At 42.8% G+C, this 59,467-nt stretch overlaps 1 protein-coding gene across 8 annotated transcripts; it reads left to right on the top strand.

The window, feature by feature from the left end:
• Positions 1-347: 347 nt before the first annotated feature.
• On the top strand, positions 348-53,227 carry ESRP1 (epithelial splicing regulatory protein 1). 8 transcript variants are annotated; one of them, XR_012644162.1, is made up of 15 exons: positions 348-534; positions 872-1,000; positions 1,829-1,942; positions 6,425-6,539; positions 16,979-17,077; positions 17,163-17,217; positions 20,081-20,191; positions 20,299-20,431; positions 20,530-20,572; positions 22,580-22,881; positions 26,651-26,869; positions 30,986-31,184; positions 34,143-34,311; positions 35,839-36,866; positions 38,259-38,821. XR_012644162.1 is itself a non-coding variant. In XM_074985695.1 (15 exons), the coding sequence occupies exons 1-14, from the start codon at positions 403-405 to the stop codon at positions 51,086-51,088; spliced, it is 1,908 nt and encodes a 635-aa protein (XP_074841796.1). In that variant the 5' UTR covers positions 348-402; the 3' UTR covers positions 51,089-51,103; positions 52,495-53,227. The 8 variants fall into 8 exon arrangements, 5 of the variants coding, with proteins under 5 accessions (XP_074841796.1, XP_074841797.1, XP_074841795.1 ...); XM_074985695.1 differs by lacking the exons at positions 35,839-36,866; positions 38,259-38,821 and adding exons at positions 50,998-51,103; positions 52,495-53,227 and having other exon boundaries at positions 20,084-20,191; XM_074985696.1 differs by lacking the exons at positions 35,839-36,866; positions 38,259-38,821 and adding exons at positions 50,998-51,103; positions 52,495-53,227 and having other exon boundaries at positions 30,986-31,172.
• Positions 53,228-59,467: the final 6,240 nt, after the last annotated feature.

Raw genomic sequence — 59,467 nt, 5'->3', positions numbered from 1 at the left:
GCAGCTGCTACCCCCTGGGCTGTTGCCTCCTCCCCTCCTGCTGCCACGTTCTTGTTTGAAGGGGCCAATGGGCGGGCTCCGCCAGGTGTCTCTTACCTGCACCACGTGGGGAGGGAGGGAAGGAAGGAAAGCCGCAGGTAGAGCCACATCCCAAAAGAGCGGCTCGTAGCCATTGCGCGCCTCCCCAGGGCGCAGCCTGCGACCAGGTGCCCAACTCAAGCGATCAGCTCCAAACAGGGGGCGCCAGCCGCCCCTCCGCTGCTGAGCAGGTCTCCGGGGGGCGGGGAAGAGCCCAGGGGCTGCAGGTGTGCGCGGGGTGGGGGGCAGGTCTCTTCCTGTGTGGGGTGGGTGCGTGGCCGGCTGTGCAGGCAGCGGGGCTCTTGCCCTCCCCCGGCCATCAGCATGACGGCGTCGCTTGACTACCTGGTGGTGCTGTTCGGGACTACGGCTGGCGCGCAAGGGGCGAGGCTGGGCTCAGACGAAAAGGAGCTGGTGCAGCTCGTGTGGAAAGTGGTGGATCTGACCCGCAAGAAGGTACCTGGAGGCGGGCCCGAGGGGAGGGGAGGCGGCGGGCAGGGTTTGCCGGGCGCGTCCCGCAGGGGGCTGCGGGGGAGTAAAACCCTTGGCCGAGCAGCAGCCCGGGGTGAGGGGCTGGACCCTGCCGGCCGGGAGGAGGAGCTGCACTTCCTGGCTGGGGCGCAGGCGGTGTTGGGTGGCGGCCAGCTCGGAGCGCTCCAGCACCCAACCCCCAGCCTGCCCGGCTTCCCCCGGGACCAACCCCCCCCCCCCCCCCCCAGGCAGGCAGCCGCCCTGCACTCCCGGGGGCCGCGGAGGGGGCGCTGGCTGGGCGCTGACCTCTTTCTCCCCGGAGGCGGGGGCGCTGCACGAAGTGCTGGTCAGACCCGAGCGCTTGGACCTCACCGACGAGTGCAAAGAGACCACCAAGCTGGAGGCGGAGAGCCTGGCGCGAGCCCCGCCGCTGGACCAAGCCCTGCGACAGGTGCCCCCTCCCCCGCGCCGTCTGTGGGGCGCCTCCCACCCCCCTCCCTTCCCCCCCGGCAGGGAGCCTGGCCCCAGAGAGACCCTTCCGGCTGCTGGGTCCCCGCCCCCCGCCGCGGAGTGCCTGGCACCTCTCGGCCGGGTCTGCCTGGGGCACGCGTGCGGGGAGGAGGCAGGCGGGGGAGCAGCAGCCTCTGGAAAGCTGGAGGCGGCTTTTAGCTCCTTTCCCACTGGGGCAGCAGCAAGTTAAGCTGGGAGTGACCCCGCCGTGGTTCCCCCAGAGCCCTTTCAGTGAAGGCTTATTGGGGGTTAGTGCACCCCTTGAATTTTTTGTATTAAACTTCATTGCCTCTCTGCACCTGAGCGGGGTGGAGACAGCCACCAGCCTGCTTCTAATAACCAGGAGGCCCATAAGGTACTGGCGCAATAGTGCTCACGCTATGGTGAGAGCTGCACCCCAATGGCCCTCAACTCCCAGCCTCTGCCAAGAGCTTTAGTCTAAAAAGTTCAACAGAACTGGTCAAAGGAGGATGCTTAAAGTTAGGCTTGAGGCACCTAAATACTCTGGAAGGGCTTTAAAAGGTGCGGGACACCTGTAATCCCCATTAATTTACTCACATTTGTGATGGCTCAGCAGCTTTGAACATTTGCCCAAAGGATTTAGAGGCTTAAATCGGAGCAATGTGCCCTGGTTCCTGTTAAGAGCACTGTATAGACTTGAACTCATTTCCCTTTTCGTGTTCAACAAGTTTTAATGATTTGTAAGTTACAATGAAGCTTTAATAACAGTTCATAAATTTGTGCTGTTTGGTTTTTTTTCAACCTTCAGTTTAACCAGTCTGTAAGCAATGAACTGAACATTGGTGTAGGTACTTCCTTCTGTCTCTGTACAGACGGACCGCTTCACATCAGGCAACTTCTGCATCCTGAAGCTTCTAAAAAGGTAAAGTGGTTGCATTCCTTAAGACTGTGGTGGTGGTTGGCTTTTAATGCAGCATTGATCAGCATCTGTTTGCTTTATGATGCCCAATATGGCTGGTGTGTTCATAGCAGATTGGCAGGTTGAGCTCTCTCTAGCTTATTAGACTCTTGAGGTTTGTCAGTGTTTTCCAGTTAGTGGTACACCTGTTTACGGCATAGCGGTACAGCAGTTTAATTGCAAATCTTAATGTGGATGCTCTTATTGCAGTGTAATAAAGCCTTTGTCTGGTTTAGTTTATGTAGCTTGGAAGCAGTTTAAGCTAAAACAGAAAAAGGCCCATTGCACTAGAATGAGTGTCCACGTCAAGAGTCACATCAGTTTTACTACAGCAGTTTAAATTCACCCTTTACTGTATACTGATATTTCCCATACACACAAGCCCTTGGGTTGCTATAAAGGGTTAATACAAGAACTCACTTGTAGGACTTGACAGGTTTTTTTTTGTGAAAAATTTACAATTAACATTACTTTTGTACATGTTGTTTTGAAACTTTGAAGTAGTCAGATCTAAAGATGAGCACTCATTCTTTACACAATACTCACTTTGCCCTCTGATAATGGTGCTCGTCGGTATTTGTAAGGAGTCAAACACTGGTCTGAGGTCATCTGCCTCACATTTTCTATAATTTGATATATGTCCAACATTACCAAATTATTAATAGACGTGGAAGTCCCCACCTGCCTTCTCAGTGCCAATAGAATTGCAGTGGTATAGACAGACCTCCGTTATAATAAGGTTGTCCCTGCAGTGCATTAAAGCACAGTTCTGTGTTTCAGGATGGTTAAAAACTAATGGTGTTCTAAGAATCAAGCTCAGATTTACTACAGTCTTCTGTCTTACATGGATGTTTTTGAACCAGGCATTTCATTCTCTTCTGTGTCTTATTTCTTTATGTGGCTGAAAGTATGATGCTAGTAAAACAGTAAATCTTACTGCTAATATCAGATAATTTGTTAATGTAATATTTGCTGCTACTATGTACTTATTTTATGCATTTCCTCTACCATTCAATTAGACTACCTCAATATAAGAAAATGCAGGATCTCTGAAAATTGTTTTTTTTGTATTTGTGAAACTTTTTTTGAGGGGAAGACTGACACTTTTCTATGTATCTGTACACTATATAGACCAATAGAGTTAAATTCTATTTAGGGTTTTCAGTTGTTGTTCACTGCAAATAGCTGGTAAGTTGAAATCTGCTCTACCCTGACTGTATGTTTAGTTTTATCTATAAGCTAGTGGCAGTCTGTGGTTTTCTTGTGGATAACAAAATGTTGAGATTAAAGCCTAAGTGTATACCAAAGCCAAACCTTGAAAAATTACTACAGGTTGCTCCTCTGAAAACTGGCATTTTCTGGTCCAGAAGGATGAGGGATGCTCCTGGACCAGAGGGGCAGAGCAGGAGGGCAAACCAAGCTGGCCTCTCAGTAGCCCCACAGAGGGCAGTAGGGCTGGAGCCAGAGGCAGGCCAGTGGGAGCAGCAAGGAATAGTGTGGGTGAGCATTACCCTCCGCTGGTCTGGCAAAATTCCTTGTTCAGGGTCACTAAGATCCCAGGGGTGCTGGACCAGGGAGGTGAAACCTGTAATTGCTTTTAAATGCCTCTGTCTTGGATGTCCACTATGAACCACTTTAACAGCCCCGACGTTCGGAGTGTTATGGCATAGGCAGCTTCAGATTATACTGAATGATTAAGAATAGAGCGGGAGGAACTGAAGTGTCATGAAACCACAACTGGGAAAGAAAAAAGTTTGACGATCTGCATAAGAGTTTCAGGGGGCAAGGTGACATTTTATTTTATAATGTAAAAACTGAACTATTTCATAAGAGCCCGGGTAACAGTTTAAAAAGCATGTTGCAGTTGAGAGAAGGACCTGTAGTTCATCGCTTCTGTAACAGGAAAAATTGCATCTACTTGAGCTGTGTAGTGCTGGTGCTAGCACACTAAGCAATTGCTGAGGGCCCTGAGCAGCTTGAGTGGGTGAGTGGTATTCACTGTTATGCATTGTGTGTTGGGGCGGGAATCTGAATATTCTTACTTGAGGCCCCCAATAAGATAGTACCGTCTCTTCCTTGCATTGGCAGCTGGGCACACGCTCTCAAAAAAAACTGTCATGTGAGGCCCTTCCCTGCTGGTGGAGTTGGTACAAGAAAATAACATTCTAACATCTGCAGATCTTGCACTTGCAAGCCAAATATCTGAAAATGGATGGAGTTTTCACCATGAACATAATACCTATTAATATTCCAAAGCCAAAAAGCAACTCTTTCCATCAGCACTCCCCCATATACCTTCTCACCCCAACACACAATACTCAGACGCAAATTGGCCACTGAATTGTCTATGCAAGGATTTTTTTCTTTGACTTTTGGAAAAGAAGCATTACCTAATAAATAGCTGAAAGAAAAAAGGAAGCTTATGATTACAGAACATACTGACTTTTCAGCGAGATACAAAAAATGGAATTTACATGTGTAGGCTATTCCATGCTCGTTAACGATTCTTGTCTCGGAGCTTAATAGCTTTCAATGAACTTTTTTTTTTTTTTTAAGCCCTTGCAAGGAAGTTACTAAATATCCATCCTTTCCCCCAGCTCAATAAGCCCTTCATTTCTGTGCTTCTGCATTGTATCAGTGTAATCACAATCTTCTATGTGCATTTCACTTAAACAGAAGCTGAACTAATTTTTTCAGACATGTAAAACAATGTCCTGGAACTCTGAATGAATCAAACGTCATAGGTACACATTTGGAATAGATACTTCCTTATTACCAGATAGTTGTATCCCTTGAAAAAAATCACTGTCAACACAATACAATCTAAATTGCATTCCACCCCATTTGCTTATTGAATCTCTTGCATGTTGGTGATTCAAAAGCATAGTTGGTGATGCTATTCCCATAATAACCTTTGTTATATACCTGTGATAGCCCACTTGTGGTCTGTTACCAACCACTCCCTTCTAGGATGACTTCAGACTTTCCAAATCTCTAAGACAGCCAAGTTTCTAATTAACTTCCTGTATTTTTTTTCAAGTTTCCTCCTCCTCCTCCTCCTCCAGATGTGAAATGTCTCCCCTTACCTATAAATAAAATACAATTTGCTTGAACTAAAAGGATTAGCAATAATCAGTCATGTACCAGTGACAGATTTCAGGACTGACTTCCCCTATCTGGGCTGCACCCCCCAGCCTACCTTCTTACTAAAACTTGGTAGAACACACAATTAGGGGAAAGAGAGTTGCAGTGGAATGCGCAGCGCACATATTCCTCAGTGTTTGAGATGTTGGACTTGTAACCAGGATACTTCTATGTATATAAAAAAGTTATTTTTTAGAGGTTACCCTGCATTCATTTTCTTTCCCTTGTCCAGCTGGGTTTGTGGTATTAAGGGATCCTGCCTTCTTCCCATAGGAAGAAGAATTAAACAAAACTATGTGAGTTTGTGCGTGTATAGCAATAGTGTATAATGGTGCTTATTGGCTTTTAAGTGAGATTAGCTGTATAAACTCACTATTGGCTTCCCTGCTCATTAGTGATGCATACATCACAAGCACATACCGACAAACCTTTACACCACATAACACTGTGGCTATATCTACACTACAGAGATCTTTTGAAATAATCTCTTTCAAAAGAGTGCATCCACACACACAAAAGTGGATCAAAAGAATGATCTGCTTTTTTGAAAACATGCCAAGGATCAAAAATGAAGACTGCCCTTCCCAAAGAGGGGCCCTATGGAGCATTTACACATGTTTTCTTTTGAAAGAAGCTTTCAAAAGGGGGCACATTTCCTGAAACGAGAAAGAAAGTTTGATTTCAAAAGGAACACTGCATTCTTTCGATTTACTTCTGAAAGAAAGCTTTTTGTGTGTAGATGCTCCATGGGCTCTTTCAAAAGAGCCCCTTCTTTCGAAAGAACTTGCTAGTGTAGATGCCACCTGTGTTGTCTGTATTCTAAAATACCAAAACAACTGTTTGAAGTGAATTATACGCTGCAAATAGACTGACTTCCCTTCTTTGAATATGCCCAGTCTATATACAATTTAAAATGTGTTCTACAAGTTTCCTTGGCTCTGCAATTGAGCTGTTATCCCTCTGCTTTGACAGGACCAAATAATGCAAATTGGAACCAAGAACGGTTAGGTATATTGTAGTAATATGTATCTGATGTCACACAGAATCTGTAGTATTATTAATAAGGAGCAAAAAGCTTTTCCCTTTTTCAGTAAAGCAAACTAATATCTCTAACTAAATAAAGGGAACGGGCTTATTGAGTAAAAGATTGATTATATTCGTCACTGAGAGAGAAACCTTTTAAAAATGTTTGCTATAATATACTCAGATGAATGAAAACTATTTGGTTGCAGAGTGTGAAAATGCAAGAGAAAGTAGGCTGGATTCACCTTGGTTTACAGTCATTTCTGTGTCCTCTTACAGAATATCTTATTGCCTGAATGCTTCTACTCCTTTTTTGACCTGCGAAAAGAGTTCAAGAAATGTTGCCCTAGTGCGTCTGATGTTGACAAACTGGATGTTGCTGCTATGACAGAATGTATCCTTTTTAAACATTGTAATTTGGTTTATAATGGCAGCTTAGTACTTCTAGAAACACAGCACAGGAGTGTTCATAATTCCCATTTACAAACAGTAAACAACATTGAATAATGGCAGAGAGGTAGCCGTGTTATTCTGTATTCTGTCAGAATAAAAAAGCAGTCATGTGGCACTTCAAAGACTAACAAAATAATTTATTAGGTGATGAGCTTTCACTGGACAGGTCCACATCATCACCTAATAAGTTATTTTGTTAATCTTTAAGGTGCTACATGACTGCTTTTTCGTTTTGATAGTAAACAACATTGTGTCGTTGTTGGATATCCTACTGAACATGCCTGCTATCTATGGTAGCTGTGCAAAACTTTGGGATGCCTTACCAAAATTTTGAACAGCCTGTAAGAGACTTTGAAACTAAAGTTTGTCCTTTTTTTCTCTAATTTTTTTTAACCTCTGACTTTTGCTGTTACCAGTCACTGCCTTAGTGTCTTGTTTAATGTCAAATTTTAATAAACTTAGACCCCTCATTACTAAAAATACATGTAGGAAAACACTGAGATAAAATTTGTATGTTAGCAGCGTGCTTGTCATAGCAATTCTTTCATCCTGGTTGGCAGATATTAGATTATCATGGATGTTGTGAAACCTCAGTTTAATTTCTGGAGCATTTCTGAACTATTGTGCTGTTCAGCTTTTGAATAGAAAACAGGGTTGCTTTCAATACCAGAGGTTTCCAGATACGGGTTTCATGTAAATTTTCTGGAGTGTATCCTTAAGCTTGCAGTTAGGCTAGGAATCCTGTCACTTCAGCGTCTTCTCTCCATCTCTGGGCATACAGTGGCTAAAAAGGCTTTCGCAAACCGTTCTGAAGTAGCCAGTAGCACAATTAAATATAATTTATTAGGTGGTGAGCTTTCACGGGATAGATCCACTTCTTCAAACCAGATGGTCTGAAGAGGTGGGTTTATACCACGAAAGCTCACGACCTAATAAATTATTTTGTTAGTCTTGAAAGTGCTATTGGACTGCTTTTTTGTTTTGATAGTATATAGACTAACACAGGTATCTCTCTGTTACAGTTAAATATAGTTCTTAACCCAGATATATGTTTTTGTTTTTTGTTTTTTGTTTTTGTTTTTTTTTTAAATGATCAGTCTGCACTGGAGATAATCCATAGCAACAGAACCTGGCCTTCAAAAACGTCTGCTAGCTAGAATCTTCCTCTTGTCTGTCTCTGGTGGCTAGTCTGTTAGGCCTGCATACGTTTTTGTTTTGTAACTTGGAAGTAGAAAGCACTTCGCTCCTCGAATGACACAGTCAAAGGGAGTTGGCTAAACCTGGTTTGTCAGGAATGATATGAATTCAAAGTACTTGTATTTTTCAAAGCCAAAACAAGTATTGGTCAGGAACTGTTGGTTTAGGTTATGCTTCATATGTAAACACCTCTTGTAGATGTACATTCATTACCATGAAAGCTGGCCTGCCACTCCGTGACATCAGAGATCGTACAGCCTAAATAAAAATAGGCAATAATTGCAGTTTCTTGCCCATGACTATGTAGCAACAGTGCATAAAGTAGTTGCTGTTGTCAATGTTTTAATTGTGGAATCCAAAGCTTGAAAGTAGCTCAGGTGTCAAGTAGTTAGTGGGGGAAAAAAATCACTTATGCTAAGGGAGGATGTGCTTTATTTATCTCATGACCTTAAAGCAAAAATCTGGCTGTAGATTTGTTAAGATGCAGTATCTCTGCCATTTATTAGGCATAATGGTGTCCCTTTTTTTTTTTTTTTTACTACTCATCTCAGCAAATACGCTAAGTATTTCTTAGCAAACATAAGAAAAGTCCCTGCTTCGAAGAGCTTAGTCTAAAGTTTATTGCAGCATCCCTAAACAGTCAACAACTTGTGTCTTTTGTACAAAGCACTTGAAACAGACTGCACAGGTGAGAGTCTGGTGGGTAAGAAGTCTGATGTACCTCTTTCCACTTACCTTTGAGTACCAAAAATTCTGACCAACCACGGGAAGGATAAAGATTCAGTGACCCAAACTGTGTGTTACTGACCAAGACACAAGGGCATTCATAATATTGGGAAGACAATAATAAATCTTATGCTGAGAATTTGACTAAAATATTTCTATGGCCGTTGGCCTCTAAATGTCTCTTATGCCTACTCTGATCTGGGTTGGATGGCATGGTGCTCACAACTCCAGTGACTTACCTGAAGCTTAGTTATCTACATGTAACAGTGGGGTGTAATCTACTGAAGTTGTATGCCCCCTAATTGTGGGTGTTTTGGTTAATATTTGTTGGTATAAATAGCAGTGTAGCTGGTAAGAGACTAAAGCAAATAGACTGAAGACCCACCAGAGCCTTAGGTACATAGCTGCATGTCTAAGCTGTGTATCCCTCATCTACACTGCTATTTTTAGTAATGTTATGGTCCCATTGCTGGAGCCTTCCCTACCATAGTGAGACCCAGGCCAGGGTGAGATGGTGGGGAAAGGTTCCAGCCATGGGGCATGGCTGAAGCCTTTCCCTGCTGCATCCCACCAGCACCATTTATTGCCGTGGTATAGCTACCACCCGCAGAGTACACAAGGCCTGTATTGTAGCTCTCATTGCTACTTTCCCCAGTGGAATTTCAACAAAACAGCCTATTGTATACCTGAGCTATGAACTGAATAGATAAGTTGCACATCTCTCTCTCTCTCTGAACATAAAATTTTAGTCACTTGTTTGGGAGGGGAGTGGCAGTGTTGTCTCTGGTGCCTGATTATTTGACTGATTTGTAGGGCTGTCTGCATTGTCGACTTCTCATTGTGAACCTGTGCTGTTCTGTTTACATGAAGAAATGGCTAAAATAGTCATGTCTGTGTTTGCTTCATTTGGCTGGAGAATGGATTTTGTTCTGGTGGTGGTGTTTCTTTTGTGTAACTGGCTTAATTAGTTACAGAGTGGCCTTTCTCATCTGTCATTTTTTGTCAGACTGGGATAGTGTTTGTGTTCTTAAAATAGTGGTAGAAACTGGTAAAAACGTTTTGCATATAATCATTTCCTGTTGTTGGGAAAATAGTGTAGAAGTTGCTTGCTTATGACACCAATGTCATTAATTGATGGCTGGTAACTCTGCAAAATAGTTTCAATAAACAATTAAACAACTTCTCCATTCTCATTACCAACTTACAGTCACATTTCTCTGAAAGAATTGGTACCATTAGGCTCTTCCTTTCAAATAAGAGCAAGTTGTGTCATAAAGGTAGGCAGACTCTGGGGGGGAAAAAAGGGACCACAAATTTGAAATAGGCCTTTAAAGGAAAAGCCAGAGCTGTTGAATGTGAAGTCGTTGGAAATGAAACTTCAAAAATGTTGCATACTCTTGTAGAATTTACCCAGTCTCTCTGCTCTTAAAGCAGTGGATTATCTTCCATTTGGTAAGGGGAGAGGGGGCACAGTCTGAATATATCAGGCAAATACTCTAATCCAAATTCTCTGTTGTCCTGATCTTTCTTTGCCTCAATTATCCCCATTTTATAGATTGGTGGGAGACTCTTTTGAGAGGAGATATGACATCTGTGGAAGTAAGAGAACTGTGTGGTAATATTATTACTAAGAATGGTACCTTTGTGCATTCTCACGAGTGTGGCTGCACTTGATACAGGATAATGGACAATTTAACCTTGTGTGGGTGACTTGTATAACACACTTGAGTAAGACAATGTGATGTGGTGGTGGTGGTTAGTATATTCATTGTCTCTCTTCAGCTAACCATAAGTAGGCTCATGTTAAACAGCGTTTTATGATGCTTGCTCACATTTTTTTCCAGGGAAGGCAACTTCTTGTGAAAACAGTACAGAGATATTAAACTGAATGAATAGCTGGGTAGCTTAATTTGCTTTTAGAGCACATTTATAACCAATGTCATCAGCTAAAAATACCCAAAGTGTCTGGTTTGGGGAAAAAAAAAAAGTGTAGTGGTGGGGTGGGAAATTCAGGTTTAAAAAATTCTAATCCGTGCAGGGGAAGCACTCTTTCTCCTCACTTTCCCCAGTGGAAATGCAAAGTATTTCTCTTTAAAACAAGAATGGCTGCTGTGATGCGAAGGAAGGGAAATAGAGATGGTACTTTTAGAGCACCAATTCAAGGATTTGAGGAAGAACAGGTACTGCCTACCTAGGAATCTCTCTTAGACGTCTCTTCTGCCAGTTTTATTAGGGAATCAAGCAATGTTTTGCTGTGTTGTGGCAAACTTTTTTTTTTAACATGAACTGAGAGAGATAATTAGTGTAACAATAACAGGAAAATTTAATTCCACAGAAAAGCCATAAGAGAAGTGAGCACATTCCTGCTAAGAAAGAGACTCCTGATTTTAATCAGCGAATTTTGTTCAACTCATGCAACTATACAGAAGGCCAGGGCGTGTTTGTTTTGCACCTCTGTACCTCTCTAATTCACTGCACTTCTTGATTTGAAAAGCTTGCTAAGCCAGTTTTCATTGTTGTGAATGCCTTGCGGGTGAAATGAATAAAGCTTGCATGACTATTCCTAGATCATACTCCTTTGCCCAAAGATCAGGCGTGCCATTAAATGGCAAGTAAATGAAGGTTATAACTGGAGCAAGAATAGCTCTCTTGCTTCTTTCTGGGCTTAGTGGGAGGAGGACTTGCTTACCTGAGAAATATATGTTGAAGAGTAAGCAGTCTAATACTTTGAAAAAACCATCTTGTTGTTGCTCTGTGAATCTGGGATATAAAAATATATGAAACAATGAAAAATCAGTACATGATGAATGTAATCTGGATATCATAGTGGCAGAAATGGTGTTTGAAAGCTGTACATAGTTGTGCTTCATCTAATGCTACGTAGTAACTAGAAACTCAGTTTTCAGAGAGGTTTTCGTCTTAAATAGTCTCCTCACCCATGCAAGTTATCTATTCATAACATTTATTGTGGTAGTGCCTAGAGACCACCCACGATTAAAATGTATAGTGCTAGGCTCATTATTTTAGCTTTAAAAAATTAAATGTCCAAGTCTAGGTTGGTGATGCAATTAATTGGTTCAGATGGCGTGGAATGGGTAGCAGCAACAGTGCCAATTAAAAGCATTTTGGAGCCCTGTACCCTTCTAGGAGTGGAGCCAGGAGGTACTTGAGTGGAGTTTTGAACTGGCATATGGCAGGAGTAAGCAACCAATATAGCAAGAGCCATTTTTTAATTTAGTAAAAATGCAGTAATTCAAGAGCTGCAATGCACCTCAGTATGAGATGGTCCTTAATAAATAACATCAAATTGTACTTTTTGTAACCCCTGTTTGAAGAACAGCACAATCACAAGGCTTTGTAAAGCAGTACATGTTTACTGCAGGGCATTCACAAACTCTCTAAATATTCTGTTTTGTCACTGTGTGGGTGTGGGTGCGGGTGCGCGCGCATGCGCGCTCCTATCTTCCCAATGTTTACTCCTGAATACACTTTAACTATGCCAGTTTTACTTCACATTTAATTTCAATTTTTTCTTAAAATGCATGTTCCCCTTCACAGCTGGAATGCCGCAAGGTTCCTTTTGATTTTGAAAATGAAGACTTTATTAGCAACGTGATCAAAACACAGATGCAGTAGCATCCCACAATGCGCTGCACGTATTAAAGGGGGAGATTTGTTTCAAAATCACATTGTTTGCTAATTATGTATGAGTTGTTCATTGTTAGGCTTTTAGGTGATCACTGTTCATCAACAGTAATCAGGAGGGGTTTTTTCTTTTGCAATTAGTGTTGGGAGCCACAAAAGTCCTTAAAGAGGTGTGTATGTGGCTCTGGAGCTGCAGGTTGCAGAGCCTGGGCACATAGGGTCACAGTGCCACTCAATTTTGGCCTGTCTGCCCCTCTGTCAGGGAGGGAGCAGTTGGGCTAAATTTGAGGGAGAATTGGTGTGACATGGAGTGCAGAGTTGCAGGTCCAATTATTTGTCTCTCCCTTCTGCCCCTTGGGCCCTTGGTAAGGGAACAGGACAGTAGTCCCTCAAGTTACACGAGGGTTGCTTTCCCACGCACCCGCATATAATTCAAATTTTGCATGAGTTGATGGGGATGGCTTTTTTCCCTGGCGGAACATACGTTCCGCAGCCGGGGAAGCAGCAGGAGCTCCTTTTCAAAGGTAAGTCATGGGGTTGGGGAAGGTTAAGCCTGGCGGAGGGTTGGGGCCATGGGAGGGGGTTGGGGGGGGGTTAAGCCTGGGTTGGGGTACGAGGGTGAGGGGTTACATTGATCTGGGGCTGTCGGGGGGTGGGGGGGGACAGGACTGAACAACGGGGTGGGGGTTGAACTGGGGAGGGAGTGGTGAGCCAGGGCCACATGGTGGGGTTTGAACTGGGGCGGTGAGGGGGTTGAACCAGAGCCATGCCTGGGGGCGTCGAGCCAAGCCCCATGGGGTTTGAACTGGGGGGGTGGTGGTGGTGAGCTGGAGCTGTGGCTGTGCATGCGCGGTGAGCCAGGCTGCCGGGTGTTTGAACCAGGGTGGGGGGGTGTTGTTGAGCCAGCCTGGCGGGAGTGGGATCTTGAGTTGCAATGAAAGTTAACTTCTGTTAATGCGAGCTAGGCACAACTTGAAATTGCGCATTTTGAGGGTTTACTGTACATTAGTTGACCTGAATTTGAGCAGATGGACCACTGGAAGATGTGTGTGACATTGTTGAAGCATTTCATAGCTGGCGGTCTCTTTCAGCAGTTCCGAAAATTGTCTCTGGCTTCATCTTTACTACAGCAAAGATCAACCCTACCAAAGTTGATCTTCTGGAGTTTGATTTAGGACACCTGGTAGGGATGCGCTAAACTGAACTTACAGGACATCAGTGCCAGTACTCCTGTCCCTTGTTAAGAGTTAGGAAAGTTGACGGGAGTGAGCGCTTCTGTCCACCTCCCTTAGTGGAGACTGCACAGGGGCCCAAATTAAGTTATGTCAGTTCATCTATGTAATTGACATAGCTGGAATTGCATACCTTAATTCAACCTTTGGCTCTAGTGTTGACCTGCCTACTCTGCCACTGTTCATGGAGAAGGCTGGTACGTCTGCCATGTGATATGTGAGGGAGGATCAAAGCTGACCCTGTTCCAGTGAAACAAACCAGCAGTCCTGTATCACTTTAAAGCCTAACAGAATGATTTAGTAGGTGATGAACTTTCATGGGGCAGACCTGATCTGAAGAAGTGCATCTGCGCCCCGAAAGCTCATCACCTAATAAATCATTTTGTTCATCGTTAAAGTGATACAGGGCTGCTGGTTTGTTTTGCTAGAATACAGACTAACCTGGCTACCTCTCTGTTCCAATGGAAGTGAACACAGAGGTGTGTTTTGAGGGTACTGACATCCTTCCATCTAGCTCTCCTTTATTTGTTTGGAGAAACCCTAAGTCCTCAGGCTCCTGTACTGCAATTCAAACACCAGTGTTCTGGAAGTTAGGTTGGAATCTCAGTATATTTAGGTCTGGGAGTATTCAGAGAACCTTGTTCCCTCAACTATAGTGGCTTTTCTGAAGAACTATCATGTTGTGACAAATTTTGGGATAGTGGATAAGTGGCAATATTGAAAGCCCTGTGGGACAAGCTAATTGAAGAAAAAGGCAGAATGGGAACGGGAGACAGGTTCATTCCCTACTACCATCACCTCCTTCCCCATGCTTAGTCTTACTCAACAGCTTACTGCATATGACCTCTCTCTACAAATGGGCCTAAAAGTAGAATGTTTGTAGAAACTCTCCCTCAAAGCTACAGAGTAAGTTGGTGTTAGAGTGGGGAAGTAAAATTCAGGAGTAACTGGCTCTGTCTTGTTTTTGTGCAAGTACAACACTTATATTTTGCCTCTCACTCCGGTTAAAGTATCAGTGCATCCGTGGTTGCCTTGTAAATAGATCCTGTAGCTACACTAGTATTGTTTGGAGATAATTTTGGACTTCCGTATGCCCACAGAGGAAAGGCTTAAGACTTCCTTTAAACATGCTCTTCCTCATCTCTACTATGGAAATAGACTGTTCCTCGAGGGGAATAGCTCCCAACACTTGGAGTGCAGCACTATCCGCACTGGCACTTCAGAGCACTGTAACTGGCAGTGCTTGGAGGTGGGGGTGGGTTGTGTCGATAAAGAAGAAGGTTACCGTGCAGTAACTGCCAGCGTAGACAAGCCGTTTGTTCACATTCTAAGTGGAAAGAGGCTTCTTTTAATTTTGTTTGGGTAGGGATGATATGAAAATCCTGAAGTTAAGCCTAAAACCACGAGGTAATGGTGCATAACATAGAGTGAGATGAAATTCTAGAGTAAAAAAATTATTTGGGATAACTCTTAAACTGATCTTTTCATTAAAAGAAAGTCTTTCTTCTCTCCCAGATTAAAATATTACACTGGATACTTCTTCAATGGGGGGAAGTTACGCAATAATGAATAGTGGTAGTTTGGAAGAAGTGGGTATATGTAATGAGAATTTTAATCCAAAATGTAATGAAAAATATTGTGTGGGATTTTTTTTTCTATTTTTAAAAAATTGTTTCTTTAAAGTTGTAGTGGTGAAGGCCTCACACACATTCAGAGCCATAACTGCAACGGTGATGTCAAAAATGTATATTGTCCATAGTTTGATTTACAAATAGCAAAACAAACAGCAAAAAGCGCTCTTAACTCTAAATCCAATGTTGTTGGGCCAGTTTCACAGCACTTCTTAAGGACTTAGCTTCACTGCAAAGTTCACTCAAGTTGTAAGCTGGGTGTTGTCCATTACTCAAGTCCCATCTGTACACAGAAACCCTTAATGTAAGTTGGGTGATACTCTTGGTTCAGGATGGCTGGCCCACCATGTGGTATAAGCTAAAGTTTGAATGAGCACAACTCATTTCTCTGCAACTCAAGTCTTATTTTGCAAGGGACTTTGTCTGTGTAGGATAACCATCTTCCAGTACAAAGATGTTGATGTTGAGAGCTTTTTTCCCTTTAATGTAGCTGCACTTACGCCAGAGATGACATCAGCATAGCTGTCACTTAGCGGTGTGTGTTACTTTTGTTTTTGTTTTGCATCTTGATGCATGTAATCTGAGCTCTCTTCCATACTCCCAGGTTACACCTCGCTTTTACTACTAGCTCACCAAATAAGACCAAAAATACAAAAGTGTTACAAAAATTACTATTACTGAAATTACTTTCTCATTTTTACTATAATTGTTAAATCAGAATATAAATATTCTACTTAGATTTCGGTTTGGATTTTAGAGCAGTATAAAGGGGTCATTTGTATGAAACTTTAGTTTGCTAGTGCTTTTTTTATGGAGCCCGTTCTAAAACTAGGCAAGTATCTAGATATGTTGATGTATCCCTTGGAAGACTTCCAGGGGTACTTTTGGGGTACATAGCTGAACCATTACTTTAAATAAGGGCTATATTTTTCCCTATATTATGTAAGGTTAACCATACAGCATAACTTTTTCCACAGTGGGACTGAAGCAGATTTGCGCACCCCCACAAGCTCTTTCTAAAAATCCTTACCCAACAGGAGGAAATGAGATCCATTTGAAAGAACTTGGGAGCTTTATGTAACAAAGAAAAATAGCATAGTAAGTACAATTGAAATGGCATAAGAACATGGGGGAATTTGGCTTGAGTTTGAATAGCATTCTCCAAAGATGGAAAATTAATTTAATAATTTCACTACTGTAGGCAGCTGTTGAAAACAAACCACGTCTGCCATTTCCTCCTATGAGAGGATTTATTCTTACTTTTTTCACATTGAAATCTTTCCACATGGAAGAAGGAATTAGGGTAGTCCTAGGTGTTACCAGAATTATGTGTCCTTAACCATTAGTATACTTATTGTATTTAATATTAGATTGGCAAGTACTTTGTTTTGTGCAAATAGGTAAAGTTGGAGGTGCCACCATTTCTGACTTGTATCCAAGTAGGAAGTAATATGCTAGATCTAGGGAGTGGAGCAAGGCATGACATGCCAAGTAATCTGCATTAGGAAGTACTAAGCAAACTTGTGTTTGTTTTTGTTTTTAAATGAGCTTCCTTTCACTGTTTTTAATATGGCTTTTCCTCTTCCACAGAACACTGTTTTAATCCATGTGGCATATTTACAAAGTTGGGGGGGGGGTTGCAATTATGATGAGATTTAAGAGATGAGACTGCAGTCTAGTCTGATTTATTATGGGAGCTCTTCTAGCATCTCTGCTGTCACTAACTATTTCCTAAATTGCTCTCATTTGGTGGTGGTGGTATGTGGTTGGGCAGGGTGTTTGAACTGTGAAGGCAACTAAATCATGAACAAGAACGCAGATTTAAAATAATAAATGTAAATTAACTCTAAGGTGCCATGGAAGCTTGTTGACCCATTTGCATTGTAGGGAATACTGTTTAATTATAAGCTCATTTACTTGATGGCTGTTGTCCTAACTCCAATTTACAGATTTAAATCTTGAGAAGAGCAGTCTGGCATGGCGTTTTGGAGCTTCTCAAGTGGAAGATATGGGGAATATTATTTTAACGCTAATTTCTGAAGTATACAGTAAGCAACTTCAGTAAATTTGGGTTTAGTGATTTACTTTTTCTCCCATATGTTGGGGAAAGATAATTTCTACTGTGTTTTGTAGATCACAGATTTGCAGATCCAGAAAGAGTGAACTACAGATTTGAAAGTGGTACCTGGTAAGTGGTGTGGTTTGTGGATTTGTGGGGTTTTTTTGTTTTAAAGTGCTACAGCCAAGACACACATCTAAACCCTGACCTACACTTAAAATTTCTGTGCTTTGCTATACTGGCAAGTGATTTTTGGATTTTTTTCACGTCTTAGTATGTTTGGAAGTTGCTTCCGGGGTGGGGAGGGGCGGGGAGAATTGGTTGCTTAACTGAGCAGATGGGTTGTAAAACAAAATCATATGCTAAGTATCCTATGCTGAACTTGCATGGTATAGGTTAGGAGCTGCTATCATCTCCTGAGCTGTGTTAATTATCAGTGATGATATCCTATTAAATGAGAATAAATAAGTTCTTGTGAATAATCCTATTGCGATTGGCTTGAATTTGGCTTAAGTGGTATGGAAAACAATATTTGACCAACATGAAAATGTATCTTCAGGTATCAGACAGTATGGCAATCAGTGTGATGTTTTTCTAATAAATTATAAATCTGATAGTGTCCTTTTTAAGTAAGGGTAGTAATGACAACAACCTATGAAACTGCAGTGGTGCTAATTAAGATGCAGATTTATTAATCGCAGTCATCTCTTTTTAGCATATAAGATTCTTCTTGGGGTAATACTACATGGTTACTAAGCTGTGCTCACAACAAATTGATGTCAGAACTGGTATTGTTGAGCATCTTCTTGAATGAACTGGAGGAGGGAGTAAACTGTGGTCACAGTCTCAGATGCTACTTGTATTTGCAGCTCAGCTCTTTCTAGCTCTGTAAGGAGACAAATAATATAATCTAAAAATACCATAAATGTTGGCAGACAATGACATTGATTTGGTAAAAGGCTATGTAATGGGAGAGAGAAATCTGGACAGTAACTGAAATCTGGGAATGACTGTGTACAGCAAGTTAGATATGAGTTGGCAATGAAATACAAGAGTGAAAGTTACTGCATGCAGTACTGATTTGTTATCATAAAGGCATTTTTAGAAGGGCTAATATTTTTGTTTTATGAAATATCAAACTTTGTGCTGATTGCCTTTTTAGTCTGTAAGATGCATTTTCTTCTGCGTGGATAACTCTGAATGAGACCAGCAAAAATGGCTGAAGTGGATTCCACAGCCCAAAACATGATCTCTTCACAAAAATTACAATGCTACCTATTTTTGAGTCCATAAGATAAGTCTGCCTTGATTGAGTCAATCACATGCTTGCAAGTGATGCAGAGGAGTGCTAGTGAGTAACTGGGGCCCTAAAGCAAAGTTCTGTCACCTAGCATCAGCCAGAGTTTCAAAAGGTTAATTTAATACCCTGCAGCATGATTCAGATCAGAATCCAATAACTCTGGGTCTATTGAGTTCAGAGACTTGCAGCTGTAATCTTTATAGCATCACCTTCCTGCAAATATACATGCCCTTTACAAGATGGGGTGAGAGAGAGGATTTGTCCCTGTTCAGGAGGTTAGTTCCATGTATTGAAACCATGTCATCCAAAGATGAGCCACATGATTGCTTATCCGAATTCAGCAGCACAAGTGTCCTTGATTTATCCAGGAAGCTAAATTAACAGCCAGTGCAATGGGATTTTTGTAATGCTCAGTCACATATGTGGCAGACAATCAATAGACTTCATATTCTATAAATTCATAGTTGTAGAATTTGCTGCAAAATCAGCCCTCTGCTGCAGAACTGTGCTCCAGTAAAACAATCTTTCTTTTAACTAAACTTTCTGGCGCTGTTGATTGTCAGCAAAACTTCCCAGCATGAACAGCATGTAAACAATGCAGTGCTGTATACCCTAAAAGTTGGAGGATGAGTGAATCTATAGCTTTCAGTGCAAAGGGAGTTTTTAAAAGGAAAAGCAATATAAAGCAGTTGGTAAAGCTAAAAGTCTGTTCCTGACTTTTTATTTTATTTTATCTTATTTTGAAAGCCATGTTTATCAGCTACCTTTTAGACTGGCTTTTGCATCTTGCTTTCGTGTGAGGAGGAGGAAGTGATGAGCCCTTGACCAATTTATGGCATCACTGGATGTTGCAGACTCCCTGCTGATTACTGTCCTCGGCTATCTGAGGCTGTGTCAGTCCTGTGCTAAGCTGCTGTTGTGGCTGGTAGACACATCATGGGTGGTGGCTAAATAACATGAAAGGTAGCATGATAGTGCCTGGGCATAGGACTTATAAATTCTAAGCCCCGGACAGGGACTGTCTTTGTTCAATTTATATAATGCCAAGCTCAGTGGATTCCTTGTTCATGAGCAGGGCCTTCAGACACTAACTTTCTCTGTGTTCCTGGACAAGCACAGTATCCTCCGATTTGTCACATGAGAAAATTGGAACTGAGAAGTACTTTTTGCAGTGGGTAGTGCAATTTAATTTGTTAGCTCTCACAGAGAACTGTGTGAAAGGAACGTGTTGGAGTAGGGAGCCCCTGGAAGAGGCACATGCAGCTGTAATGGAGATGAGACACTGAGGAGCGAAGGAGACAGACGAAAAGAGAGGAAGCAAGAAAGTGACTGCTTTTATGAGTTTGTGTGGTCTGTGGTTTGTTTTTGTTTTTGTTGTTTTTTGCACCAACCAAGACCAAGTGTAAACATGAAAGAATGAGAGGCAAGTAGAGAATAGTCAACAAAAATGAGGGACCATGGCAGTGGGATGGATAGAATGAATCACATAAGGGAAAACAATGCTCATGACCCTTACCTTGTGCAACCTTCCTAGCTGGATTAAACAAGGGCTGATTGCTGACAAATGTTGAACTTGAGTTTAACCTTGCGAATAAATTACAGTTCTGCTTGCAGTCTGTAGGGTGGATGATGAGGATGGGAAAACTGTAGTGGCTTTTTTTTTTTTTTTTTTTTTTTTTTTTCCCCCTGAAGCAGCAAGATGGAACTCATAGACGATAACACTGTAATCCGAGCAAGAGGCTTACCATGGCAGTCATCCGACCAAGACATCGCAAGATTCTTCAAAGGCCTGAATATTGCCAAGTTAGTTACTAGCGATTATATCCATTTATGGCTCTGCAAGAGCCAAATGGTGTTTATGCTCCACTGATTCACTTGTGCCTCCTTTTTCCTTTTCTTGACCCTTTAAGGGGAGGTGCTGCACTCTGTCTCAATGCGCAAGGAAGGAGGAATGGGGAAGCTCTTGTCAGATTTGTAAATGAAGAGCATCGAGATTTAGCACTACAAAGACACAAGCACCACATGGGGAATCGATACATTGAGGTATGTTGCAGGAATGGCTTGTGGGTTTTTAATTCACTTTTTGATAGGACTACAAATGCCATGCCACACACAACTGATCTGATTGCTTCTTTCCCTAGGTATACAAGGCAACTGGTGACGATTTCCTTAAAATTGCAGGAGGTAATCCTTTTTTTGCCTTTTTTCAGGGTGGTGGGAAGGAGGGTCAAGACATGGTTCTCTTCAACTAACACCTGCAACTTTTTTTCAGTTATCAGTTGATATCGCTCTCTGTGTTGGCTCATGGGATGCATAGGTAGCTGAAGTGCTGAGATTGCTGCCTACTCTGCTGATCATGACTATCTTACAGTTGACAGGGCTCTTCCCCTAATGCCTACTTATGCATAAAAACAGTAAGGTCTCTGGTGCAGGGACGGTCTTCACTCTGTCCACAGTGCTGAGGCAAGGGGCTCTGATCCCAGAGGAGCTACTGTGGTATAAATAAATTCTGTATCTTCCTTTCAAGCCATCAGTTGTGGCGCTCACCAGACTCGCTCCTGAATTTTATTTGCTACATAATTTTCCTATTGATTATAGGAAAAACAGCTTTAGTGTTGTTGGGAGTGTTTTTCCCTCCCAGAGCAATAATGTAACCCTGTTCTCTATTGTCATATATAATCTCTGGCAAAACAAATTGGTTTAAAAATGCTGATTAATTGTATTTTAGGGATGGGTGAAACTTGTTTTCATTAAACATCTCAAACCTTTCCTGTGTCCTAAAATGATCTTTCTTCTGAGGGAAAGTTCATTACTAAACATTGGAAGGACACAGAAGTGTGTTTTGAACCTTGGCGCCCTCTTCTCTCTCAACTCCTCAATTAAGACCACGTGGGCAAAAGAGGGCATTGGGTAAGGCCCAACCAGCTGCCACCCACATCTGCATCGTAGGGTCTCATTTCTGAGGACCCAGACAAGTGTGATGTAAGAATGACCTGCTTCCCCATTTGCTGCAGTAACCATGTTGTTAGAAGCAATAGATATTGCTAACCTGAAATGTTAAAGGCTTCCTAGAAGGGCACTCTGTGGCTGGGAGGGTTGGTAATGGCGTTTTAATGGTGCCTTTCCCTTCAAGGGTTATGGTTAAACTAGACACTGTGTTTGTGATTTGGTGTCTGACACCCTTAGCACTTGCCATCTGGATGTAGGTAGGATGCCTTAGATCATATCATAAACCTCTCTTTTTTTGGTCCCCTGTGATGTGATATTTGGAAACACAAACGGTGCTGATAGACTCCCAGCTATTTACTGAAGGCAAAGTTGGCAAGCTTCTAAAGGTAACAGTTGTATCAAGGTGGAACCCAACCCTGAACTTTCCAAAAAGCACTTTTTGCTGGTAGTTCCCAGGCTGTTGTCTCGAGTGGTTGGTATCTGAAACAAAAACCTTTCAGAAATACGTGTTTTGAAGTGAAGATTGGAATTCACCCCAAAAGCCTTTCCAGCAGCATCTGTGCTACCATGTGAGAGAGCAGTGCTCGCAGACTGCACATAGATTCTGAAAGCTGTAAATGCAGCCTACTTCTGCCCTTGGGTCAGGGTAAAACTCTCCTTGGAGCAATCAAAGGAACTGCAGTCTAAGCTTCAAAGGAAGGAGTGTCCCATAAGCTGATATTTCTGGCTCCCCAGGAGGCTTTTGACTGGGAGAAACAAAGTGAGTCTCAATTCTGTATGCCAGGTCAGGAGCAAGCAAAATTTTTATGTCTGGCCCCACTTTTCATCTCTGCAATTCGCAGGGGCCCGCCAACCTATCTAATGTAATCCAAAGTGACAGAAATGTTGGTTATGTTCATATGAAAAAAAGCCCCTTCTGGCATGTGTAAGAAAATTACTATGTACAATGTAAAAACTTTATTAATTGGAATGTAAACTGTATTAATAGGTATGTAAATGTCAATTAACTTTAATTGGTATGTACATAAATAAAAACAGTAACATATTTCAACATTTTTTTAATCAGATGGCACCCAGAAGCCAATCTTGCTGTGCCTCCCCTTATAAAATATCAGACCACCCCCAAGGGGGCTTATCCCCCAATTTTGCTCACCCCATCCTAGGTCGCAAACAATGCACACAGGGAAGGGATTAGCTGTCTTAAATATTTGTGTCTCAACTTGGATTTTCCTTTGTCTAAAGGTACTTCCAATGAAGCAGCTCAGTTTTTATCCAAAGAAAACCAGGTGATTGTCCGGATGCGAGGTCTTCCTTTCAGTGCAACGACAGAAGAAGTGCTGATGTTTTTTGGCCAGCACTGTCCCGTCACAGGAGGAAAGGAAGGAATCTTGTTTGTCACATATCCTGACAACAGGCCAACAGGAGATGCCTTTGTGTTGTTTGCGTGTGAGGAATATGCACAAAATGCACTGAAAAAACATAAGGACTTGCTGGGTAAAAGATACATTGAACTCTTCAGGAGCACAGCAGCAGAGGTTCAGCAGGTAAGGTGAAAGCTTCCAAATCTTTTGTGCTCATCGAGCCAAAGAACCAGTTAGGAATACGCTATGGGTGGGGTCTTGTTATGGGAGGAGGAGTGTTTGCTCTCTAAGGATGATCAAAGTCAGAAAATGTGCCGTCTAAATCGTTTCATAATCAAGAGTTCTGATCACTGTGTGTGTAGCCAGTCTGCTGACTCTACTTTTTACTGCTTTGTACTCCTGTTAGCCATGCAAGCAGTAAGAGGATCAAACAGGACTCTTTACCAAGTTCTGACAACTCGTAACTCTGCATGCTTATTGCATGTGCTTGGTTTGCATAGGCATTGTGGAAGGCCTGATTTGGCTTTCAGAACCTTGACTGGAGATGATACAGAAGACTGCACTCAGGCTGTGGTCAGGGTTCTGGCAATTACAATAAGAACTTCTAAATTGAATATGCTTTGTGGAGTCACTGGGATAACAAGAAGAGCATCACAGTCCTACTAGTCATTTCTTGGCTTGACCTGCATTTGAAGATTCTCATGAACCATTCAGGTGTCCAGAAAATCATGTAAATTCCCTGCCTTTCTGTGGTATAGAACATAAGTTACTAGACCTGATTAATTTGTCTAGTGATGTCTAAATTCTAGCAAACTAACCACAACCACCAAAACTCTTGTTTTGAGTTCAAATTAATAGCTGCCTAATGTTAACTTCTGTCTAACTGACAGGAGGCTGGTTACTGCCATTTATTGCAAGCTGCATGGTTTGCTTTAATTTCTGCAGCAAGACCTAGATGGTGAGGACAGCAGTTGAAGGGAGGGCAGTGCACTCTGGGATATTTTACTGCATAAGGACGTGCAAGGAAATCACTATAACTACTTATGGAGACTGAGTTCTCTCCATGCTGCAAACGGTGTGGTGAACTGGCTACCAGAAGTCTATATTACGTGCCAGTCTTGGCCAAAGAGATTTGGGCAGTGATGAGGAAAGGTCCTACCACTGCACTAGCACACAAGTTGCTCAGCTAATTGGCACTAGCAATCCCACTACTTAATACCCAGGTAGCCTGGCACCTAGGTGTGTTTCATAGATCTACAGGTCAACACTTTCCATGAAGTCCTTTCTGTTTGTTTGCACTGAGGAAAACCCTGAATAATATTACCATATGCATAGAAGTCCTGCGTAGATGTTGCCAAAGGAGATAGTTAAACATTCACGTAACTGGTTGGCAGAGCTCTTTCTAGCACTCTTGAAACTAGCAACAATAAATCTAAACTGTTACCTCTTTTTGGCCAAATATAATTATTACATGGATTACTTCAGTCATTAAACTCATGAAATAGTGGGATACCCTATGCTATAGCAAATGAAATAAAAATCTTTCAGGACTTTTCCTTCTATTCAAGTGTAGTGTTGTGTGCTGTTGAACAACTGCAGCCTTTGTAATCTAGGATGGCTGCATTTTATTGGAAACAGCTCTTCTGGGGATACAGCCTATAGAATGCTTTGGGATCCTAAGGATGAAAAGTGTTAGATACATAATCAGTAAAATGCTGTTCTGGTCACATTTGGTATGTAGCTCTGCAACTTGCACTCTGATCAAAAACACACCAAGATAACTCTTTCAAATAAAGCTACCCAAAGACTTCAGACTTGAGCTGCATCTACACTATGAGAAATTTGAATTAAGGCAGTTACTATGTGACTGTCTTCACTCTAAATACCATTAGCTCAATTTGGGGAGCACTAATATTGGTATAATGTCATTGGTACCTGCTTGGTACAGCGTCAAGTTCGAATTCCAAAGTTCGATTAAAGGCCAGTGTCAAAGCACCACGTCTTAAAATTGAATTCATTAGCCTCCAGAGGTGTCCTGTATGCAACCCACAATCCCCCCACGGTGCTCTGCTCTGCCTGCTGCTTTCTAGGTATGCAGGAATTGGGTAACAGAAAGATGGTGAATTTCAAATGGGGACTAGGAAGCCTGTGGCTGTGGGGTCATGTTTGTATGAGAATTTCAGAAATATCTTTCTTTGCTGTTAGCACTGTGAGCACATCTACCTAGTACAAATAGAACCACGAACTCTGGGCTGGGGCTGTCTCTACAGTTGAGATATTTTTCTGTGCTGCCTGGTGCCAGCCGCTGCCCGGCCGCAACATGTTACAGCAAGGTTGTTGTGGGGGTCGTGCTTGCCTAAGAGGCCAAGAAACTTCTCAGCGGTTAACATTTGTGCGTGCCCCTCCCCCACAGGCACCATGCAGTTGGGGTCTTTCCTGCACTCAGCCACATCATACGAGTAGCCCCCAAACCAGTAAAAGGACGTGCCTGCCATTCAGGGCTGACCTTGCTGCCAGGCAGCACCATGTCCTGGCTTGCATGTGGTTAGGGCTCCAAGGGCAGGAAAGACTTTTGGGGGCTTGTTGATGCCAGGGGGAAGTCTCCCCCAGCTATTAAGATTTTCAGTGACTACTTCAACTGGCCCCCAAGCAAAAATATCTTTGGGGCATTTTTGCCGCTGGGGGTCAGGGGAAGGTCTCCATTGGTGGCTAAGATATGCAGGGTGGACTATTTCAACTGCCACCCCCATGTCCCAGCAAGGGGGTGGGGGGGAGACTCTTCCCTGGTGCCTAAGATCTTCAGGGGCAGTGGAACATTTCAACTGGTTCTGCAACTGCAAACCACAACCACCAACCCCCACTCCCTGCCAACAAATATTTTTGGGTGCTTGCTGCCCATTGCAGCCACCTGCTGCTTTTGCAAAATCTTCGATATTTCAGTTATAAAATCTTTTTCCAAACCTTTCCTATCCTCCTTCATGATCTGACCCCACCTCACAACCAAAATGAAGTGGAGGGCCAGCTGAGATTCTTGCTTCAGTTATAAATTCAATGTGTGAGATTTCACTGCCATCCTCCGTGTTGGCAATGTCTGTGTAGTGAAGAGGGAAGACAAATCTTTTTTCCTAGCCTTTTCTATCCTCTTTCTTCTAAGTTTGCACCCCTTCACGCAGGGAAGAGTGGGTGGAGGGTCAGGTGATAGACTGTGCACAGAAGCTGAATAGTGCACTGGGAAGCCAAATACCCTCCCCTCAGCAACTTTTTTTGGGGAAAAAATTACGATCAACTCTTTCCTCAAGCTTTTAATTGTCCCTGTGTTGTTTTTGGGGATCAGATGCAATCAAGGGAGGGGGAACAGTCAGTGGAGGGCCAGTTGATAAGACACACACTTGCTGATTTTTATGAAATTCTTGATAATTCCGTTACAGAAGAAAGATGTCTGTTAATTTTGCCATCTCTGTGGATGCCCCACTTTTCCTTCCTTCCGACTGGAAAAATGGATGTTTGCTTTACGTGGGAGGGGAATGAGGTGAATGCAATGTGGGAAGATGTCAAACACCAGTGAACATACCCAGAATGCTATGGGGATGAGAAAACTGGGATAGGTTCCCACAATGCACTGCTGCAACAGTCAATGTATGCCGATTGTGTGGCAGCAATAAGTTGACTTTTTGTGCGAAGCACATGAGGAGGTGAGGATAGTCAAAATGGAATTTAGAAGTTCCAGTTACAAAATTGATATCGATTTGACTTTATCTCATAGTGTAGATGCAGCTTAAGTCAGAACTTAGTAAATACAGGTGTATTTTATCCTTGATTTTTAAAGCCCTGGTTCCTGAGATGGTGTACCATCGAAGTATTACATAAGTTAACTATAACTTACAAAATTTCCATCTACAATGGCTTATACAGAACCAGCTTGAGGGCTCACCATGTTTTTGTTTCTATGCAGGTGCTGAACAGATACTCTTCCACACCTCTCGTTTCCCTTCCAACACCATCTGCCCTTCCCATGTTACCGCCACAGTTCATACCTCCCACCAGTGTCCGAGACTGTGTACGTCTGCGTGGGCTTCCCTATGCTGCCACTATAGAGGACATCTTGGAATTCTTGGGGGAGTTTTCTGCAGATATTCGGACTCAAGGGGTTCACATGGTGTTAAATCACCAGGTAAGTAGACAACAGGAGAATGCAAGTTATGGTAGTTTGTGTATAATGTAAGGCATGTATTAAACATGATCCCCTGCAGGTCTGATCAATAGCGGACTAGCAGGGAAGCAGCCTTGATAATTCCCTAAATTCACAAAGGTGAGGCAGTTGCTGATTGTGTCACCCAAAAGTGTAATGGAAATAAGTCTTCACATAATCTAGCTACTTCGAGGCTTTATCTTATTTTTGACCCAGGGTAGCAAATAAATTGCTAAGAGGCCATCTGAAAACTGAATATTCTTGTTAGTGTGTGTTGCATTTATGTAGAATTATTTCTATTGTCTATAAATGAGTAATTCATGTTGCACTGGTTGAAAGCAGGATGCATTGGGTTGTGTCTGGTGAAACATAACACCACACCTAAAAAGATTTAAAAAGTTCAGTTTTTTGTCACTAGTGATAGGTGAGGTAGTGGGGTGAAGAATCTGTTACGTGTTAAAGAACAAAACAACTCCTTAAAACTTGTCTACTTGCTAGCCAAAAAATGTTAGCTATAATTTGAGTGACTAGACATAAGGGTTTCTTTTGTATGTCTTTTTGTTTTGGGCTGCCCATATTAAGAAGCTTTTTAAAAGACTCTCTTTTTAAGAGGGTTGTTCAGCATTTTCTGAAACCAATCCCTTTTCAGGCTTCTCCAGTTGAGCAGCAAAAATCATTAGAGTTATAGGCCAAGAGTTATAAGAGACTCTTCATGTTAATATGACCTAGTATGTTAATTTCAAATATTTAGTCACCTAATTGTGATGTAGAAAAGGACTTATAAAGAATGTTAGTAACGTATTTGTCAAGATGCAAATGCTACACATCTCTCAAACTGCCAAAATCTCTTAACGTTATAAAGGCAATCTCAAAACCGTCACTTTAATGTGGAGAAAAAACATAACTATCACGTGCTTTAATATCTGTTGCAAAACACACACCGAGGGACAAGCATGTGTTAGATTCTGTTAAATTTATCACATTTAGTACCTTATGTACAGATTTGGCAGAATAATTCTTTTAAAATTCAGATGGCTAATGTTCCATTTTGAGCATTATATTTATCTATTTAAACTCTTACAGTTATGGGAAATTATGGATGGCTTCAAATACACAGAGTGACAGGCAGTTGATGATAGTAGACAGTGGGATTCAAAAAGTTAAAGCTTTATAACAGCTAAACCAGTTATGGATGTTACATGTCAAATCAAGTATTTATTTTATATGCTTTAAGGATATGAAGCAATGTTTGTTTGTTTAACTTTGCTGGTCTATAAATTGTAATGATAGACATATTTTGGTCAAGTTTTGTAGGTGATTAAATAAACACCAAAAAAGTCTAATCCTCTGAAGCCTACCTATATAATCAGAAACCTGCAAAAAATATTGCCTCTTCTATTGGAAGAAGGCTAAACTGTTCCAAAATATACAAACTGAGTTGATTTAATTCTGTGATACTAGTGAATTCAACTGCACAATACCCACATTAAGGGGAGCTGATCACTCCATTACACCAGTGAGGCTATTAAAGGACAGAAGGTTAAACTTCTTGTCCAAGGTAAATGGTGGTCTCTATGGCAACATCTCTGCTATAGCCTGGATCCACAATCTGAGATGATCCACTGGCAGTGGCTTTTTTGCGGGTCTAGTGAAGACTTGCCAAATCAACTGTCAGTTGCACTCAAGCTGACCCTTGTATTCTACTCCAGACAAGACAAGGTAAATCGGTGGCACAGTTTCTCCCATCAGCGCCACCTCACCTCCACACAAAGTATAGATCCTGCAGTAACTCCACCTAAGGTACGGTCAGATTACTGCAGCAGTGTAGACCTACCCTTGCACTTCTTATTAAGGTGCGAAGGTTCACATCTTGTAAGATTAGCCACTTTGCAGGTTAATAGCAGTATACTTGCCTCTGCTCAGTAAGAGTCACCAGATATTTTTAGGAGATCTTTCTAAGATTGCAATTTGATGTAGATGAAGGTTTTTTTGCAGTGTTGTGGCTTTATTGGCCCTAGATATTAGAGGAACTGTGTGAGTTTTGGCCAGTGGAGTGCACCCCGTTCTGGCGATGTGGGCCTCAGCACCTTTCCCAAGTTGGGGCACTACTGAATCTGGGACAGACAACAGTCTCCCTCAAGCCTAGTCCCCTTTAATGGGGCTGCAGGCAGGTAATGTGTGTGCCTTGGGGCCAGCTTGCTGCCCAGTCACAGCCCTAGGTCTGGGTGAATGTCCAACATGGCCAGCAGTTCAAGGTGCCTCGGCGGCTACAAAGCACTATTAGAGAGCTCTGGCCCTGGTTCAGGGCGGTACAGCAACAAACAGTCAGCAGTGCAGGTTGCCCAGGCCCTGGCACAAAACGGGGTGGCAAACACCCACCAAAGGCAGTGTGGGTTGGGAGAGGTGAGGGGCTGCCTCTCCGGGGGTGGGGGTGGGGTAGGGTTACTCAGACCCACCTACTCCACTGTGCCCAGGCCTGGGGCCCGAACAACAGCTCTCCCCATGAGCCGGCTAGTGGGGATCCACACCACAACATGCTACCATGGGCTCGGGTGGAGCATTCCCTGGGCTGCTTCCTACCTCCACCACCATTGGTGTCTGGTCCCACTTGGGGTTCTCAGTGAGTTCAGGAAGGCGGGTCTCCTCTGGGTAAGTGGCAGCTGGCAGGCCCAGCCAGTCGGGCATCTCCATGTTGTTCGGATAGTGGACAGGGGCAGGATCGTGGGCTCTGCCAGGTCCGAACGCTCAGGATTGCTAGCGGTAGGCAGGACTCCAGGCTCATGCCTGTCTGGGTTCCCGGGGTATCTGGTCACAGGCAGGTTCACCAGCTCTGGCAGGTCCTTGGGGTGTGGGGCTTGCCACAGGCCCAAGGGCCCCAGTAGATTGAGAAGGGCCAGGTTCCTTGCCAAAGACAGGCTTGGCTGTGGCCCTTCGAGTTGGTCAGGGCGTCTGGCCAGTGGTTCTTGCTGGCCTGGCAGTTTGGCACAGGCCCTCTGGCTCACAGAAGCCTGGTCAGAGACCTCTGCGCTGCTCAAAGGCCATCCTTTTAATGAGCCTCAGGCCCAGCCCCAGGTGCTGCTTGTTGGGGGGTGGGGCACAGGTGTTCTGGGCCCGTCTATCAAGGTCTCTGGGAGGCCTCCTCAGCCTTTGAGTCAGGGGGAGACCACTGCGCCTCACTACGGGGACTAAAGTTGATCTGATGAGATATTAACTCACCTGCCTTGTTTCCTTAATATAGCAAAGGAATAATTCAAAATTGTTCCCATAATGCATGTGAGAGAGGATAAAAATTTTTGTCTTGATTGAACTGTTTGGGGGCTTTAAAATAGCATTTAAATGGTCAAGCCAAGCACTGAAATTAATGCGTCCCTAACTTGAATACTGTCATGTCTTTGCTTATTGCTTTTTGCCTCCAGAAAACATATTCCTCTTTATTCAGGGAGATATAGTCTCTGAATACACAGCTCAAGTTGTTAGGCCTTGTGCACACTGCAAAGTACGTGTTTTGGGAAGGAAGGGGGTTGTGTAATGTACAGCATGGATTTAACCCAACAGTTGCACAAGTAGAATCGCCCTTTGCCTTACACTCCCCCCAGTGCAGGTGCTCTTATTCTGGTATAAGCAGTTTTGGGGCTTTGCGGGGAATGGCGAGTATTTGTCTGTTTTTGTTTTTTAACTGAATTCCCTTTCCAAGTAGCATAGTCTCAAACTGAATAAAGGCTCTTATACTGGAAGAAGTCCTTCTAAACACTTGTTTTTACCAAAGCTATACTTGAAGCTGAATTTTCCCGCCAGTGTGTTGCATTTTTATTCTCTATTCTGTGCCATTAAAAAAAAAAAAAAAGGGGGACAAGCTGTTATCTGTAGTATAGCCTATTTAAGACAAATAGCAGAAGGCTGAGAAACACTAATGTGATGTATAGTGGGCAGACTATAGACCCAGGCAGTGGCGAGAATTTTAGTGTAATAGAACCACTGTTTGGTACAGGAGTCTGGATGATGATGGACAAATGGTCTTTGTAAAAGATATTGCTAATCTTGCAAGTGACTCCTGTTTTGGAACCACATTGGAACTCTTGTTCCTTTCCTGGGTTTCAGGGCCGTCCATCAGGAGATGCATTTATCCAGATGAAATCTGCAGACCGAGCTTTTTCAGCTGCACAGAAGTGTCATAAGAAGACCATGAAGGACAGATACATTGAAGTGTTTCAGTGTTCTGCAGAGGAGATGAACTTTGTATTAATGGGGGGCACATTAAACCGAAATGGCTTGTCCCCACCACCATGTAAGTTACCATGTAAGTTTTGCATGGTTCTTGGTGCTGCTCTACGCTGGTGTTGGTAGGTGTTGGAGCTTCTTTCTCTTCAGTTCTTAATAAGATATATTAAATTGGGGTGGTAATGCAAGGTTTAAAATCTGAAATCAGCAATAGCTTGTGGTGATTTTCCTTTTTTGGTTGTGGATTACTGTGAAGAATTACTTTCCAATTACCCTCTTCTCCACTGACACGCTTGTTTTCTGCAACTTAACTTGCTCTGGACAAGCAGTAACTCTCAAAGAAAACTTTGCCCAGTGAAGCCCAATAAAGCACAGTTCATTTTTTAAAAAAAAAAACAAAAAAACCCCCACACAATCAATTTATCACTGTTTGCAGATTCCAGGTCCCTCCTTCTCTTTTAAAGGCTAATTCTCGCAACCACTTGTAATTCTATTTTCCGAGTCTAAACACACACATTCTAAGTATTTGAACAGCTGCTAACCCCTGGACTCTTCTATGGACATCCAGAATGCATGGAGTTCAGGTTGCAGGTATGTGAGTAAAATATGTATTTAGACATGCAGTTAAGCTAGCCAAATGTCATAGTGGATCAGAAAACCAAGTACTTTGTTCCAAGCTGTGCTCTTTACTGGGTGTGAGCCATTTGGGCAAATGGGATCTTACTTGATGTTTGTGGGGTGGTTGTTTTGTGTTTCGGGGGAAATGCTTCAAAAGGGTCAAGGGCTGCCTTAATCTGTCTAAAGTAATATGTCTTTGAACCATGGGAAAATAAAATTTGATGTAGATTATAGTTTAAAGCTCAAGTTCAAGGGACACAGGTGGCAGGATAACTGAGGTAGTACCCTTCCTTCTGTTTATGGAGAAGAAATGGAAAGGCTCAAAATCCAGCCAAGTTGGGTATGACCAGGGCTGTTTGTTTACCTGGTGGCTCCTTGGTAGCCTACAGAGAGTTTGTCATGGTCTAGTTTCTAATTGAGAAATGCTTTCATCAGAGAAACTACGACCATCCTAATTGGCCGCCTTGTCAGCAGAAAGGCCAAGCTGAAACGAGAGTGAGGGACAGACGGGTCATTTTTCCTAGAGACTGGGCATTCTTGTTCAGAGACTTTTTTTTTGGAAAGGTTCCCTGAGGATGCTAATGCACTTGGCTGAAATCATGGAAAATATTTTTGGGTACCTAAGTTTCACCTTATGGCTATGGGCACAGTTGACTAAAGAGTCAAACAGGCTATTTTTCCCCTTGTCCACTCATGATGTGGGAAAGGAAGAGCTGAGTTATTCAATGGTGTATACAGCTTGATCCCAGTTTTGCCATTCCAGGGCATTCCTAGTCTTGTGCAACTCATCAGAATATACTGGTGGAAGAAGGAGAGAGAATCTGTTCTCCAGAACTCATATATGTGCTTGTAGAAACATACTTTGTGTTTTGTATTTGCATCATGGGGGAAGTATCAAGGACTAATATAATGGACCTGTTTGGGGATGAAAATCTCTAAATGGAAGGGGTGGCCTGCATAATGGGGAAGATCAGGCAGGTATACATCTTGAATGAGAATCTTTGCCCTTCTCTTTTGAAGAGAGGAGATTTAACTGGCAAGTGAAACTAGACCAGTAAACAAGCTCATCTCTTTGGAAAGCAAATTGGTTTCCACAAATGACAGAATTCTAGAAATGTAGAGCGGGAAGAGACTTGGGTAAGTTTATCTGTTTTGGGTCTCCTCCACTGAGGCAAGACTAAGACCATCCCTAACAGGAGTTCAAGAACATAAGGATGGGCATATAGTATCCTCTCTTCCTATAGTGGCCAATGACAGGTGCCCCAGAGGGAATGGACCGAATAGGTAATCGTCAAATGATCCATCCCTGACACTCATTCTCAACTTCTGGCAGAGGCAAGGGACACCGCCCCTGTCCATTCTGGATAATGGCCATTGAGGAACCTATTCCCATGAACTTACCTAGTTCTTTTAAGAACCTTGTTAATCTTTAGCCTTCACAACACCCTCTGGGAAGGCGTTCCACAGCTGACTGTGTGTTGTTGAACCTGTTCTTAAAATCGCCAGTGACCTAGATTCCACTCCCTCCCTAGGAAATTTGTGCTTAATGGCCCTGACGGTTAGGAAGTTTTTCCTGATAGCTAATCTAAATCTCCCTTGCTGCCATTTTTATGCCCATTACTACATACCCACAAGGGAGTGATGGGCCCTGAGAAACACCTGGCATAGACACCTGAAAGCAGATACTAAAAAGACAGGTCAGAACTGGAAAAGATCGCTCAAGACAGGATGCCAGCGAATGGTCATGAATGGCCTATACTCCAAGTTATAGGAGCGGAAGAGGCTTACTGCTATGTGCCCTGTCCTCTGTGCTTAAGGAGAACATTTTATGATGCGCCTCTTTTAGGGTGGGGGTGCTGAGCTGTGCCCCTCACTTCCCCAGGCTTGGATCACACCTAGGGTAGCAAACTCTCCTTGACTGGACACCATTGCTGCAAATGACATCTGGCCTGTTCAGTCAGTCAGAATTGGTAACTGAACCACAGTTGGCAGCAAATGCAGGGCCCCAGGCTGGCAGCAGGACCTAGGGCAGCATCGGAGCCAGTGGCTTGGATCCCGGGAGTGCTGAGGCTGGCAGGATACCAGAGGGGCTGCCCAGAAAGCAGGACCCGTGGCTGGTGGAGCTGGCCCTGGGCATGGGGAAGCTGGCAGGAAAGCGTGGTGATGCTGCAGCTCCCCACATGCTCCTATTTCCCATGCATATATGTGCCTCTCTCAAACGACCTTGAGAAGAAGAGGTGGTTTCTGTGTACTGTCCTCTTTGGTTTTTGTGATTTCTCCCCAGATAGTTTCCTTGCTTTTTTATTTACATAAAGTTTTTTTTCCAGGTTGGAATAGCCCTGGGTGTAGTTTTGTGCTGTCTTGCTGAATATGCTGCAATTTGGTGAGGCATGCTTATCTATCCTTTTGGTTCCTTTAGGTCTTTCCCCTCCTTCCTACTCACTTCCAGCTCCTGCAGCAATTATTCCAACAGAAGCTACCCTTTATCAGCCCTCCGTGCTTTTGAATCCACGAACGCTCCAACCCTCCACAGCATATTATCCCGCTGGCTCTCAGCTCTTCATGAACTATGCGGCGTGCTATCCCAGGTGAGGAAATGAGGCAGTCACAGAAGTCCCTTAACAGCAAATGTATGAAACCCGCTCAGAAGAATATTGGCTGCCATGCTGAGGGCATGTGCTGTAGGGATTGACCTGTGCTGTATTTGATAAGGGGAATCACTTCAGAATCTTCAGGAGTTGTTCCAGTTTTAGACTCTCAGGTAGCACTTTTTTTTTAGTGTGTGTAAGATATTGGTCACTTGACTAACATGTGACTTTTTGGTAAGTGACTTAGAAGCACAGTTGTTGCCCGTCTGGGGGAACTGCCCTCTTTATTAAGAGGCTTCCTGTGTTGAGTAAGAATCCCCTGGTTTGCATTTTAAAATTAGATTTGTACTAATGCACAGAATTTTCCCTCTTTCCTCCCTCAACTTTTGTCTGGCAGCTTGGGCTACGTCTACACGTGCACGCTACATCGAAATAGCTTATTTCGATATAGCAACATCGAAAGAGTCTATTTCGATGAATAACGTCTACACATCCTCCAGGGCTGGCAACGTCGACGTTCAACTTCGACGTTGGGCAGCACCACATCGAAATAGGCACTGCGAGGGAACGTCTACACGCCAAAGTAGCACATGTCGAAATAAGGGTGCCAGGAACAGCTGCAGACAGGGTCACAGGGTGGACTCAACAGCAAGCCACTCCCTTAAAGGGCCCCTCCCAGACACAGTTGCACTAAACAACACAAGATCCACAGAGCCCACAACTGGTTGCAGACCCTGTGCATGCAGCATGGATCCCCAGCTGCCGCAGCAGCAGCCAGAAGCCCTGGGCTAAGGGCTGCTGCACACGGTGACCATAGAGCCCCACAGGGGCTGGAGAGAGAGCATCTCTCAACCCCTCAGCTGATGGCCGCCATGGCAGACCCCGCTCTTTTGATGTTGCGGGACGCGGATCGTCTACACGTGCCCTACTTCGACATTGAACGTCGAAGTAGGGCGCTATTCCCATCCCCTCATGGGGTTAGCGGCTTCGACGTCTCACCGCCTAACCTCGATTTCAACTTCAAAATAGCGCTCGCCACGTGTAGCCGTGACGGGCACTATTTCGAAGGTAGTGCCGCTACTTCGAAGTAGCGTGCACGTGTAGACACGGCTTTGTTCTGACAGATTTCCTCCAGCTCCAGGATAAGTGCTTTTCAGTGACCATGTGCAGTTTAGGCAGAAGGAGTCATGTCAGTCTGTATCTTCACAAAACAAAAAAGCAGTCCTGTAGCACTTCAGAGACTAAAACGAATGATTTATTAGGTGATGAGCTTTCCTGGGACAGACCCACTTCAGATCTGGAAATGCTGTTAAAAGTAAACTGACAAAATGAAAATTTAACAAAGATGGGGAAAAAAAAGAAATGAAAACAGATGAATCAGGACAGAAGGAAGTGGGAGGGTACATTTATGATGGGGAAAGTCACTAGATAGATGTAAATAGTCCATGATGATTCCATGAAAGTTGCTGACTAATATTCTTTCCCTTCTCTCCCCTGCCCCATTTCTCTTCTCTGTGGGCTTCTTAGCTTTTCCTGATTAAAGGAAACAAACACCGGTCTCTTGTGGATGGGGTAGAGTGTGTTTAATGTATACTTCAGAGTCATGAGGGAACAGTTCATTCTGATTGGAACAGCCAAGTATTTCTTACTGTTAAGATTGTATGCAGGCCTGGTGTATGCTATAAAGTTATGTCAACCACCTGGTTTCAACCTAGTTGTGCATGTTTACATTTAAAGTTGTCTCTTGCTGGTGTGTGCGCCTCATTACAGTGACACAGTAACACTGGAACATTGAGTCATGATTGATATACTGAGGTCAATGCAGTACAAGTTGAAACACTGTTGCTTATGTCAACCATAATATTCCTCTGGCCGATGTTCCACAATGCCTCACACTAACAACTCTGCTCACAATGGTAAAGGCTGTTGGCCAGAGGCTGCAGAAACTAAACAGCCTCTCTGTCCCATAAATCTTTGTATATATTTGCAATGATGTTTTCTGATTGCCTGGCTTGGTGAGTGCACCTAGTTGCTCTCCCCTGTTGGGTGCAACAGCCCAGCTGGTCGTGCAGCCCACTTGCTCCAGAGGCACACCAGGATGGAGTAGACAGGAGATGGTGAATCTCTGTTCTTTCAAGGAGAAGTGGCTGTGCACGCACAGCTAGAGACCAACCAAAGAAGGTGGATCTCTGTGAGCAGGGTCTGCAGGCAAAAGGATACGACAGGCATTGGAACTGCTTCAGGCTATCAAAAGGCCAGTAAGGCCAACAGTCAATCTGGTGCTGAGCTTCAGACCACCTGCTTCTAAAAAGAGTTGAATACTGTACTTGGCAGAGGCCACCTCACCACCACTCCACAGACCCATGAGGACACCTCGGAGAAACTCAAGTCACAGGCCCTCAGCAATGGTGAATAAGAGGCAGAAAAGGATGGGGGATTTGAGACTGGGATATCCTGTCTCACTGTGTAGCTGGACCCTTTTGAGACTCCACCACCATCCAATTGGTTCTGGGAGTTGAGCATGAGTGAACCCAGTTCAGAGGAAGGAACCTTGGGTAAGTGTGTAAATTTAATTTCCGTTAAAGTCATGGTGGTCAGCTTATCAGGACACAGCTGTTGACTCTTCATTAATTTACCTGGCTTAGAAGAGGTATTGCTACTATTGAATTAAGGCATACAGCTAAGAAAACGGGCCCACGAGGAACAATTTTTTTTATTTTAATGTATACAGGGATGTCTCTTGAATCCTCTTGAATGATCTCAGTGAAGCTTTAATGGCGGTACTCGGCAGTGTTCTCCAGAAACTTTTTTTGGGGTGGCCACCTTAATCCTTCCTCTGATAAGGATACTGTCCCATGCTGGTCACTAATAATTTTGAGAGACAAAATGCAATTATTGGCCTACTTTTGTTGGCGAGAGAGGCGAACTTCCAAGCCAAACAGAGCTCTTCCTCAGGTCTGGGAAAGTGGTGAGCTGGGTACGTTACCTCCTGGCTTGAAAGCTTGTCTCTCCAACAGCAGTTGGTCCAATAAAAGCTGTTACCTCAGCCACCTTAGGGGTGTGTCTCTCCTATTGGGGAATTGACATAGCTACAACTGTACTGCATACAGAAATAACTTTGGCAGATGCCATTGCAATACACAGGCCAGCAGTGTACAGGCCCTGAAGGCCTCAGGACATCAGCAGCTGTGCTCTGTGATATCCTTAGGAGGGAGAGAGATCAGGTAAATTCAACACTGCCTATGATCAATGTTCTCTTTAACTATTCCTGTGCAATTGTGGAATTAATTTTATGTGCACCAGTGTGGAGGTGATGTGTGGTGGGCATCTAGCAAAGGCATTCAGACTGTGGGAGGGGACTTAAGGATGGGGCGGAGATTTCAGTGGGGGAAGTTCCAGTTTCTGGTGTGGGGCTGGTGAAGTGGGGCTCAGAATGTGAGAAGAAGCGGAGAGTAGTACTGGGGATGAGGCCGTCCGTCTGAGGGTGTGGGCTCTGGAATGGGACTGGGCAAGGGGAGTTTGGAATGCAGACCCTGGGCATTCTGCAGTGGGGAGAGGGGGCTGGGGACAGTCCTCTCTCCCATAGCAGCGTCTGGGCTTGGTGGGAGAGGCTCCTTCTCCTGGTCACAACAGCCCTTGGGCCTGGGGAGAGGTGCATCTGTGCAGCCCTTGTGGGCTGCTGCACAGCTTAGAGAGAACTTAGCTTGTGGTCCGTGCCATTGCCCGAAACACACAGGTTCCTGAAACAGAGCAGTTCATTCTCAGTTTTGCCTCCCTTGATGAGCAGTGCTCACCGGTTCTCATGGTACTTCGTGTGAGCATTCTGAAGCACAAGTGTCTAAGAATTTCTGGTGTTAAATTTTTGGAGAACAAGAGAATGGAGTTCTGAATCTTCACTTTCACTTTCCACTGTGATTATACTGATCATAGTACCTCCGTTTTATCAGCAGGTGCAGCCATTGCAGACTTGAGGGGGTTTTCTCCTCCATCCCCATGGAACACCTGAGCCAGATGAGGGGGAAAAAAGAGAACTTAGGATCTTGCTGAATGTGTCATCCTGCAAGCTAGTGCTGCATCAAATCATGAACAAGGGGCCTGGAAGGTGAAAACTGTAGTCAACTTGTGGAAGACCTAGGAATCGTAGAAGGAATAAGCAGAAGCTCCAGAACATAGTAGAGCTTCTCCAGCAGCACAGCTAGATGCCACAGACTCTGCTGGACCTATAGGTTCAACAATTGTGGGCTTGCCTCCCTTTGCACTTCATGGAGAACTCCATTACAGCATCTCCCTATGTTGCTCCCCTCCAAGGTTCCACATGGTATTAGGGGTCCACATCCCTATCACTTCGCCCTGAGGGACATTAAGGATAGCCACACTTTTCTCATACACTGACCTGAGACTCCTGATTGCTGTACATGTAGCAAAAATGGACATGAATGTTCTTTCCCCTTAAGTTCTTCTCCACTAAGTTGTTCTTAAATTGCACAGACTTCTTCTTGGACTGATTTTGTTGCTGAATAAAATTGTATTTGAAAAAAGAATTGATCTTTATTCTTTCACAGCATACACTGCAGAGAGCTTAGTGTTTCTGAAAACACCCTCTTGTTGCTGTACAGCGTGCCCACACATAGGATCAGTGAGCGATATGTACATGCACAGGAAACACTGTGAAATTTACACTATACATCACACAATTTTTAATAGACCCTGAAATAGCAGGAACCAAGTAGATCACATTCCACCACCATGCTCAGTGCTGAGCTCTTCTAATAGCTCTTGTCTAGTTATTGAAACACATCAAACAGTCACTCTTTTCCCCCCCCTTTGCTTCACAGATATTACACAGACGTCAGGCACTTTCTCCCCCCACTTCCCCAAACACACACCAATCCAATCTTGTGAGTGAAAGGATGATGGTGTTGCTGTTTTTAATCTGCCAAAATCTCATCCAGCTGTCCTTCATCTGCCGAGCTGATGAATCTTTTCCTTGGTTCTGAGGTGACCAGCATACACCTGCACAAGCCAAGGGAACAGCTGGTGATGGTGAACCCCCTGGTGGAAAATCTCTGCTTGTAGTTCTGTTTTGAACAGTCCTGTGGTTTTTTGAAGATGTTTATATCATGCACCACCTCTGATGGTGGCTCGGCTGTGATGATGCACCAACAACACTTCATAATCATTGAAAAATAGTCCTTTCTTAGCATTTCTCTGCAGCAAGGTCGTCTGGTGCCAAAATACAGCTACACATGTCCTCTATTGCTTCATTGCAGTTTGGGAACCCCTTTGCTGCAGATTCAGCTAATCTGTCCTGCGTTCTGAGTCAGAATCCCGCATAGCAGGAGACTATCAATGGCCCCCAAAAAAATGGATTTTTCATGTCCAGTGTGATTTCGCCCCCACTGGTAGGAATCCAGCTCTACAAGTTTCAACAGTGCAGTTGCTGCTCACTACTGCAGTGTTAATGCAGCTACCTATTTTAGTGTCCCTGCATGGGCAGGCTGGGGTGAGCTCAGCGCACAGATCCAAAAATGTCTCCTTGCATCTCCAAAAGTTCTGCAGCCAGAGTTTGTCATCCCAAGCCTCTAGGATGTGACCCTGCTGGTCAGTGCCTGTTTCTTGAGCCCAGAAGCTGCATTCTACCATCTGCAGCTGCTCTGAACAACCACCACCTTGAACTGGTTTGTGCTATCTCCCGCTGCAGTCTGTCCTCCGAGAAACAGTGTCTCCCACTAATTCGGTGGTTCTTACAGCTCTGCAAGTATTGGAGGACTTTGTGTTCTGTTCTCACAACACTTGCAACAATAGTGCAGAACTGTTCAGGCTCTTTGCTTCTGTCAGAGATGGTGGACAGCAAGGAGGGCCTTGTAGATTTTAAAAAGGTACAAAAACTATGGAACGTACGTGGTTGCTTGTTGAGTAGTTGACTCCTTGCTTCTAGTGACCCTGTGCAACTCCCATCTGCTTGGTTGTCTTTTCGGGAAGTTTTGGCAATGACCAATAGGTGCTGGCTGGTGGTGGGTAGCACCATCCACCCTAGTGTGGTGACCCATATGGGTGTTTATTACCATGAAGCTGAAGTGCAGGTTGAGCTCTGGCATAGCTGAGCAACAGCCCAGCAGTACTGCCCTTTACTTTAAACTAACGACTTTGAGGAGATTGGTGTCATCAGTGCAGTCACCACTGTTGGTACTTTCTGAGGATACGCTCTGCCAAGGGCAGGGTCTATCCTGCTGTCCTCTCACCTTTGTGGATCTCTCACTTCAAGCTTCCTCTTTGTGACTCAGCATCCTGGTGGGCATCACTATGTTGTTTTCCCCTTCCGTGGGGTAATTGCCTTTCCAGAACAAATTGTCCTTAGCAGTCCACTGCCACGTCCCCAGTGGCTGGTAAAAGAACCTGTCTCTTCCCTCTACTCTGGTTCTAACTTAGGGCATTCCAGCCAGCAGCTAGGGCCAGTGCTGCCCCATCTTGCTGTATTTTTTTGTTTTTTGGGTTCGCCCCACTTCCTGGCTGGTCCTATCTTCTTGGCTTCCCTGCCAGTGCTAGATTCACCTGGCTTCTAACACCATCTTTTTTTGGGGATTGACAGCAGCTTGCTTTTCTACAGCTCCTATCTGTTGCCAGTTTCTTGGTTTATATAGGCCCCTAAATCTGAAACCTACTTCCAATCAAGTCCATGTTCCCTGACTGCTCCTCCAGGTACAGCTTGTGGAGCCTATTGGTCTTCTTTCTAGTCCTGTCAGGGGTAGAGACCTGTTTTACAGATGGGTTATATTTTACTAAACCAGTATGGACCGCTCATATTTATCAGCCCAGGAAAAAATGTAAAGTGGAAATTTCAAAATTAAATCCTCTTAAAACTAAGTTTTGTTACACTTGCCTGTCATGTTGCTTGCCAGACTTGGCCACTGAATGTAACAGCAGGGAAATGAATAGATAAGCACCTCCTAAAACTTGCATGGGCCATATTTTAAAAAAAAAAAAAAAAAAAAAAAAAAAAAAGCCCTTCTCAGTAATGGAAGCATATCATTCTAACACAGCAACCCTAATTCTGACCAAAATTACTATTCTTTCTTTGTCTTTCAACAAACAACCCTTCTGGAAAAAACAAACAATGACCCTGTAGAGCAATTTATGCAGACGTGAGGGTCTATCAGTGCAGACCCCCTGCACTGCAGTCAAAGCATTCTTCGTAGGCGGAGAGGTCCTACAGCAAGGTGGTCAGGGCCTGTAGGTACACAGTAATTTTGCATTTTGATCTACCTCAGAAACAAATCCAAATTCCCCTATGAAATTATCTTTAACTGACAGTTGCGTTCTATCCCTGAGAAGCTAAATGTGACACTATTGCAAAGACTATGAATTGTAAGTGCTTTACCTTGAAATTCCATTTTCTTTTTGTATGTGATAGCATCTGTAAGGGCCCTAGCTAAATACCTTCTAATTATTAGGAAAAGTGTTCATTTAACAAATTTGTGGTTTGGGTAGTTGAAAATAAAAGCCATCATATAGAAAGAAACATTTATTTAAGCAGTATAAGACTAACTCCACCGGTTTTTGTAAATGATGAAGGAATTTGGTTTTGTCCTTGAGTATCCTTTTTTCTCCCTCAGTTGTCTGGAATTTAGAATAATGCAGCAAATGTGAACTAAGTGCAAAGAGAAGGAATGGGTCTCCTCAGTGCTAAATTGTATATTTAAATGTGTGGACATGGAAAAGCAATAAGGAGTTGAGTGGCTAATGACCAAACCGTGGCCTATAAATCTAGTAAGTGAGCATTTATGCAAAGAAGAAAAGCCTCCTTGAGCTACTACCAAAAGGTTGAATAGCTCCTTTTGACAATGTAGAGGATTACTACGACTGAATGAATGTTGATGTAGTATTCTTTGCTTTTCTTCTTTAATTCTGACTATACCATCCTAGCCCTTCAAGTTTTGTGCTTGTCATAAGCCCCTGAGAGAGACCATTTCAGCAGTCTTTCTTTCAATGTACTAGATAACTTTTAGTAGTAATAAAGCTGCTTAACGTAAAGGAATATGGGGGAGGGCAGCAGGAGGGAGAAATTGAGGCCCTGTCTACATTAGAGTGGAGTTGACTTGTTACATTGATCATAAACCACTGTAATGACATCATTCGTACACGTTCACACAATGTGTCTAGTGTCAGTGAAGTGCACCCCCAGTGGGTGAGCAGTGTGCAACACTTGTCAAATCCTCACCTTCCCGCATGAGGAGTCCTGGGAATGAAGCACAAGTGCAGCTTGAGGCAAAATCCCCACCTCCATGATGCACTATATTCCAGTCCCTGATTCAAAGGGCTTTCATTCCATTTTTCAGCTGGTGCCTGTAGACTTTGCACCTGCCATCTCCTCCTCAAAGCATGCACCTGCATTGCTCGCCAGTCTTGTGATAAGCGTTGGGAAGGCGTAGCGGATCATGCAGTATTTCATGTGCTGTGAATTTGAACAGGAATCCGTGGCACACAACAGGGCAGGCATCATGGAGGGGAACAATTCAAGACTGATGTTGTTTGCAGAGAGCTGCATGCGATGGGCTGCCACTACTGGGCTTGGGAAACAAGTACGAAGTGTTGGGATCAGATTGTGATGCAGGTAAGGATGACAAGCAGTGGCTGCAGAACTTTTCTAATTGCAAAGCCACCTTCTGGGGTATGGAATTTGCCCTCGCCCCGAGAGCTGGTTGGCCTCCCTTGCCTTCTGGTATGCCTGTCTCAGCTCCTCACTCTTAGCACATCACAGCTCTGTCCCATTTGTACCCCTTCCCATCCCTGTCATGAGCAAAATTTCTACAGCTGTAGTTGAGCTACAGCCATACAGCCTCTTCTCTCCATATACCCAACAGATTCAGCACCTCTGGTGTGCTCCAGTGGGGGAGCCCATTTGCTGTGAATAGCTGGGTGGTCAGCTGGGAAGATGTGAAGTGAGGTGTCCATGCTGAGGAAACAGGAAATGGATTTTTAAAAATTCCTACTGCTTTAAAGAGTGCATGTCTGTGTACCTGGCTGCAGGACAGAGGAGTAGAAATTGCTGATCAGTGTGGGCATGATGGGCATTGTGGGACACCTCCTGGAGGCTGCATTAGGGTAACATGAGCATGTGCAGTGTCTACACTGTGTCACTCTAACTTTTTGTCTTTGCCACTCATTGTGAAGGTTATATTATATTTGGTGTAGCAGCAGAGTTAAATCAGTAGGAGGAGCATTGTTGCACATACATCTCCACTGTTGATAAAACCTGACTTTTGTCAACAAAACTGTTGTATAGACAAGGTGTTAAAGTATCTACTCAAGTGTTGGGAGGGAAAATAAACTATCTGGGGTCTAAACTCTAAAAATAACCTTTTATCTATCTCAACAGCTTGGTCTGACAGCATGTGCACAGTCTCTAACTCTGTTTCCATTCTTTTGCAAAAGCCTGGGAGTAATAGGATTAACAAGGTGGCTTATTGAATGAATTCTCAATAGACAATGAATTTATTTGTAACTTTGTCAATGGTGTTGTGCCTAGAAAAATGGACAACCACACTTTAAAAATTTTTTGCTTTAGTTTTTGTTTTGTTGAACCACCTGCTGTGGGACACTCTCGTGTAACTTTAAATTGTTGCTAAAAGGACACTGTTTTCTCCCTCTCCACACCCTCTGTTTCTCTCTGGCATCCATCCAGTTCTAATATTGTTTTGATCATTTTAAACCGTGGTTCTAATCTTCCAACAGCAAAGTTCATGTTAAAATGCTCACCTTAATCAGAGCTACATTTTAAATACAATTCACGTCTCGGACAGGTGAGAAGAGCCTTCTGTCTTGTAAATTGAGATGCTGACTAAAATAGGAGCTAATACAACTGGCTGCTTAGAACACGTTGCTTCTGGAATTTAAAATCAATTCCCTTAAAAAAGCAGGAGGATGCTTGCAAACCTAGACGCTGTCTCAAGCTCACACAACATGAGCATCTAAGGACTGTAGTTACTTGTTGGTGAGCTTGCTTAATAGATTGTTTTGGGTACCATGATGCCTGCTCCTAGTGGCTGACATCAGAGAGAATAAGAGCCTGTGGGTTACTGGAATTTTCCTTTAACTCAGTGCTAAGTGATGAAAGGCCAATGTACAAGAACGGACAAGTTGTCATTGGGAGTAGAAGTCATGAGTTTATTAAACTTCTTTCACAATTGGTGTCCTCAGCAGAAAGTCAGGTTTTCTCTTGGTACTTGTAGTGCAGGAAATGAATTAATCACAGACTTGCCTGTTTAGAGGCATATGTAAAACAGTGTGGTAGCCATAGTGCTTCACATAAATTTGTTCCTTCTTCTGAGTGCAATAGTACAGTAAGCCCTTGAGTTGCATGGGACTTGCATTCTTGCAACCCCCACATACTCTAATTGTCATGCAAGTTGAGGAGAGACAGGAACCTGGCTGCTGCCTGGTTCCCAGCAACCCTGGGCTTGCAGGAGCTGGGAAACTGACCAACCCATTAGGGCTGGTCAGTTTCTTGGCTCCCAGAGTGGCAGGGAGCTAGGAATCAGGGGCCAGCCTGGTTCCAGTCTCCCCACTGCTTGCAGGACCTGGGAAACTGACCAGCTTGTGACTGGTCAGTTTCCTGGGTCCTGCCAGTGTAGGGCAGCTGGGAACCAGGCTGCTGCTTGGATCCTGTCTCCCTGCTGCTTGTGGACGTGGAAACTGACGAGCTCATGGTTAGTCAGCTTCCCAGGTCCCGCAAGCAATGGGGAGCTTCCACGCAGCCCATTCCCTCACAGTCCCTCCACACACTGCCCACTCCTTGCTTAACCATGACACACACATGCACGTATCTCGGGGGGTTACTGTAGTTAAAGCTTCTGAAGATTATTCACATATTAAACTAGTATATTGCAGACCATATCTTGTGCTTATATAGCAGCCAGCATGAGACCTTGATCTGTTAGTCTGCATGAGCAAAGCATTGATGATAAAGAACAAGTGTACTTCAACAGCTAGTCATGGAGGAATGGAAGGATTCTTAGGGAGAGATTTACAATTTGCCACAGACTTCCTGTGGGTCTTGTCAGGAGGCTGTGGGGTGAGGGAGTCGATCTCTGCCAATTTTACTAATCTCTAGAACAATACTGGCCTCTAACTTTGACGTGTGACATATGCAGCTTTCACTGGGATCCTTGAAAGGTTCTGAAAGTGCCATCTATATTTATGTACATCTAAAGGGAGTGAAAACCAAGATGAATTTCTGAATATTCAGTGGAGGAAAAATAACTCGTGTGGAAGACAACAGCTGCGGTTTAAATTACATCACTCTGCATGAGGTGGTAGTTGATTTTGGATTTCAAAACAGACGGCGTACCTGTCACTTTGTGCACTGTGGTTCTGTCAGTCAAACTTCCACAACATCTTGCAGTGTAACTAAATGTTATGTAGCAGTGATGGCAACCTAAAAGCTCTTGTGATTTGATATTGGTCATGGTGATCATAGGCTTAGACTTGTAAGATTCCATGTTCCAATATCTCCAATTCTTTTTTGGTTGTTTTTGCTTTGTGTGTAACTGGAAATACAGGTTACATGCTTATTGGCATGTTTCAGTCCCTAGAGGAGACTTTTTTTCCAATAACAGTTAGCGAAACCTTTCGCAGAGCACCAAGTAATGCCCAGTCTTCGCTAAATATTGCCCAATGGCAGGCTGCTAGAGTTCCAAAAATTTATTCAAATCCAAACATTCCCAAAGTACAGGCAGAGAGGTACTGCGGGGCCTATACCTGTCACGTGTATTTTCCAATTCTTTTGTTTTAGCCAGAGAGAGAGTGATTATGCACTGAAAAGTAGCTGGAGATGCAGTATCCGTTAGCTATGCCAGGGTATTTCGTTAAATAGAAAATGTTGATAGCAAACATGAAAAAGTCATCAATTTCTAGTGACTTCTCAGTGTTTCAGAAGGGCAGTTTAAAATACAGGTTAGTAAGCTACAGCCACAAAAATCTAGAAGGAGGAGCATTTTTTGTGGAGAATAGTTTTGTATCAATATCGATGTTTAAATGGCAGATAGGGAAGTCTAAAAAGATACTTGTACAATTTTAGAAAGAGCTTGGCTCCAAAACATTGCTTGTGTTCAAAATCCATTATCTCTGATCTTTATTGATGGCAATTCACTAAGGAATGATGCACTAGTATGGCTTGTCTTATGTTGCAGGTAAAATACTACACTAGATGGTCAGTTAGTATAGAGACCTCATATAGGTCCTAATTCTAAAAGAGTTAAATAGCCTGTTTGTAAAGCTGTAGTAAATGTAAAAGGCTTCACAGCACCATCATAATCATTTTTCCAAGTAGTCTGTACTGTTTCCCATTTAGCGAGTCAGCTGTCTTTCTGAAATATTGATAAAAGTGTTCCTATCTGGATAGAAAAATACACAGTTCTGTTCCCGTCTGGTTCTGTTTAAAAAATAAAAAAAAAAAAGCATGGCAAGTTTTGTGAGTTCAGGGTGTAACATTTGGCTGGAACACTTGTGCTAACTTGAGCAACTTCTTTAAATATATGTGAAATCCACTTCATGTTCGAAGCTTGAAGTGGTACATTACTGTGTATCATATGCCAATGGGAGTTTTGTAAGTTTAAAACTGCTAGGGGAAAAAGCACTATCCTAGAACTCTGTCTCAATAGTGATGCTTACAGAGACTGTGCTTTAAGTTTGTACTGCAAGCCAAACATCCCAAGGAGGTTTTGAAAGAATCCTGAGGGGGTGATCATCCAAAATTGAAGGAAGATTGGTTACTGTAAATAGCATACATAGCTTGATCTTTGGGAATGACTGAAGATGAATATGCTGTGTCAATCACCATTTCTGTAACTGGGGTCTCCCAGAGTCCCCTGGGGTACACAGGCCTTGGTGATGAACTCCTTTCCTCCTTCTTGGGGTGCCTTCAGCACACAAGACACAAGAAGCCTGCCTTAGCCCCTCTGGATTTTAAACTATCCTGGCTCTGTGTCATTCCCAGAAGTAGCCAGCAAGTACTTGTAGCCCAAGATGTGGGGCACAGGATGTCTCCACGCACTGCCCTTGCCCCAAGTGCTGACTTGGCTGCAGCTCCCAGCCAATGGGAGCTGTGGGGTCAGTGCTTGCATGCAGGCGCAGCACTTGGAGACCCTGAATGCCCTGTCACAGGAGCCATGGTCAGGGACATGCCAGTCACTTTCAGCAGCCTCATAAGCTAAGCACTGCCCAGGTGAAGCCTGCACCTCACTCCAAACATCCTCTCTCAGATGGTACCCCTGCTCTTCATTTCCAGTATTACTGGCTTGAAAAGTGTCTTTCATTTAAACTGTGAGCTTTCTATAAAGCAGACTTCTGTGTGAGCCCTTGGGAAGCTCTCTGGACTGCAGCTTAATATATATGGTGCTGCCTCTTATTGCAGACAGCTAGTCTTAAGACCTTCTTACATAATACAAGTCTAGGTGTGCGTCAAGAATGTTATATTGCTACATACCTTCCTGCCTCCACCTAAAACATGCAAGTACTTGAACCTACTGGATACTGGCACAGTTACATCAGCAGAAAGAATCCATCCTGATTCTCAGCGCACTCGTGCTGAAGACTTCTTTAAGGTGAAGCTTCTCTTGCCAAGGAGTATTCCAACTTTAGGTCCAACTGAACTGGTGCTGTGCCTTTAAAACTCCTATGCTTAGGGGGTGGCTAAGGAGATGTCCAGATAGGAAATTTTATACTTTCATATTGTCCACACAGAGTGGTGTACTGGTATAAAACTACCATGTTTTAACTGGCAAAACTTTCCCATGTAGATGAGACCTAAATCTGGGTTCAAGTCTTACCTTGCATCCACATTAAGGCTGTAGCTATGCCATGGCTGTAGCTTGGTTGACCAATGAATGCTTCCATTGAAGTAGCTGCTGTCGCTTGAGTAATTAGTGTTCAGTAGTAATGGGGAAACCCACCCATTGCTGTAAGAAGTGTCTATACTACTGACACTGTTTGCTATGCCATCATAATGCCTGTAGCCTAGATGCAGACTGAGAAAGAACTGGCTTAGTTAAATAAGGTCAAACTAAACTCTACTGTTTTTCCTAGTTAAGACCTGGTCTGTGTCTTCATTGCAAAAAAGTGAGCTAGCTCTCTCATGTTTAAAATTCTAGTGGAGACAAAATATAGATAGCTTATTCTTGACTAGCTATAACAATGTAAAAACTCTGTACTTTGTCACCGGAAGGATTTTTAGAGAGAGCTCTTGATGTGAAAAAGCACACCCCCTTTGCAGCAAACTCATTGTTTAAGGATTAGTTGTTTGTCTCGTTCAGTTCAGGGAGAAATCACTCCATCGTGCTATATGCTATTTTCAGTCAGACCTTCACGGGGAAAGGAAGAGATGGCAATGGTCTCTTTGTATGCTGATTCTACCAGGGTGCAGGGACCCCTATAGCCTAAATAATCTTCTTACTCTCTTTGTGCATTTGAGGTACAAAGCTTTGCAGTTTATAATAGCAAAAGACTACACATGTTCTTGTATTCTTGACCACTCTATCAAAGGGGGTAATGTTAGTTGAGATGGTGCCACCAGCTAGTCAGTTGATAGTTTATGGAGGGAAAAAATCTCTTCAGTCCTTGAGGCAATAATTGATTTGATTTATACTGATTAGGTTGCAGTACTATGAACATAAATATACCCTGGACTTTCATACGTCTGTTTCTTTAGTGCATAAGAAATATGGTGGTAGTTGCCAGACCAGAACACACAGATCTGTCAGATGAAATACCTGATGTCATTAATTGTTCTTGCTAACTGATGCAGAAGACAAAAGCATAAAGCCCCATGGTTCTGAAACGTTTTGGTGGAAGGAAAGGAGGATTTCTCTTTACTCCCAGATAAATAGCTTAACTAGGTGTCGTGATTTTAAACTGTTTTTTTTTTTTAAACAACATTGTTCCATCTAGCATATATAATATTCTTTGAGAGCAGCACCTGACTGTTTGTTTGTGTGAGCCAGCTCCACGTTTCCTGTAAATTTATCATGGTGACATGGAATGATCCAGCTTGGAGTACTGCAGTGAGTCAGGAAATAATAGCTGACTTAGTGGGGAAAAGGCCTTGGTTGACCTGATTATTCTGATCCTCCTCCAGCACACCTGTGTACAGCTAAATGCTTGATTCCTGAGAATGGGATTACAAACTAATGCAGGTAGCGCATGAAATGTCATTTATTGGTAGATCTGGACTGTAATACTGCTACTACCTAAGTAGTACACAATCTTAAACTGCAATATTGACCATCTTTATATAGTTCTTGTCTTGGATTTACTAGAACAAAATCATTCAGATATCTTTTTCAGCTGAACTGTTGACCTGGAAATGGGCTGCATCTGAAAGTAGATAAATGCAGTGCTGAAAAGCTACCAGATTAGTATGCTAGCTTTCCAGATGTGGAGGGTGGGGGGTTGTTTTGCAAAACGGCACATTTAACCCTTAATCCTAAATTAACCTACTTCTTACTGTTCATCTTCCAGTCCCCATAGCTGTGTAATACTCGGTTTAACTTCTCGTCTCGTACCAGCTTGCTTGATGAAACCTCTTAAAGATCCTCTCCCATAGTGTCATCCTGTACGTGCATTCTATCTCACTTGATAGCTCTTATCTCTTGTTTCAGTAGTGATTTGAGTGCTATCGCTGCTGAATAATTCTTTTAGTGCTACATAGAGATGAGAGGACCACGTACCCTAAGATTTGAACAGATCAAACACTTAGAAAGAATAGGGGAAGCAGGGTAATAGGCAAACTGTGCGTCATGGTATTTTTTTCAATGTGCAATCAGTGTTTGATAATGCCTGCCAGCATCTTTACTGGAGGTATCTTGGTAAAAAGTGAATCTTGAAGAGTTTTTTGGTGGAGGTCCTGGTAGGCTTATTAATTAGTTTTGAGGGTAACAGCTTGCCATAAGGGTAGTGGAAGAAAGTGTGGAGGTACTCGTGAACCTGGCAAAATGGGCAAACTGATGTTAGACAAGTGTCAGCAGCAGAGCAAATGAGTGGGGCTGACTTGACACATGCAGATACATACAGAGGAAATTATTGCAGGCTCTTCTCATCTTTGAACTTCTGTACAGTTGTCTCAGGAGGAAGGAGTAGGGACAAGAAGGTGCTAGCTTTAGTTTCATTCAGTATAATGATTTGTTTAATGCATGCATCAATAATTTCTGATCAGTCTGTAAGGCTCCACCTAGTGGCCCAATTGTCAACTTCACCCTTCGGAGAGTTGAAAACAAGTGCACGTTGCTGAATCACATATCTGCTAACCTCAGCGTGGCTAACACCTTGTTACATTTGTACTGTGTGTGTTGATAGGTAACTGGATTTTTAGAGTCTTTGTCTTCTGAGGCTGTGTTCTCAAAATTGCCCGAGCCTTTTATTTGAGACTGGTCCCAGTCTCGTTTGACAGCGTTCTGTTTCTGTAAGTTTGCTTACTTCAGTTCACTGAGTTATTAGATGAGATGATTCTGCAGCATTGCTGCTGTAGCTGAGATTTTTGCATTCCAATGCCATGATGACAGGAACATTACAAATACTTAGATTTGTAAATTTTGTTGTCTGAACCGTGCCCCGAACTTCAGCAAAATCGTGGCTGCCTTCTCCTGGTTCTGTTTTCCTTGCTTCTGATCATGTTCATGTTGACTTGCATTCTAGCATGCAGCAGAGGATGGACTTGTACACACAAATGACGAGACCAGGGCATTGCCCAAAGAATGGATTCGCATTTAAAGGTCCAAGCAGTTAGACTTCATTAGAGACGGTAAGGAGAAAAGACTCAGGTTATTACTTGAGCTGTCCAATTGCTGTTTAACTGCTTTCAATTACTCGTTTGTATAAGGATCTTGCCAGCTGTCAATGTATTCTCCTTTGAATATTGCATGCTGTCTTTCTAATCTTCACAGAATGTACAGTGTCACTTACTGACTTTAAAAGGGTCTCTTGGTTCCCTGATATCACTTGCCTATCTAAAGCCGTTATAGGCACAACTGACACTTGAGGCGTAGAAGGTCTACCTCCCAGATCTTATAAAACCACAGTGCATTGCCATTGGTGTTGGAGTAATTAGTTTTAAGATGAAAATAAGGGTGAAGACTTAAAGGAAGACCATCTTTAAAGTAAAGCATCTTAATCCTAAAGTTGCATCTTGAGGTAAAATATGAATTTGGCAGTGCTGTGAAGTAGTGGAAAATGACTTTCTGCCTCACAGACGTTACCTCTCAGTTGCACCTGAATTTAACTACCAACATCTATAGTCATGAATTTGCAAGACCACAGTAAACCCCTGGACTTCTACAGTTGGTGGCTTATGAAAGCATTGAAGTGGCCTAATTGGTGGATCAGACCAATTCAGTGTCTCTTGAGTGTGGCTTGTATGATGCTCTAATACAGGAACAGTCAATTGATGAAGTCAGTTGAAGAGAAAAACTAGTGCAGAAAAATGCAAGCTAAGCTAAACTAAACAGCAAAGTATTCAAGACACAGCATACATGCTTTGACATATGCATTAGTTCTAGGATAGAGCACTGCCTTAAACTCACTCTTGGATGCCACATGTCATTTGATTTTTTTTTTTTTTTTTTTAAAAAAAAAAGAAGATATATTCAGGAGAAAAGTTATGTCCCGTCCTCAACAAATGTAATTTGTGGTCTGCCTTTCCATCTGCATAAAGGAGGGATATCCCATGGGCATAATTAATTTCTTCATGTAAATCTTCACTTCATATCATGTTGCTACTACACCACCAGTGTAATTCTGTTCCCTTTAAATCTGCGTGGAAAAATTCTCCACCATAGCAGTTTTAAACTAGATAAAACATTTCAACAGACTGGTTTACCCATACAGATTCATTAGCCATTCTCTAAAGGCTAATATAATGGTCTGATATTGTAGTATTGTGTTTTGTTGAATAAATGGAGACTCATGTTTGAGTGAAGTATATCCCACCTTCTTTTAGTAAAAAGCAATAGTTTTTGGATGTAAAGCATTATGTGTGATAAGGAAGCTTCCTAAAATAATTTCCACTGTTTAATTTGTATAACTTGTTTATTCATCTTGTAAAAAGAAATAGATTGTAGGCTAAGGAAACAGTGGATAAGAGCAGAACAAAACTCGTGGTCCTAATGTTCAAATTTAATTGTGTACTTCATGCAGATTCCTCCTAGCTTTCCGAAGTTTGTGAACAACTACAGCCAGACAACTGGAGATGTTGGTTACATTCCTAGTTCTTCTATTGCCCAAGCCAGCTGTTCACAAGAAAAACCAGAGAACCTTGGAAATCATCATATGGACCTGTATCTAATTTTTTAAAAATGAAATACACAATATCCACACAAACTGACATACACAAATTGTCACTGGAGCCACTGAGCCCATCACTGAGAGCACAAGTCCTGGTTTTTTGGGTTTTTTTTGTTTGTCTATACAGAAATTATTAGTGTTTTCCACATGAAGAGAATTATAATTTAAACATTGTAGATTGAGGACATTATCTTAATATACAAAAGTAGGTTTGAAACCTCCAATTTATCCAAGTTTTTTATCTAATTTGCACACAGTTTAAAGCTTTTAAATTATATATAAAAGGACCTTTTCCTAGTGAAGTCAACATTTTTATAAAGCACTGCTTTCTTGTCTTGTAAATATTTGATTGATCTGTGCAAAAACCCTTCTGTATACTTTGTCATATTCTAGCCAGGCTTACTTTACGCAGTGCAGAAATTATGAATGTAAAATGGATTACCTGAAAATTATTGTAACTTTGTAAAATACATGAAGTATGAAATGTTAAATGCTTTCATCTTGTGCATTGCTTATGTATAATGTACATTTAAGTAAATTTTACATAAAGTATAATGGGAAGTGATCTCAGATCAGACTGCAGTGGGAATTGAAAGATGGATGCAGCTAGCTTCAGTTGACAAAAGCTAACTACACCAATCCCATTGCTGATCTACCCATCTTGCCACTTTCCAGATTCTTGGTGTGATGAGTGTTAAATAGCTTTTTATCCAAAAGACTTTCTCATGATCTATTACAAGACTCAACTTCAGAGAAGTTCTAAAAATCAGTGAGAGGCCTGGCTGGCTTGATTTGGTAATGAGAAATGGAAACTCTCTCCTCTAGGTTACCGGTTCTTATCTAGCTCTCAGCGGTAGTAACTGAAGGATGATGTTCACCTGTCAGTCATCAGTTATATGTTCATGCTCTGTGCTATTTATTGATTGGGCAGGCTTCCATTGGCCAGATATAACCAACATTACTAGCAGTCTGTGCAGAGAAGCCACAGTCTGAGGACAGACTGATATTCTTAATCTCACTTAAGTGATGTTCTTCTAGAACAGATGCTATACAGTTTTGCTAATAGGCCACACATGTCTGAAGTCTCCCCCTCTGTGTGCATGTACCCGTTTCAGCTTCTAGTTCTGTCAGACTGCCTCGTTCCATGAGTTTTAAGCTATTTGTTAAAACACCAAGGAAGAAGAAAAATCCAATTCTCCTGAATTTGACTAAAAATGAAAAATATTTTAGATAATGAGGCTTTGGGTACAATAGAGGTCAGTTGTTAGAAGGCATAGGTGGGACTACCTTACTCTCTGTTCAAAATATTGCCAGAGTCCTGGATTTCAAACTGACTTCTACAGCAGTAGCTGTCTCAAATCTTAAGTGGCGCTTAGCAAACAGAACAAGTAGTCTTGTGGCACCTTATAGACTAACAGATATTTTGGAGCATAAGGTTTCGTGGGCAAAGACCTGCTTCATCAGATGCATGAGTGGGGGCGTGGTTTGAGGGGTATTTAAAGAGTGGCTGAAACCACCCTCCACCCCCACTCATGCATCTGATGAAGTGGGTCTTTGCCCACGAAACCTTATGCTCCAAAATATGTTAGTCTGCAAGGTGCCACAAGACTTCTTCGTGTTCTCAAAGGTACAGACTAACAGGGCTACCTCTCTGATGCTTAGAAAAAAAATCTGTGTTAATTTTTACCAACTGCCAGGCAAGATAACATAGATAACAAATTGATCAGTTGCATTGAAAAACTCTGTTTGGCTACAATTCTAGAGCTTTGTGTAAAAATACATTTGTGTTCCTGGAATCTTATTTACTCATCTATCTTAGAAAACAGATGTGTAGGAAATGTGAAAGTTACTGGAAGGTAGTGGCAGAGGGGAAAGGTGAAGCTAAAAATACTCTTACCTGAAGTGAGGCAACGTGTTTGGGTAAAGGGAATATTTGGTAAGGAAGAGCCTATTTGAGGCTTATGAGAGTCAAAATCTACAATGTAATATTTCCCCCACCAGTATTTACACAAGTGGAGTCTTTTGTTTTTTAAATGTTAGAATGATTTTTATTTTTAACTTATTGTGGAAGAAACGAAGCTTCACTCTGCATTTGGTTAGAAACTGTCAGAGACTCTTTATTACAATATACAAGCAACTGCAGGGGGCAGCACCAACTGACAGAGTTTCCCCTAGCCAGTTATAGGTGTCTCCCTGAACAGCAATTGGGGCAGATGCATGTACTTTTACAAGTAAAGAAAACAATAGTCACGTAGCTTAGTAACAGACAAACTTCAAAGCTTACTCTCCTCATTAATAGGGAGCTGGCACTGCTTGGGTCTGGCTTATCTCAAAGCTGCTTGGTGTTTATCTGGATGCATAGTACCCATCATTCCTTTCAGGCCAGGCTATAGCTTGACCAAACTTTTGCTAGGCCTCTGGTCTCTTACTTCCACACTCCTGCCTTTTGTGCTGTAGCACAACCATCATAACATACAATTTTATCTTGCTGTGCCTACATATTAAAGCATGCCTACAAATTGCAAGATAATATATATCTCACAGAGGAAGGGATTTTTTCAGTCTTTTACAACACTACTGGACACAGAAGGTTTTCTAGTGCCCCAAGGCAAAGAGAACCTAAATATGCCTTCATGCTTTAATTTGGAGTGGCAAATCCTCTTGAGGCAAGGGAGGAGTGACTAGCAGAATCACCCCCCATTGGGGCTTGGTCTTTACCACCAGCCCAAGTTGGGTGTCCAAGGTCACAGTCTATTGACCCAGTCCTTTTTCTGGTTGGCGCACCAGGGAAAGGGCGGCTCCCAGGATGGAGAGAGATATTAACTGATATCAGGAGCACATCCACCATCGTTTCTCATGTACAGACCACAAATATCCCAAGGGCTAGTGGTTTGAGCTCACAGGCGCATCAGGTGCGGTGGTTGGAGTGGGTGTTTCAGTGGGGACAGTAGTCCCCTTGCAGTGAGAGGTGTGAATCCATGTTTTCAGTCCTTCTAGCTTGACAGCTGTATTAGTTGTCAACAAGACCTGGTAAGGACCCTTCTAACGAGGTTCCAACGCTGACTTTCTGTGATATATTTTGACATGCACCCAATCGCCAGGCAGCAGGGAGTGACATGGCTCCTCAGGTTCTCTAGGGAGTGCTTCCTGTACCTGTGAATGGAAGGCCTTGACACGCTTCATTAATGCTTGACAATAGTTTGATGACACCTCATCAGTCAAGTGAATATCAGTTTTTGATGTTGACAACAGCAGGAGTCCAGCATCCTTATAGGCCTTCCCATAAAAATCTCATGCTCCACAAGGCTAATGGTATGGCATCTACCCATTTTAGGCTAGGTTCTGCAGAGATTTTTTGCAAGCTTGTCCTTGAGAATCCCATTCTGTCTTTCCACAGCTCCTGCTGATTGTGGGTGGTATGGGCAGTGAAAATTCTGCTGAATTTGCAAGGCATTACATATCTGCTGCATAATCTGACCTGTAAAATGATTCTCTCTGTCACTGTTGAGGGTCAGTGGGATTCCAAACCTGGGGATGAAGTTCTTTAACAGAATTTTGGTTACAGCGTTTGTATCTGCTTTGGTCGCAGGATAAGCATCTACCCACCCTGAAAACATACAAACTATCACAAGTACATATCGATATTTATGACATTTTGACATTTGAATGAAACCAATCTGGATATTTACAAAGGGTCTGCGTGGTGGGGGATGTGTTACTCTTTTGGTCTTTACAGGTTTCCCATCATTATGGGCCTGACATACTGGACAAGCCTGGCAATAATGCTGGGCTATAGAAGGAAAATCTGGAGCATACCAATCGTTTTGAATAGCAGTAATCATTTTCCACTTTGCTGACATGAGCCATGCCGTGGTGCACGCAAGCAAGATGAGGGAGAAGGACCTTGGGCACAACCAGGCAGCCATCCAGGGAGCGCCAAAGGTGGTCAGGATGCAAAAGGCATCCAACCAGTCTCCAGGTGGCCTTTTCTGAATCTAGGGCCTGATCTTGGAATAGTGCAATATCAATAACAGTTGCAATAGGAGACTGGGAGCCTGTAAAAATAGGAAATATTGAAGTGGCCTGAGAGGGGAAAGGGACGCAGTCTTAGCTGCTGAGTTAGCTGAGGTATTTCCACGTGTAACTTCATCATGAGTAGCCTGATGAGCAGCACACTTGATAACTGCAACAGCACATGGTAACTGCAAGCTGTTTAATAAGGCAGCAACATACGGACCATTTTTAATTTGCAAGTCCCCCCACCCCCTGAGGTAAAAAACCCTCTTTACTTCCATAATTGACCATAATCATGAACAACTTAGAAGGCATAATGAGAATCGGTAAAAATATTGACAGGTTTGCCTGGGGCAAGGATACAAGGTGAGTAAGGGCAACAAGTTCAACCACTTGGGCAAAATATACGTTAGGCAGGGGACTACTTTCAGTAACTTCATATTGGGAATACACCGCATACCCAGCTACTAGGTTTTCCTTGTCATTTCTTATATACCAGTCAGGTGGTGTTACAAGTGTTGATGGTGTGGCTGGAAGAACTGTTTTCCTTTGCAAAGAGTTTAGGCACTACGACACCATTGCTTATGTAAGCAAGTTAATGTAGGAATCAGGTTTTAGCTGTTTTCCATACCTTTTTCCTTTAGTTTGCCTGACAAAATACATTTGAGGGAGGGTGGAGTTGCTAGGCACCACACTCATTAGTCTAGGCAGCTGCTGCGCAATTTGGTTTGTAGAGCTGATACCATTGTTACCAGCAACGCATCAGATAACACATGGCCTTGACAGAAAAACTGCAAGTTGAAGCTTCAAAGCACTTTGGGCAGACTTTTGTACCACCGGGGTTTACCTTTTCTGCTTTTTCTGGGTTTTGCCTCACCTGGAATGTGTATTTTTATGTTTGTAGAAATATAGACAACTTAATAATGCTATTAATAAGATATGCACAAATATAAAATACAAAACCACACTCTCCATTTTGAAAGGGGATTCATGATGTTTTAGGTTATTCTTCAGTAAATACCAGTTTTTCTGTGTTTCTGAAAGACAAAAGAACACTTTTCTACACCCTTTTAGGGGTGGCAGATTACATCTTAAAATACGCCATTTGCAAATATGCTTAGTTCTTTTTAAACTCTGCAAGCTACTTTGAATGTTCTCCAGACACTTCAGAGTTAGTGATTTACTCTTTCCTGCTAATCACATGCTTGCTCCCTTGAAAATGAAAACTTTATTACTTCAGATCTCACCAATTGAAGGTGTTATTACAGGGATCTGACTTTCCCTTTGACTTTTATTACTTCCCTTATCCCTGCCAATATGCCATCAGGGCACTTAGCCTATAGTTTTCTTATCTATTGCTTACCTGTGTGGGCCCAATCCTGTTTTCATAGTCAAAAGATTTCTCTTTATGGACACAGGCTTTAACTGGTTGACAATATAGCAAGGAGTGTGGGCTCCTTGACTACCCCACACACACACCTTTTATCACGAGGGATGTTTTTAATTACCATTGTGAATATTGCTTAAAGACTTTCCCTTTATTAAAAGACAGCCATATACATTGCACCTTATTACAGGGTCACTCATGTTAAGTGCATACTTTTTTTTTCTTTTTAACAGCTGTTGCACTACTCTAACTAATTTTACACTGAGTACACAGCTTACATTCTCTTTCATATCTTTGGGGCAGTTAAATTCCAACAGAAACCCTTTATCTTCTTTTAGCAAGTTTTACTGAATTATGGAGATTTAAATTTGATTATTTCTTTAGAACTGGCCAAATTTGGGCTATTGGAGGGGCTATGGGTCCTAATGAGGACCTCTTCCTTTAGTAAATCTTGGATTAACTTTAAAGCTGAGAGCTGTTGGCAGATTGGTATTAAACCCTTCTCCTAACTTACATATTTGACTTTCCAGACCCTGCAGGTCCCTGTGGTACTGCTGGGCATAACCATTAGCAGGTGATTTCAAGTACATCTCACCCATTATTTCTATATATTGATGTTACCTCTATAATTTACTTAATTTTTACAACAGAAGAGAAAATTTAGCTCTGTGAGCCTATTCAGGTTTAACACAACTTCTGTTCTCGGTAGTAAAAAGTGTCCATATCGGAAGGTGTCCCCTCCCGACTACACCAGCAAGACAGACAGACAAAACTACCCCAGACTGGTCAAAAAGCAAAGAAGCTCCAAACACAAATGGATGAGGAGTGCCGATTAGTATGGATTCTAATTGCCAGACACTTGGCAGTACAAAACCGAAACAGCTCTTTGTTGCTGCAAGGGCAAGTTATCAGATTCTGACACAAAGGTGTTAGCAAGACAATTAAACAAAACTCCATGACATATACTGCAACATAAATGCTTGCATGACTACACTCGGTACAACAAAGAGTTAAGGAGTTGGGAAAAAGAAGTTGAACTAACAGCTTTCAGAGTTGGGCAGTTTCTTCAAGATCTTATAGTCTGGGCTTTTGTCCAAAAAGCTGTTTCTCACAGCCCAGATGCAACTGCCCTGATATTCCTTACTCCCAATAACTTATCAAAACAAAAAGCAGTCAAGTAGCACTTTAAAGACTAGCAAAATAATTTATTAGGTGAGCTTTCGTGGGACAGACCCACTTCTTCAGACCATAGCCAGTCGAGAACAGACTCAATATTTAAGGCACAGAGAACCAAAAACAGTAATCAAGGAGGACAAATCAGAAAAATATGATCAAAGTGAGCAAATCAGAGAGTGGAGGGGTGGGGGAGGAAGGTCAAGAGTTAGATTAAGCCAAGTATGCAGAGGAGCCCCAAAAGTGACTCAG

The sequence above is a fragment of the Carettochelys insculpta genome, chromosome 2, assembly GCF_033958435.1.
Source record: "Carettochelys insculpta isolate YL-2023 chromosome 2, ASM3395843v1, whole genome shotgun sequence".
NCBI classification, from domain to species: Eukaryota; Metazoa; Chordata; order Testudines; family Carettochelyidae; genus Carettochelys; species Carettochelys insculpta.
This window is presented reverse-complemented; position numbering and strand designations above follow the sequence as displayed.

What these genes read in the sequence shown, in the direction of transcription:
- ESRP1 (XM_074985694.1), top strand. Translation starts at nt 403, where the DNA reads ATGACGGCGTCGCTTGACTACCTGGTGGTGCTGTTCGGGACTACGGCT. An exon ending in GCTAATTTCTGAAGTATACA is followed by an intron (nt 17,078 to 17,162) that starts GTAAGCAACTTC and finishes TGTGTTTTGTAG; the next exon opens with ATCACAGATTTGCAGATCCA. An exon ending in ACATGGTGTTAAATCACCAG is followed by an intron (nt 26,870 to 30,985) that starts GTAAGTAGACAA and finishes CCTGGGTTTCAG; the next exon opens with GGCCGTCCATCAGGAGATGC.